The following is a 72,089-nucleotide window of genomic DNA, read 5'->3' as shown; positions in this document are numbered from 1 at the left end:
AGGGACCTGTATGTGCCAAAATGTTTGTGGCAGCCCTTTTTGTAATGGCTAGAAACTGGAAAATGAACGGATGCCCATCAATTGGAGAATGGTTGGGTAAATTATGGTATATGCATGCCAGAATATTATTGTTCTGTAAGAAATGACCAACAGAAGGAATACAGAGAGGCTTGGAGAGACATCAACTGATGCTGAATGAAACAGCAGAACTAGGAGATCATTATACACTTCAACAATGATACTGTATGAGGATGTATCCTGATGGAAGTGGATATCTTCAACATAGGGAAGAGCTAATCCAATTCCAATTGATCAGTGATGGACAGAATCAGCTACATCCAGAAAAAGGAACACTGGGAAATGAATGTAAACTGTGAGCATTATTATTATTTTTTTGTTTTTGTTTTTCTTCCCAGATTATTTTTACCTTCCAAATACAATTCTTCCTTTGCAACAATAACAACAACAAAATTCGGTTCTGCACATATATATTGTACCTAGAATATACTATAAGATATTTAATATGTATGGGAATGCCTGCCATCTAGGGGAGGGGGTGGAGGGAAGGAGGGGAAAAATTCAGAACAGAAGGGAGTACAAGGGATAATGTTGTAAAAAAAAATTACCTATGCATATGTACTGTCAAAAAAAGTTATAATTACAAAAATTAATAAAAAAATTGGAAAAAAATGTAGCACCTGTTATATTTGAACATGTTGCATATCTTATAATAAACTGTATCAAGAAGAAAAAAAAATAAAGTCTTGATATTGAAGATCAAATCGTTCAATTATGGTCTTCTCCTTATGAAAGCTTGAAATCCTTCTTTTTAATTGAATGATTATTTTTTCTCTTGAAGTAATGCTTAATTTCATTGGGTTGGTAATTCTTGGTTATAGTTCTAGCTCCTTTGCCTTCCAGAATATCATGTAACATGACCTCCAGTCCTTTAATGGTTGAGCTGCTAAATCCTGTGTAATCCTGATTGTGGCTCCAAGATATTTGAATTGTATTCTGTCTAGCTACTTATAATATTTTTTTCCTTGACCTGATAATTCAGTCATTTGGCTGTGATGTTCCTTGGAGTTTTTATTTTGTGGTTGCTTTCCTCAAGTGACATTCTTTCAAAGTTTATTTTGCCCTCTGATTCTAGACTACCAGGACAGTTTTCCTTGATAATTTCTTGAAAGAGGCTGTCCAGTTCCTTCTTTTTGCTTATGGCTCTCAGATAGTCCAATGATTCTGAAATTGTCTCTCTTGGATCTATTCCAAGTTAGTTGTTTTCCCTTGAGATGTTTTACATTTTCTTCTAATTTTTTTCATTCTTTTGAATTTGTTTGATTGATTTGTGATGTCTTCTGGAGTCATCAGTTTTCATTTGTTCAACTCTTAACTTTTAAGTATTTGGTTTTGTTTTGTTTTGTTTTGTTTTCAGTTAGTTTTTCTACCTCCTTTTCCATTTGGCCAATTCTTCTTGTTAAGTAATTGTTTTTTTTTTTTTTTTCCCCTAAGCTGTTGCCCCTTTTTTTCATAATTCTCTTCCTTCACTTTCATTTCTTTCCCCAGTTTTTCTTCTACCTTATGTAATTTTTAGGCTCCTTTTTGAGCTCCTTCATGAGTTCTTTCTGAGCATGAGACCACTTCCCATTTTTCTTTGGGATTTTGCCCATAGGTGTTTTGACATTGTTTTCTTCTTCTGAGTTTCTGTCTTATTTTTCTCTGTCACCCCAAGAACTTTCTACAGATTTGCTGTTGTTGTTTTTTGCTTATCTTTTTTTGGCCTTTTCCTTTTCTTTTAAATTTGAGTTCTGCTCCCAAGTTAGAAAAAGAACTGTCTCAAGCTTCTTGTGCCAGGGGCTGTAGACCCTATGCCTCATTGATGTTGCCCTGAAGCTCATGGGAGACCTTCATGTTTGTTGCTATGCTGAGGGGATAGAATGGGAAGTAGATGCTGCTACTGGAGGCCATAGAGGTCTGAAAGTTTACCTGATGATGAGCCAGAGTCTTACTGCAAGTATCTGATATATGCTGAAGCAGGTGGGGTATTTCTGCATTTCCTCAGGGCTACACATGATGGTTTGGCTGCTGGTAGATGCTTATTTGCTGAATTTATGCTGAAGCATGTGTGTATTCTTGGAGATGTAGTCTGCCCATTGTCCTGGCTAGACTAAGATATGTGGTGGGTTCTAATGTTGTCATTTGTCTGATTCCCTATGTATATACTTTGTTTTAAATTGGGCAGTCATCAATAAACATGAATATTACAATATACAAAAAAGGAAAATAAAAGAAGATAGCATATAAAGCCATGAAGCTTCCTTGTACAATTTTTCCCCCTTAAAGTATACATCAAATTTGACAACATAGTATCAGATTTGTCCTTGTGTACATCCCCCTATGAACTTACTTCTACTCTCCTCTGTGTAATGTTTTATTGATGTCCACTTCTTTCTTTCCTTCTTTTTACATCATTATCTTTAATCCCTACTTTCCCCTCCAAATAAAATGAAAATCCTCCTTAGTAACAAATAAAACAACAAAGCAAAAGGGATCTGCACATTAGCCATGTCTGAAAATATGTCTCACTCTTCACTTCCCATCATTATTTCTCTCCCAAGAAGTGTAAACCATACTGGCATGATGGTCTTTCTGAAGTTGTGGTAAGTTATAATTTTGACCTTTTTTTTTTTTTTTTTGGAAAGTCATTTGCTTATTTTGAAAGGTCAAGATAGTGAAACCCTCAAAAATAGCAATAGATATGTTAGAAAGATGCAAACTCCCAGAAATCTGCAAAATAAAGATCTACCAGCTTTAAATTTATGATCTTAGAAACCATGAGGGGAAAAATGATTAAAAGAAATAAACAGAGACCTCATATGGAAATATACTGAAATAGCCTTAATAATAGGTTGGTTGGTTGTTGTTCTTCATTCTTGAAGAGGATCAAAATGACATCACTATATTAAACTCTAGCCTTGCTAATAAGAAAAAAAATTCCTCAAAGTGCAATAAAATGGACAGTCAGCATATTGATGAGGCTAAAGTAAGAAGTGGAGTTAGCAAAAATAAATCATAAGGGAGGATAAATACATGAGTCCATTGAAACATCATGATTATGAAACTCAGCATCCCATATCAAATTTCCTCTTAATTACCAGGATTATTGGAATATTCCTTGTATGATAGAAAAAGAGAAGTTGCTTTTCATAAGTCATTCAATGATGCAAATAAATGATGCAAATAGTCTAGTTCCAAGAATGTCAGTCATGGCTTCCTTAATCTGCTCATTGACTAAGACAGGGATGGTAGCTCTATGAGTATTCTTGGAAAAGAACTGGAACAGAAAGTTTGACTCTCCCTCTGTCTCCTTAGCCAAAGTCCCTGAGCTATTTGTAAAAAAAAAAAGAAAAAAAAAAGTGATGAGCTAAGGCTTGGCCATGTCTATGGAACCTTAAGCGTCATTATTTTAGAATCAGTATCTATTATCCTTGTTACTCAACTGGATGAACCAGTTAATAGGACTGTGCTTTTCACTACTCTGGACCTCTGAAGACACACAACTAAGTCCAAATATAAATGTAAGGCAGCTTTCCAAATCCAGTATAGCTGGTTTAGGTCATCTGTATTGTGAAATGCCCCATTTTTTGGGTAACTCCACGAATTCACCAGGGAAATGATGACCTATTTCTGTGATAGTCTCTCATTTATTCCTAGGTCCAAGCCTAATACCCTGAATTGAACTCAGAGTAACTAACCTCTGGCCTTTCCTCCAGTGCTAGATACTTGTCAATTTAGAGAAAAACCCATTTGAGGAAAAATCAAAGTTTTGGGGGGATATAATACTTTGGTGTTAGAGGGTGGGGGAAACTGGATTCATACAAGGTGGAAATTATACTGAGATGAGAGACTCCTTTTTTTTAAATGAAAGATCTACAGTAGCTCCTTAGATTTGTGGATAGTCTTATGACATTATTTGTGGATTCCCCATGTTAATGGTAGTGCTAGAGCATTTTCTGTGAGCAGCAGAGCTATAGAGCTATATACATTTAAACTAATTCACCTCAGCCTTTATTTTGATCTCCAAGAACAATTCCTTGTAGGAGTTACATTCTCAAGGGCCACACCAATCAATTGATTAACTAACCAATTAGCAAGCACTAAACTCTTACTATGTACCACACATGTTACAGTGCTAAGAATTCAAAAATAAAACAAAAACACTGTCCCTGACCTCTAAGAACTAACATTCTAATGAGGGAAAATCTGTATATACATAATACTTTCCTTCTCCATCTTTCAAAAAGTGATGGAGGAAAAAAATCTGGATCAATGGCAATTCAATATGGAGGGAATTGTTGTTTTCTTTTCTTTTTTTTTTTTTAATTTTTATTTTATTTTATAATTATAACATTTTTTTGACAGTACATATGCATGGGTAATTTTTTACAACATTATCCCTTGCACTTACTTCTATTCAGATTTTTTCCCTTCCTCCCCCAACCCCCTCCCCCAGATGGCAAGCAATCTTATTTATGTTAAATATATTACAGTATATTCTAGATACAATATATGTGTGTAGAACCGAATTTTTTGTTGCACAGGAAGAATTGGATTCAGAAGGTAAAAATAACAGTTTACATTCATTTCCCAGTGTTCCTTTTCTGGATGTAGCTGGTTCTGTCCATCATTAATCAATTGGAATTGGATTAGCTCTTCTCTATGTTAAAGAAATCCACTTCCATCAGCATACATCCTCGTACAGTATCATTGTTGAAGTGTATAGTGATCTCCTAGTTCTGCTCGTTTCACTCAGCATCAGTTGATGTAAGTCTCTCCAAGCCTCTCTGTATTTCTCCTGTTGGTCATTTCTTATAGAACAATAATATTCCATAACCTTCATATACCATAGTTTACCCAACCATTCTCCAATTGATGGACATCCATTCATCTTCCAGCTTCTAGCCACTATGAAAAGGGCTGCCACAAACATTTTGGCACATACAGGTCCCTTTCCCTTCTTTAGTAATTCCTTGGGGTATAAGCCCAGTAGTAGTATGGCTGGGTCAAAGGGTATGCACATTTTGATAACTTTTTGGGCATAATTCCAGATTGCTCTCCAGAATGGTTGGATTCTTTCACAACTCCACCAACAATGCATCAGTGTCCCAGTTTTCCCACAGCCCCTCCAACATTCATCGTTATTTGTTCCTGTCATCTTAGCCAATCTGACAGGTGTGTAATGATACCTCAGAGTTGTCTTAATTTGCATTTCTCTGATCAATAGTGATTTGGAACACTCTTTCATATGAGTGGAAATAGTTTTAATTTCATCATCTGAAAATTGTCTGTTCATATCCTTTGACCATTTATCAATTGGAGAATGGCTTGGTTTCTTATAAATTAAAGTCAATTCTCTGTATATTTTGGAGATGAGGCCTTTATCAGAACCTTTAACTGTAAAAATGTTTTCCCAATTTGTTACTTCCCTTCTAATCTTGTTTGCATTAGTTTTGTTTGTGCAGAAACTTTTTAATTTGGTGTAATCAAAATGTTCTATTTTGTGATCAATAATGGTCTCTAGTTCTCCCTTGGACACAAACTCCTTCCTCCTCCACAAGTCTGAGAGGTAAACCATCCCATGTTCCTCCAATTTATTTATGATTTCATTCTTTATGCCTAAATCTTGGACCCATTTTGATCTAATCTTAGTATGTGGTGTTAAATGTGGGTCCATGCCTAGTTTCTGCCATACTAATTTCCAGTTTTCCCAGCAGTTTTTGTCAAATAATGAATTCTTATCCCAAAATTTGGGATCTTTGGGTTTGTCAAAGATTAGATTGCTATTTTTATTCACTATCTTGCCCTGTGAACCTAACCTATGACACTGATCAACTAGTCTATTTCTTAGCCAATACCAAATGGTTTTGGTGACTGCTGCTATATAATATAGCTTTAAATCAGGTACACTTAGACCACCTTCCTCTGACTTTTTTTTCATTAGTTCCCTTGCAATTCTCGACCTTTTATTCTTCCATATGAATTTTGTTGTTATTTTTTCTAGGTCATTAAAATAGTTTCTTGGGAGTCTGATTGGTATAGCACTAAATAAATAGATTAGTTTGGGGAGTATTGTCATCTTTATTATATTCGCTCGGCCTATCCAAGAACACTGAATGTCTTTCCAATTATTTAAATCTGACTTTATTTTTGTGGCAAGTGTTTTGTAATTTTGCTCATGTAATTCCTGACTCTCCTTTGGTAGATATATTCCCAAATATTTTATACTATCGACTGTTATTTTGAATGGAATTTCTCTTTGTATCTCTTGCTGTTGGATTGTGTTGGTAATGTATAAAAATCCTGAGGATTTATGTGGATTTATTTTGTATCCTGCGACTTTGCTAAAATTCTGAATTATTTCTAATAGCTTTTTAGCAGAGTCTTTGGGGTTCTCTAAGTATACCATCATGTCATCTGCGAAAAGTGACAATTTGATTTCTTCATTTCCTACTCTAATTCCTTGGATCTCTTTCTCGGCTCTTATTGCCACGGCTAGAGTTTCTAGTACTATATTGAATAGTAATGGTGATAGTGGGCAACCTTGTTTCACTAGGTAATTGTTGTTTTCAAAGCCATATTGAAGTCATTGGAACACAAAACAAGAGAGCACATGGCACCTTGTCATTCTCAACAATGTCCATAGATTCCATCTACTTTCAGACTATCTAGCATCTCTATTAGCAACACCACATCTGAGAGTAGTTTTATTTTTATTTTGTTTGTTTTTTAAAGTAAGTTCATCTTCATCAACAACTCCATTCCCAGATATTACAGATTGTAGAGACTGTAGAGAAAACTTGAATTTTTAAAAATAAATTTTTATGTGTATCATCTGTTTCTCATCTTCACGTCATCAATAATACTAAATAATTTTTTAAGGAAAGGGGGAAAAAAAGGCATTTATTCTACTATGTGGCAGACATTGGACTAAGTACTTTATAAATATTCTCTCACGTGATCCTCACAGAACCTTGCAAAGTAGGTATTGTTATTATTCCTGCTTTATAGTTGAGGACCTATTTCATGGTTGAGGAAACTGAGGACATTGTACAATGTATTCCCCCCGATGATTCCCCATCTTAGTGATATTGTGATTAAGTTGTGACATCGATTGGAAAGTTAAGTCATGTGAAGTCTGTGTTCAGGAGGACCATTCCAAAAAGAGCTATTGCGTTGCATACTCATTCTATTGAGGGGCAGTGATTAAGTTGTATCACAGACCGGACCATTATGTGCTCTACAATCTATCCTCTTCCCCACAAACCACAGATTTGAAAAGACCAGATCAATGACCCTCACAGGACCTTCTAGGCAGGGACTAATCCTCAACCTGAGGAACCGGCATTAGTCACCTCACTGCAGAAGCAAGATGCCTTTGAGCAGATCCAGTTGTCTGCATTCCAAGGGGGCATGAGCCTGTCCCTGAGGGAGAATGGGCTTCAGGAAGGTTTTTGCAGGTCCACTTATGCCTCTGAGTCCCTCTGAGCATGGCTTAATAGGCACTTCTCTGTCTCTGCTCCAACAGGCTATGGGCGCCTAGTTAAGATCTTACTTGAAGTCATCATAACTTTGGGCTGCTATGACTAAGGCACCATGTCAACTGGCATGTTGAGTCATGTGAAGTCAGTGCTCAGGTCAGATAGAAAAGATTATTATATCTATTGACTCCACTAGGGAACAGTGATTAGATTGCATCACGCACTTAACCTTGTGCCACGGGTGCAGTTTTAGGGGTATAATATCCCATTGGGACTGTCCAGTCAGAAACAGACACCTGGTCAAGTTGATTCATTATCACTCTCCTACTAGACTTCCCACCATGGCCAAGACATAAGAAAATTTTTTGGCTGCTTGGCTTTCCATATATATATATATAATTTTAAGTTTCCAGCTTACCTCTTATTTCTGATCTTGTACAATGAATACAAAGAGCCTTCTTTGTGTGAACTATTACCATGTGTTACCACATTACCATGTGTTCAGTGAGAACAATGTTCTGAAACCTGGGATAGTGTCTTCCATGCTATGGCCCCTAACTGGGACTGAAGAAGGTACAGTTTCTAGGAAATATAGCAGTAATCCTCAGCAACCCTGACCTTGGAGTGCTATTGTTATAATAATCTGTCTGTCAAGGATCCTAAAGGTTTCTGCCCTTAGGATAGTCCTACAAACATTGCTGATTGTCTGACAGATAATCTTCTGAGCAATGATAACCAAGTTCCTGGGACAATAGTGAATAGACTTCTCTTCAGTTTTACTTCTGGGTCATAAAATTAGCCTATCAGTGACATGAGCAATAGGATCTCTCAGTCTTTTCCTATAAATTTGTCTTCTAGCTCTAAGTTCTTTGCTAAATCCTTTTGTAATTTAGCCTGTTTCAATTGATATTACAATTACAATAAACTTTGCCCCTTGACTTGGCTATGGGTTAAGCCTGCAAATTCTTTTGAGACACCCCAATCTTTTGGGGGTCTCCTTTCTGAACCTCAATAGGACCATTTTGCTATCCCCCACAGTATTATAATAATTCAGCCCATTTGTCCATTCAGTTTTCCACCTCTGTTTTTGTTTTGTTTTGTTTTGTTTTTTTCCCCTCTTTGCTCTTATCTGTGACATCGCAGTTCCCAAAGTTAATGACTACCTGGGGAAAATGAAAGGCAGTCTGGCTGACTCCATGATCAACTAAAGTGAGATAAAATGAAAGGACTTGTTGTCACTGACTAGCTGGAGAGTTTGAGTGTAGAGACTAAATCTGGTTGTGGTCTTTCAGTTTCCATGCAAGCAGACCTTCTCTGTCTGTGGGGTTGATGAGATTAGATTCAGGGAAGCAAAATGATGAGATTAGGGTTCCTGGTGGTCAGGGAGTTAAATGATGAGGTTAATGGCAGGTTCAGGGTTCAGGGAATCAAATGAAGAGGTTTGGCTCCCCTAAATCCCCTTGGGATTCATGCAAGGTAGGGAGTTGTGGGAACCCCCTTCTGGTGGTGCAGAGGTCCTTCATAAAGGAATTTATGAACCCAAAAAGCTAGACTGGTAAAAGAAGTTTATTATTTTGGCATCGGGAAGTCAGCCTTTGCCAGGCATTAATAGAAAGGCTGAATTCCTTAGTGGCAAGGTCCTGGCAGAGAAGTAAAGTTTCTAGTAGAGAAATCTCAACAGAGAGGTATAAAGTCTCATTAGGGAAATAGGTGAGGAAGATAAAGAGAGGGTAACGCTGAAAGAGAATATTCCAGTGGGCAGAGTTTGCTAATATGCCATAGATGGCATATTAGGTCCTCTGCAAGGATTGAGCCCCAAGATGCTATTTTTATAAGGAAATCTGAGACAGAAGTTTTGATCAAATGAGATTCCCTCAATGCTGTCACTGCCCCCAGGCCTAGATGAGACCACTTACTGGGAGTGGTTTTGAGTCAACAAAAGGGGTGTAGAAAATCTTGGAATTGAATACTTCAACTAGTCCCACCAAGATAAACCACTTTATCTTGGTTCCTTGGAATGGATCTCACAGAGGAGGATTCAAGGAGAATTTCTCCTTACAGTTTTCAGAAAGTTTCGATGTCCCTTCATCATTGTGGGTGCTAGACCCCCTCTTATCCAAATTGACAAGCATTTATTCAGTCTTTGCAAGAAGCAATCTAAGCACACCAACTGGACAGTTGGACAGTCCAATATGGTGTGGGGCACATGTCAAAAACAGAGAATGGATTATAGAGCAGAAAAGATATAGGTACACATTCTCCCCAGTTGATGTTTAAATTTATTGGATGGATTGATAAGAAAGTAACCATTGATCAATAGTCAACAATGGTGTCTACTTCTTGGGAGTTATGTGACTTCCTGAAGTCCTTTTCTATCCTACAGCCTTCTGAGGAATCTTCATTGGTCCCATTCATCTGCAAGTGACATAGAAGGTCCCTTTCCCCATTCATCAATCCAGTCTTCTCCTAGTAGGACTACCTTCCTCACTATGTATCCACCTTACACTCTATCGGCCTTTGCTATGACAGACTCGCCTCCACCCCAAATGAGTGTTAACAATGGTTGGGAAAGAATAATTCATAGCTCAGGATACTCTAACTCACACAAGGGATGGGACTGCTTTTGAACTCACTTCCCAGGCTACCTTGGAAAGCCCAATCCTACTGCATTCCCTGTTATCAATGAATCAATTGCTAAGCATTAATTAAGCACTTACTTTGTTCCAACACTGTGCTAACTGCTAAGGGATACAAAGAAAACCAAAATGATACTAGCCCTCAAGGATCTTATAATCTAATGGGAAAGATGGCCATGTATATAAATAAGCATATGGAATGTAATCTTAAGGAGTTACCATTAACTCCTGGAGATTAGACGAAGAAATCTTCTGTCCCAAACCTTGCCACCTTTTAGAAGGCATAAGGAAAAGGATGAAGAGGTAGTGCAAAGGAGCGAAAATGGATCTCTCTTTATTGAAACCATGAAGGGAGGATTGCTTCTCCAAAAAGTCATTTAGAGAGGAGTTTTCATCACCACCTTACTCATGATGGCTGGGTCCCTGCCTGGGTGGTTCCCTGCCTGGGGAGCAAGAGTAGACCTGAAATGGTACGATGGTACAGTGGCATAGTACTGGCTCAGGATTCAAAGGATCTGAGCTCAAATTGGGCAAGTCACTTTAACTTTCCTAGACCTCAGTTTTTCATCTGTGAAATGACAGAAGTGGACTAGGTAATTTTCTGAAATCCCTTTCAGATTTAGAACTATGATCCTAACCTCCACATATCGTGCAGTTGGTTCCTAGTAGATGGACTGGGAGATTGAGGGAAGGTCTACTAAGAGTTTGACCTTGGCCAGAAGCAAAACTAGATGCTTATACACTCTCAGGTAAGTATGGGTGGTGAGTAGGACCATTCACCTTGGCTAACTGGTCTGATTTTAGCCTACCAAAGTCATTATTACTCAGAGTAAAAGTATTTTATTATAAGGAGCTGCCATACTTTATGATGGTTTCTTGATCATAATTGAAGTGAAAAATCTGCTGGTTAGCATCTCAATTTTAAGGGCAGTTATATTCAAATTTCTGAGTCTTTCACATGATATATGAGATAAGAGGGGGCCCATGGGCTGGATACCACTACACCAGACACCTTGCTCTGATTGGGACAGAATCTGTGCTGGTCTGCCCTGCCACTGGACCAGGGAGACTCCTCACCCACTTGATGAAAGTTTGGGTCAAGGGGCAAAATATTTACAGCAGCATTTTTTCTTGTCACAGGAAACTGGATGCAAAATTGGTACCCAATACCTGGGGAATGGCTAGAGTTATAAGTGTGTGACATAATTGGAATGAAGGATGGGGCAGCAAACGTTAGAAGAGAAAGAAAATCTTTTGAGCTTTTGCCATACAAATGTATGAAGCTACAAACATCTGTGCCTCAGAGAAAATGATTAATTCTTCATATGCGAGCAGAAAGGATTACACTCATCCTGTTTACTATAAAGTTGATTCTTTTTTCTACTTATGAAAGCAGTATCTTGAAAAAGATGTAGTTTCAATAGTCAATAAGTGGCAATAATAAAACTGGTTTGATGGGCCAGAGCCTGATTTCTACATGTAGAAATTCATATACCAGGGACATAAAAATCAAAATAAGGTATACATTCATATACGTTCATTCACTGCCCTTCCCAGGAAAACAATGTCCCAGGAAAACCCCTGAGTTTATAAATTGCAGAATATTTGTCAACGGCATTGGTAAAGAGATTTTCCACAACAGGAATGAAATTACAAATCTGGATTAAAAAAGAAACAAATAAAAAAGACACATGTATAATCATATATAATTGTCCCAAAAACAACAACCACAACAAAAGGAAATATGCTGAATTTTTTAAAGTCACCACAAATCCTATAGCCATGTAATTTTGTATACTTTAGATGTACAAATCACTAAGAAAGAAATATTATACAGATGTACAACACATTGGGGAAAAATCTCTTGTTAGTAGAATGCAAAGATTTGCCTAAACCATGTGCTAAAACTATATTACCAAAAAAGAAAACACCATTTAGCCCTGTTATCCAAACAAGGATCCTTGTACAAGGAGTTTTTAGAAAATCAGAGTTACTTAAAACAGTGAACCTAATAACTTTCTTTTTTTTATTTATTTATAATTTTTTCACAGTATATATGCATGAGTAATTTTTTTTTATAATATTATCCCTTGTATTCATTTTTCCAAATTATCACCTCCCTTCTCTACTCCCTCCCCTTGATGACAGGCAATCCCATACATTTTACATATGTTACAATATAACCTAGATACAATATATGTGTGTAAATACCATTTTCTTGTTGCACACCTAATAACTTTCTTTAAAAAAGAGGTCCTTAACCTATTTTTGTGTCATTAATCCTTTCTCATAGTAAAATTTTTAAATATATAAAATAAAATACACAGAATTACAAAGACAACCACTTTTAATGAAAAAATGGTTTGTATATATGTGTATCTGTGTATGTTTTTATATAAATATGTGCTTATAAACATAATAGATATTTATCAGTAACATGCACCTATATCCATGTACATATGAATCAATTTACTACATATATACATATACAAATATATGTGTTTATATATTTAAAATATAATAGACATATGTATAATTCTGTTACAGGTTATATTATAGGTTGTGAAGCTATCTATTTATCTACATATAGATAACTTCACAACCTATAATAGAAAAGAAAAAACAGGAAATCTAGATTCATCATTATTCAAGTCATAATTCAATCATTCCCTAGTGAATTTTTTTAATAAGCTGAATTATAAGCCAGTGAAAGGAAAAGGTTCCCACCACTGAGAAATTTAAAGTCCATTTTCTGTCAAAAATAGTTGTAGATGCTTCCATTCTCTCTATACAATTTTCTTTCCTCATATCCCTTTCCATAGAAACTTTAAAACTACCCTGATAGCAAAAGCTCCCCTTCCAATTCCAAATTCTCTGTATTTTCTTTAAAATCTCAGATTCTTAAGCAATTTAGGTTTCCTCTTAAGGCAGTTAGCTTAAACCTTGCCAGAAAGAAAATATTTGCTGCAAATATTTGATGAAGGAATAGTTAGATAGGTGGATAAATGTGTTGGTTAGATAGATAGATAGATGGTTGAATGGATGGATGGATGGATGGATGGATGAAGGGAGGGATGGATGGAAGGATGAATGATTTTTCACCAACATTGAGAAGAAGGACATTTACTCTCAGTAAAATCGGGATCTGCTGGGTTGTGGAGACGAGGAAAAAATTAGAGGCAGCTGATAAGTTCTTTGCCATATACTTTAATTATCTTAGCAATAAATAAGATACTCTGAAGGACATGTTGGAGGCTGAAATGTTGCAACTATCTCTGGCTAGAAGGAAAAGAAAAAAGGGATATAGATATTGTCACTAAGGCTCTATTGTGCTCAATGGCTACATGCACAGTATATGGCTATCTAGAAACCTACATAGGCAAGCACATACTCATACCCCAACAAAACACTATGTTGATTACCAGATGCACTCTGTTCCCAAAGTAGCATTCATATAATTTATCGCACAAGTATCTGATAGCATAAGCACACAAGTAAAGTTCCCTAGACCTGGGGCCAGCCCGAAAGAATGAAAGGAGACAAAAATTTATTTGAATAAAAAGGAAAATTATAAATAATTCTTATGTCAGGACTGACTTTACTCTTTTTTTTTTTTTTTTTTTTTTTTTTTTAGGTCATGACTATTTTCTTGTATACATTAGAGATGTGCTGGTGGATATTTAATAATCAGCTCTTCAGGGGGAAATTTGTATCCATGAAACACGCTTTTTCCATCATTTTCTTAAGTATGGACAATCAACAAAACAATCAACTCCCCATTTCTGAGGTATAAATGTCCACATTGAAAATTTAACAATGGACTGACTCTAGTCCAAAAGGAAATGAGGAAGAAAAACTTTCTTGGAATTTCTGTCACTGGAAAGAGGGATTAAAGTTTGTGTTATGTGGCCTCTAAAATCCAGGCTGGGAGAATGGAAAGAGAAGGCAGAGAGGTAGATTTCAGCTTACTGTATATAGTGCTTCCTAACAATCAGAACATGTTAACATGGCAGCTAGGTGGTGCAATGGAATTAAGAAGACCTGAATTCAAATTTGACCTCAAACACTTGCCAGCTGTATGACCCTCGATGCCACTTAACTTTGCCTCAATTTCTTCAATTGTAAAATGAGCTGGAGAAGGAAATAATAAATCACTCCAGTGTCTTTGCCAAGAAAGCCTCACATGGAGTTATGAAAAGTTAGACATGACTGAACAAAGACAACAAAAGTGGCAATAGTATTTATTGGCTTGGGCGCAAGTTACCTATCTCTGACATCATTTACTACCTGTGTGACTTTTGGCTAAGAGTCACTACATCTCCCCAGGTCTTAGTTTCCTCATTTGTAAAATGAAGGAGATGGATTCTGTGAGCTCTGAGGTCCCATTCAGATCTGGCTCTCTGGTCCTATGAATGACACAGAACATGTTGCTTTGAAAATCAGTGAATTTTTCTCCTTGAAATCCTGAAGGCTTCCAGAAGGTGAATCTCTAGAGGTTTCAGGAGAAGGGTTTATGCTTCTGGTAGGAGTTAGATTAGTCAGTCTCTCAGAAAATTTCCAATTCTAAGATTCTCTGATACACTGTACAAGGCAAAGTGCTGGTCTTTGTGGACTGCGAGCCAAAGGGGAGAGTTAAAGATGAGCACAGCTCAGTTCCTGCCCCTAAAAATAGGACATGTGTTTAAATCTTATCTCTGGGAGGGGAAATAAGATATGAATACTAATAACTACCAGACTGACAAAATGATAAGGGCTGGGTACAAAATGTGGAGGAAGAACAGAAGAGGAGGGTGAAAGGGAGGCAGAAAGGGAGGGACCACATTTTTTACAAGAGCTCTGAAAAGATTATGAAAGATTTCGGGTACATCTTCAGAAAATAAACAGGATATAGACATGTTTAGAATGGGGAGAAGGAGGGTACCTCAGGCAAGAACTATGAATTAGAGGCAGAAAATCATGGAAAGTGCTCAGAAAGCACTCCCTGTGTATGGAACCAACTTGTACAGGTTCCTAGGGGCTGATTATAAACTTTTCAGTGTGAGTATTTACATCTCGGACATCAGCAAACCTACAAATTAGGGCTTGATTTATTGTTTTGTTGATTGTCTAGACCAAAAAGTGGTGAATATGTTGATATATGTATGTTTAAAAGTTTGTTGTGTGCATAGGGCTAGGTAGTACGGTGGATAATGCTTGGTCTTGTTTTTCTGAGTTTAAATCTGGCCTCAGATCCTCACTAGCTGTGTGACCCTCAGTAAGTCACTTAATCCTGCTTGCCTCAGTTTTCTCATCTGTACAATGAGGTAGACAAGGAAATGGCAAATCAAAACCAGTATCTTTGCCAAGAAAGCTCCAAAGGGGGTCACAAAGGGTCAGACATGACTGCACAAAAACCCATCATATCTCTTAATTTTGACCACATTACAGGTATTGTAGAAATTGTCTGACTCTTTACACAATGTGCAGTGGTTAAGTCTGGGCTCCTTAAGGAGAGTTCTTCTATAATAGCTGGTGATAATGACCTGGTCTTGAATTGCCATCAAAATACCACCAAATATCTTAGCATTCTTATTATACTTGTGTCACTTTTATACATTTTCACTATACTATATTTTCACAATACACCAGTAAACTCTATTATACAGAACTGAGGCAAAAACTTGGTAAAAATCAACAAATTTTACAGCACTTTTAAGAGGCTTATTCAATAATTATGAAATGATAAAAAGTTGATCTTTATATCTGAACCTTCTGGCACAATACACTCCTCATTACTTTTCTTTTTAAGTAAGTGTTTATAGATTTTTAGGATAATACACCTTCTGAATGGTTTGTGCAAAGTTGTTCAATCATGTCTGACTCTGTGACCCCATCCATATGGGATTTTTCCTTTTTTTTTTTTTTTTTTTTTGGCAAAGATATGAAAGCAGTTTGCCACTTCCTTCTCCAGTGGATTAAGGTAAATAGAGATTAAATGCTTAATCTTGGGTCACACAGCTGGGGAGTGTCAGAGGTCACGTTTGAATTTAGGTTTTTTGATGCCAGGCCCAGCATTCTTTCCATTACATCACCTGGATGTCTTGTGTAAAGTACATAAAACTAATTGGTCTGTATTTGGAGGAATCATTGGTATTCTTATTCTTATTCTTATTCTTATTTTTTTTAGTAATAAGTATGTGATTCCTTCTATTAAGAAAAATGGGGTCAACTTCACATCAAAAAAGAAATTGGAGTTATACTTTGTGGTGATTCATGTGTCACCAGGAAGTATTTGAGCTGATAATTATGAATCTTATGAGAATCTGCTACTTTTCAGTTTTATCCATTTCCTTTGATCTAAATGTTCTAATCTGAGGGGCAAGTTTTCTGTTTGATTTAATCTATACTTGCATTCTATCAGACTTCTTTTACTCATATAGACTGGCTATATTTATTTCTTAAAGACCATGCCTTAAATCAAAACCAATCTGATTCTCATTGATTGGCCACCAATACGACTCAGGTCAAGCCCTATTTGGTCATTGTGTAGGTCCTAACTGACTCATATTGAATGTAAATAGCAATCATTTCTGTTTTGATCGGAAACCCTAAAGGTCTACCCCTTCCAGATTTATTTAAATATTAAATTATTAAGCATTAATTAAATATTTAAGATACTTAAAAATAATTATTGACTGACTAACTTAAGAGAAGGAAAAGCAACAACAATTATAACATCTGAACAGAAGACAAAATCAGGAATAATCAAGATATCACATTTGATATGTATAAGGGCTAATAGAAACTCCATAGTAGAAACCCAGATGGGAAGTACATGTATTGGAAAAAATTTATAACTCTGGGCTAAAGTTTGGTCTTGGTTTCCTTGGGTCCTGAAGGAGCAATAGGTACCCCACAAAGTTACTTCTCTGTTAGCAGCTATCCTTCTGTTTCTTACCAATCACTTGTTGGCAAAACTCAAGTCAATAAGCATGTATTTTGTGTCTACTATGTGTAAGGTATTGTGTAGAGTTCTGGGAATATAAAGAAAAGCAAAAGCAAAAAAAAAAAAAAAAAAAAAAAAAAAGTCTTTCTCCCAAGGAACTCACAGTCTATTGGGGGGAAAAATGCTACAAACAACTTTGCACAACCAAGTTAAATACAGGACTAGAGATAATCTCAGAAGACAAGCATTAGTCTTAATGAGTATCAGGAAAGGCTTCTTGCAGAAGGTGTGATTTTACTGAGATTTGAAGAAATCCAGAAAAGCCAGAGGGCAGAGGTGAGAAAGGCATGCATTCTAGGCTTAGGTGATAGTGTGAGAACTGATTGAGGGAATAGTTTCTACAGAGTTATATAAAAAATATTAGAGAAATGAAATTGAAACCTAAGAAATGAAATCTAAAGATTAGGTTGATATGGAACAAAGGGAACAAAACTTATAGAGGGATTGCCAATACAGTCACTCATGGGGAACTATGACCAAATAAAGTGAATGCTAATGGGAGATGTAATCAGGGGTGGGGACTTGTGCTCAGGTAAGGGAATTAGGTACCATGGATAAGCTGTAACCTTTATAGAACTCAGCCAGTGGAGGGGATAGAGAAGGGACTTGCATTTCGGGAACAGAGAATAAAAAGCTATGCTTTTGCAATTCAAGAATGTACTTACTAGTTTAAATACCAGCTCTTGCAAGAATGTAAAATAAATTTTTCCTGGATTCTTCCTGGAATTCATGGTAAGGTGCTTATTTCTTACAATAACCAATGAAAATGTCCAAATTTGGTAGCTGATGTATGAAAATACTATGACATATCATTTTCACTATAATGTGAGAAAATGGAGGAGATAGTTGATTTTACCACAATTTTATAGATGATGAAACTGAGGAACAATGCTTAAAATTCTAGGGAATTAATTGGTGGAGACAGGACTTTAAATGAGGTCTACTAACTTTTAACATCCTACTCTTTCCACTTTTTGGAATTTTCTTCCACCAAGGATCACCTCAACTACCTCAGCTATGGCTTTCCCTTCTCTCTTCAAATATCACTAGACCATTTTGTCTGGATCTCTCCATTATTCTAGCAATCCTTAACATGTATTATACTTGTTTGCAATTGTCATATTTTAAATCTCTGTATCCTCAATATCTAACACAGTGTCTTTCAAAGTGTTTATTAAATGTTAGTTGAATTCAATTGATCATATTCTATAATTCTTTTTCTTCTGACCTTCCCTCCCTCCCTTTCTTCCTTCCCACCCTCCATTTCTTCATCCTCCTTCCCTCCTTTCCTCATTCATCCTCCTTTCCTTCTGTCTCTCTCCCTCCCTAATCAAGTTCAGAGAGGGTCAACCTGCAGAGATAAATAAAACAGATTCTATCGTTGACATTTTTAGATATATGAGAATCAGCATAAATGCTGTTTGTGGAGAGAGAAGCCACATCAATGAAATCATGGATACTTGGAAGTATTGAATAAAAGACAGAAATTGATAGCCTCATCCTGCAGCAATGCAGCCCCAGGAAATGACTTAGTAAATTCTAAGCTTGCTTACTGACTAGGCAGTTTTCAGGACAAGGAGATAATTGCTGCTTCTTTTTTCCCTCTCTAAAAGGCCAAGAAGGCAGGTTATAGAGCCAAACTAAGAACATTAGAGGGGCAAGAACCTGAGAGAAATCAGGTGATTAGCATACCTATCTTATCCTATCCTATCCTAGCAGCTAGGTGGTGTAGTGGCTAGTGCACTGTTCCTGAAATAAAGAAATCATAAATTCAAATTTGGCCCCAGATACTTATAAGCTGTGTGATTTTGGCCAAGTCAATTAACCTGTTTGTCTCAGTTTTTTTCATCTGTAAAATGGGATGATAAAATCACCTATCTTCCAGGATTGTTTCGAGGATCAAATTAGACAATAATTTAAAAACTCTTAGTACAATGGCCTGCCACAAAATAAGCACTATATAAATACTAGTGATGATGATGATGACTGAAATAGGGAGAAGTGAAATTATTTGTTCAAGGACACACAAGAATTAAATAGCAGAATTGAATATCCAACTCATATCTTTTGACTCATTTAGCATTTGTTTCATTATTTTGATTCTCCATGATTAGATTTATCTCTCTTCTCACCTCTGCTCCATATCTTCCTTCAAAAAAAAAAAAAAGTGGGCCAATATGATTGGTTGGAAATTGGGAACAAGGGGCTAATGACAACCCCCTCCTTTCTTCCTGTGACTAAGAAATGCTTATTTTTTGAGTTCACCTGCATGAGCAGATATAGTGTACCAGACATTCCTGAAGGATAACTATTAAGTATATAGATACTGGATTGATTCCTCAGTACCCACCCACATTCCTCAAGAATAGCAGACTTTCTTGAGGCAAGAATAGAACAGTGATTAGCAGAACTGGATTCCTAAACTTAACTCATTACAGGCTAGCTGAATTCTTGAACTGAGTTTAGAGATAAATAACCATAATATAAACAGTAATGTGACAAAATCAGCTAACTGTAAATATGATCAATTAAAAAAAATTATGCAGAATCAATCTTAGTCATTTTATCACCTATAATTACAGAATTTCTACAAGGTAGAATATTGGTCTTTCTGACTTGTTCTTGTATCAGAACACAAAGGAGAGACACTTCTTACTCCAAGCCAATTATAATGGTTCTAAATAGGGGCAGTCTACAATCCTTCACTGTTTCTTAGATTTACAGGACTACTTATATCATTATAGCATATGCTATACCTAGTTAGTGATATTATCTGATCCCATTTGCCTAGAACTTGGAGGTTTCTGTCAGGCTTTCATAGTTACTACAAGAAACACAGAATCCCTACTGTACGTTATGTTGAAGTCATTCCCTTATTTTATCCTTGCCTTTCTCTCCACTGTGCCATGGTTGGGATTTGAGTTTTGTTGTTATTACTATTATTATTACTATTCCATCTTTTCAGTCCCTTCTCACTCGTCTCTGAATCATTCATTGCTCAGATCCATAGAGTCAGGGACAGGACATTGGAGGGAGATGGCCTGGGAAAAAAGGGAGAACAGAAAAGTTCTATACCTGGAGGCAACCAAACTGATATTTTTTACAGTGTTTCCCCAATAAATATTAGCCACCAGAGGGAGCATGTGAGCAAGTCTAGAAAACCCATTTCCAAGAACTGACAGTTTGACCACCCTCATTTGGTTAGTTCTGGGGAAGAAAAAGCTCCTCCAGTCCCAACCAGTGTTGCCTGCCAGCTTTCTCTTCCCTCTGGGACTAGGTCTTGCATTAAGTCTCTCAGTCTGAAGGGGATGTCTGGATTGTGGTCTAGAGCCCCTTTATGGTCTTGGCAACCTCTAGGTTCATGTGTAACTATTTGTCATGTTCTGGTTCCAATCAGTTTACTTTCTAGTTGTATAAATACAGCTCCCAACATTGAAAGGGAATATTGCTTTTATCTTTCTAGTTATGCACATAATACGTAAATAGGATCAATATTAATGTCTATAAGACTTATAGAAGCATTTTTGATAATACCTAAAACTAATCAGAAAAGCCCAAACTATCTCCCATCTATTCGCCATCCACATGTCTGGCAGCCAAGCAGAGAAAAAATGAAAAACACGAAAAACCCAAAACAAAGTTGGGGGTGGGGGTGGGGTGTAACTAACAACAAGAAAATCTTCTCACTGGAGGGAGACAGAGAAGGAGTAGAAAGGAGTGTTAAGTAAGCAAAGATCTCTCACTACTCCAGGGGCTGCAAGTTACTGCCTTGAAGCACTTTGGTTTGTGCTTAGTCAGCAAAATACTGATTCAATGAAGTCTGTTGCTCACAATACAAACGCTTCCAGTGTCCCAGGGTCCTGGACCCGCATTGGCAGATCTGCATGGATTTTTTTCTTGCAGCTGCTCTGATTGGCTTCTCCTGAATAGGTTTCTTTCTTTAGTCATCTGCAATCACTTCTCCTTTTATAATGATATAATGATAAGAGCTAGCATTTCTACAATGCTTTAAGGTTTGTTAAATACTTTGCATGTATCGTCTCATTTGTCACTCCTTTTTCTTAGAAATGCATCCCAAGGGTCAAGAACAAGACCGAAAGGATTTGGAGAATCCTGGGTAAATCACCTAACCAGAGCTTGTTACCTGGGTCCCCAAGGTTTCCTTAGCAGTATCTTTGTGGATGCAGCTAAACCCTTATTATATACTATTTCATATGATCCCTGTATCATCTCTTTAATGTATATGGGGTAAATTTGATCATCCCTATTTTAGAGATGAGGAACATGAGGATCAGATAGATTAGGTGATTTTTAGCCCATTAGAAAATTCTCAAGAGATGATTATCCAGTAGGAACAGGCAGAGAATATCTGTGAATACTGGGATGGGGGTGGATATTGAGGATAAAGATCTCACTTTCCCATCTTTATTTTAAATATTATGAAATGAGGCAAAGGTAGGTGAAAGAACTTACCTGAAGTCATACAGCTGGTAAATGTCAGCACCAGGGCTCAATTTCAGTGATGTTGTGCAAGGCTCATTGTTCTTTTCATTACGGTCAGCTACTTTTCTTTTTTGTTGATGGATTCTATATATTAGTCATTATTAGTGAATGTGCTTTGGGAAAAACTAAATTGAATTTTGGGTAGGTCCTTTCTGGAGAAATAAATGGATGGACTCATCCAACTTGATACTTAAAGTGATTAGTCTTCTACTGGTTTCTGATGTGCTTCGAAGAATTTAATTTGGTCCACTTATTAAACATGTATCATAGTCTTTCCTTTACAAATGATCCAAAGACTTGGGGGGAGGGGAAGGGAGAGAGAGAAGTCTCTACTTCTTAGAGGAAGTAGTAAGCAGAGAAGATCCTCTAACCCAGTCCTTTCATTTTATAGCTGAAGAAACTGAGATCCAGAGAGGAAAAATGATTTACCCAGGATGATACAGCTTGTAAGTAGCAGTACTGGGGTTTGAGCCCAAGTCATGTCTCAGAAGTAGATACTCCTCTAATTTCAAACTTTTAAAGCTAATTTTTGATGATTAATTCAACTGGGCTTCAAACTTTGGTCCTCAGTCTCTAAATTCAAAGCAACTATCATTATTCCATTAATGAAGCATCATATAGATGAGTTATCTTAGCTATCATCTAGTCTAAGTTTCTCATGTTCCAGGTGAGGAAACTGAAATCTGAAGGTGAACTGTGAGAGGTCATATAGTAACAAAAGATACACACACACACACACACACACACACATACACACACACATATATGTATATACATACACACACATATTCAAGTTCTGGAACTTAAATTCAATGTTCTTTCCAGTAGAACTTGTAGTTTCTGACACAGATAAAGGAAGTTAAAAAAAATACCCCAAAACAAAAGCCAGAAAAATTAGAATTGCATTAAACAACTGGCCTTATTATCATGAGTTTGAATTCACAAAAGGAAAAGATCAAGACCTAAAATGAAACTCTTTGGTACAAAGACAAAACAGATGAGGAAAATCAGTCCTTTAGAAAAGAATACAACTTGACCTTGAATGGGTTGATCTTCTAGTCACAAACAGGAAGAGAAAGGGAGATCAGCAAAGAACTTTAAAGGGTCACCCCCTCCAAGCTCTTCATAGATTTCTTCTGGCCATACCTGAGTAGCTCCCTGAGACTGTCTGAGATTATGAGTTTTAAAGGAAAGGAATAGGTTTTCACTCAAGTGAGTCTAGCTTACTTCCTAAATGTGGTATCATGTTGTAACTAACTGGTTTGGAGCAAATGGAGCTCTGTCCAGGGTACCAAAATCTGAAAGGCTGAAAGGTTTTATTCCAGAGGCAGGGACGATTATACCATAGTATTCTTTTGTCAAGTCCATCTTTCCTCTTAACACCATAATGGACCAGAAAAACTCTTTGAGGTTACCTTAGCACAATTGAACCTGCAACCTATCGTCTGTTCCAATAGTCAAGTCTTACTCAATCGAATTACCCTCTATCAATTAATCAATAAATTTATAATCATTTATTAATAGACAAAACACAAGCTAACCCTTGGTGATATAAACACAGGGAATGAAACAATCTATATTCTCAAGGAGTTTATAATCTAATGGGAAAACAAGTACATGGTCAAGTACATATGGGGTAAATATTTAAATATGAGAAACACTAAAAAAAAGCCCTCTCTTGGAGGAAAAGTACTTACTCAAGGCAAAGATGGTCAAAGTGTCAATGTGCCAGCATCTGATTTACACATGACTCATTATTTATGACTAATTTGATGTGGATAACTGGAAGAGTCTAATACCCAGAACTGTTTGGGAATGATTGCATAATTGTGTACTGTTTACTTTCCACTTAGCTAACAGATTTTTGATTTCTTACTGTAGGCTAGACTAGTGACTCATTTCACATGAGGCCATTGTATGAACAGAATAATATCTCTAAAGAGCAAGACCAGACTTCTGAATTGGTTTGAGAAGAAACCTCAGAGTCTGCATTACCATTTGCAGCTTGGAAGAGATGATTGTGAGAAAAAGTTTTGCTTTTTTTTTTTTTTTTTAAATGCCTTTTATTTCCAAAATATATGCAAAGATATTTTTAACATTCACCATTGCAAAACCCTGTGTTCCAAAATTCCCCCCCTCCTTTTCCCTACCCCCTAGGGACATCAAGCAATTCAATATATTTTAAACATATGTAATTCCTTTACACATGTGTATTTCCACATTTATCGTGCTGCACAAGAAACATCAGATCAAATTCTGATGGTCATGGCTCTTATCAATGAGATGATTCAGACCAATTCCAATGGTCTTATGATGAAGAAAGTTATCTGGACCCAAAGAGAGGACAGTGGGAACTGAATGTGGACCATAACATAGTATTTTCACTCTTTGTGTTGTTGTTTGCTTGCATTTTGTTTTTGTTTTTTTTCATTTTTTACTTTTTGATCTGATTTTTCTTGTGTAGCATAATATTTGTGAAAATATTTATAGAAGAATTGCACATGTTTAACATATATTGGATCACTTGCCATCTGTGGTAGGGAGTGGGGAAAGGGAGGGAAAAATTAGAACACAAGATTTTGTAAGGGTGAATGTTAAAAATTATCCATGTATAAATTTTGAAAATAAAAAGCTTTAATTAAAAAATAAAAATGTATATTAAATTAAGTAAAGTTGTAAAAAACTGGAAAAAAAAAGAAAAAATCAGATCAAAAATGGGGAAAATGAGAAATAGAAAAAAGCAAGCAAACAACAACAAAAAAGTGAAAATACTATCCTGTGATCCACAATCTTCCCCCCCACCCCTGAGGCTGGGGTTAAGTGACTTGCCCAGGGTCACACAGCTAGGAAGTATTAAATATCTGAGATCACATTTGAACTCGCGTCCTCCTGAATTCAGGGCTGGTGCTCTATCCACTTCGCCACCTAGCTGCCCCTGTGATCCACAATCAATCCCCACAGCCCTCCATCTGGGTACAAATGACTCTCTCCATCACAAATCCATTGGAATTGGCCTGAATCATCACCTCATTGTTGAAAAGAGCCATATCCATCAGAGTTGATCATTACATAATCTTCTTGTTGTTAGGTACAATGTTCTCTTGGTTCTACTCACTTCATTTAAGTTCATGTAACTCTTTCTAGGCCTTTCTGAAATCATCCTGCTGATCATTTCTTATAGAACAATAATATTTTTAACTTATTAAGCCATTCTCTCATCCATCATTCTCCAACTGATGGGCATCCACTCAGTTTCCAGTTAAAAAACTTTGCTTTTTGAACAAGCTGATTAGAGGACAGTTTTACTGCATAATGGAGGTGTTCAGAAGAAAAGCTTTGCTATTTAGAAGAGCTACCTGAAGGGGAAATGATTGATTTTATCTTTCCTTATACTTTCATTTACTGCCTGAAAGGTAGAAACCACTCAGAATCCAGACAACCCAGGAGATCTGGGAAAGTTTTACAGTTGCCAGGCAGAGAGTTTCTGTTTTATCTCTCAGAGCTTAATATTGCTTCAGCAGGTCAATAGAGTGACATATAGCAAATAAATGGCCCCATCAATCTATAGAGTGAAGATGTGCAGAAAAAGACCAGTCCAACCCATCAATAAAATTTTATTTAAATTATTCCAAAAAAGGGAATAGATAACATCTCGTCTCATAGTCCAAACTTGTGACTTGTCACAGGCACATGTGTTCCTTATTCATATGTTTCTATGCTATAGGTTTTAGAAATTTGTTCCTATTCTCACCCATAGGCCCTATGTGACTTAGTGGAAGAGTGGTTCCAGGTTTATGGGTAAAATGTTATGTATTAATTATTCTTGCTTTATCTTCTGTATAGTGAATATTTCTAATTAAGAATGGATGATATCTCCATGATAGAATGACAGACTAAATATACAGAAGGAAATACACATTTTTGGACATGGCCAACATGAGAATTTGTTTTGCTTGATTATACAGGTTTGGTACAAGAATTTTGTTTTTCCTTTTTATTAGTGAGAGCAGAGAAGCAGGATTAAAGAAGGAAATAAATACTTGATAATTTTAAAAGTAACTAAAAAAAACTGATAGTGTTATATTGGTTATTTGCTAAATGGGAAATGCAACAACAAGGAATTAGGAGTTACAATTATTACTAACAGGAATAAAATATTCCTATTCCTAGAATCCCCAGAGTTAGTTGTGGTAGTGAAAACACCTCCTCTGAAAACCCCCTACTTGCTATCATGAGTATGGGTTGGGTAACTGATTCAACCTGAAGAGAAAAGAAAGAGTATGTGGAGCCATAATACAATAAATATAATATGATACAATAAACATAGTTAGGGAGATTGCTAGCTGATGAGGAGAGCAGAAAAGTTTTCATGTATTAAAAAGGCTTGAACTGTATCATTAAGAAATAGAGGAATTTGATGAAGTAGAGGCTTAGAAGAAGTATAGCTCAAACATGCATTTTGGAGAATCTGTGCAAATACATGGAGATGGAAGACGGAGTGTTATGTGTGACAAACAGGGGAGAATCTCAGGTCCTGGGATTCCTGGTTATGGTTCCAGAAGGATGGTACATTAGTACCAACAGGATCTGAAGAATTAGGAACCACAGGATCATGATATTTTAGAGTTTGAAAATGCATAGGAGATCATCTAATCCAATCTGGTCATTTTAAAGATTAGGAAAATGAATCCAAGAGAAAAGAAATTACTTGTGTGAGGGTGAACAAGTAATAAGTGGCAGAATTAGAATCCTAATTCAGGCCATTTGATTCTAAATCTGGTACCCTTTACAGAATGCCACATGTCCACTAATCTGTTGTGGTCAGGTAAGGGCTGGTGGTAATGAGAGACAGAAGCTGGTGTGGCCAATTAAAGAAGTTAACAAAACCTGAAGAAGGTCTTTGAATGAGATTTATTTAGTATTCAACCATGATTACATGCAGGGCCAAAGTGAATGATGGTAGTATCCTGTTCTCCTCATTCTGGACATTGCACATGAGTCCTTGAGCTCCATTGCCAGCTGTAGCCAATAAAATTGGTGATGAATGAATGAAGGATTAAAGTTGCTTCAATATGACTGATTTCCTTTCACTAGGCTTCTTCTCCTGGCAACAGCTTTGCTGCTGCTGCTATTTCACCTCCAAACCTAATCTCTGGAAAACACAACTGTGAAAAACTAAGCCATTAATCTCAACTCTCCAGACCACAACATTTCTTTCATTCTGTCCTTTCCTACTCTTTCAGTATGTGTATATTTTTACTCTTCCATTTCTTGCTCTGAAAACTGATTTCAAATCTTGCTTCTTGGAAAGGCATGCCAATAGTGGAGGGCTCTATTATTTCACTTACTGTTCTTGTGATTTCAAGACAGCCTTCCCTAGTCAACACTAGTTCTCTGTATGTGTTATCTGCTCTTATTCGATTGCATACTTCTTGTAGTCTCTGACTGCCTCTTTGAATATTTATATTTCCTGTGCTTACTACATAGGGAGTATTTAATATCTATTTTATAAATCATTTGTTTATTCTTTCTAACACAAGAACTAGGAAGAGAGACCAGAAATTGATTTCTCATTGAAAAAATGGATGACTTTGTTCCATACAGACATAATTTTTTCATTTCCTCTAATCAAGACACATATCTGTGGTTACTGCTCTTCTACAGATATTAGTTCTCCCTATTAAAATGTAAGCTCCATGGAGCTATGGATTTTTTCCTTGGTGTGTTTGTGTATCTGTATATATACGTATACACACTATCTATTTGTGTCTATATATACACACATATGAATATATATATATATGCAAATATATATATATATTCTTGGTCTTATATAATACCTGGAATATAACATGCCTTTTCATTTATTCATTCTCAATAGCAGGACAAGGAAGAAAATCATATATCTCTCTACTAATACATAAGATTGCCCTGATTTGCTTTATTTATTCCAGGAAGTTTCCTGGGAGAACCTAGCAAGAAGTAAATTCTAGATAAGGGAAAATACTACCTTGAGAGCTGAGTGACAGGGAAAGAAAATGAAAAGAGAAGTGTTTAAAGTGAAAGGCAGTTTAAAGTTTTTTGCATTCAATATTTCTCCTTCGGACTACAAATTGGAGTCACAAATATTGAGCAAAAATTCCAGAATTAAATGTATGGTGACTTAACTAAGGTTTTCACTTTACAATTGAAAAATAATCCTACAAGAGATTGGATCCCTATACTACTAATAAAATAAAGACTATGAAGGAAACTGATAGTCTGGTATAGCACCTAGGGCATATCTAAAGAGCAGTTTATGTCCCCTAGATAAGATGACTTTGGATTCAAGTACCCTGCAGGTTCATATCCAGTAGAACCAAGCTCATAAGCTCAAATTGATGTGTTTATCCTTAATAGTGAGATAGAAGACACAGTTCAAAGAAAAAACATAATGCCAGAACATTTTAATAAAAGTAAAAATAAAATATTTCTCCCATAAACTTGAGGCACATTTTATCACAAATGCACATTCTGATAATAAGAATATAAGAATGTAAGAAGTGATCTTAGTGAGGTACAGAAGGGCAATTCACATCTCGGACTTAACTCCACTGAAATCTCCTCATCATGTCATTATGCTGCTCCCATCAAGGTAGCTTCAAGCTGACCTCTAGGAAGCAAGTAGTCAATGAATCAATCAATAAATATTTATTAAGTACTCACTATGTTCCAGATATTATTCTAAGTACTGGGGATAAAAATAAAGGCAAAAGTTCTCAAGAAGCTCACAGTTTAAAGAGAGTCAACATGCAAGCAGCTTTGTAAAAACAATCTACAAACAAGATAAATTGGAAATAACAGAGAAAAAGCAGTAATTAAGGGGAATCAGGAAAGGCTTCCTCTAGACGGTGAGACTTAAAGGAAGTCAAGGAAGCCAGAAGGCAGAAATGAAGAGGGACAATCAGTGAAAGTTCCTGGAGTTGGGAAATAAAGTGTCTTGTAGGAGAAACAGCAAAGAAGCCAGAATCACTAGAAGGAAAAGTATATGGCAGGAGTGAGAAGGGATGAAGGTGCAAGAAGAATGGGAAGGTTGAGGAAGGGAGGTTAAAAAGGACTTTGAATGCCAAACAGAAGATTTTATATTTGATCCTGGTGGTAAAAAGGAGGCATTGGAATTTATTGAGAAGAGTGTGACATGGTCAGCTTTGCACTTTGGAAAGATCACTTTTGATAGTTGAATGGAGAACTGAATGGAATGGAAAACCTTGTAGCAGACCAACTAGTAATTGAGGCATAAAGTAATGAGGACCTATAGTAGAGGGGTAGCAGTATCAGAGGGTAGAAGGAGGCATAAGCAAGAGATATTTTGAAGGTAAAATCTATAGAGTTGACAATGTATTGAATAGGATAGAAGGAAAGGGGAGAGAGAGTTAGGAATCGATTATGATGCTTAGGTCATGAGCCTCAGTAACTAGGAAGGTAGTGATGCACTCAATAGTAACAGAGAAGTTAAAAAGAGGAATAGATTTGGGAACAAAGATTAATGTAGGATTAACTTAGATTCAGAGGATTTCGAATTCAACAGGCATAGTCTTAAAAGGGGGAAATACAGCAGTTTATTACTGCTCAAAATCTTGATTTGAACAAGATAGAAGAAAAGAGAAAACATAGTATAAAAGTAATGCACAATTAATATAGTGATCACCAAAACAACATAAGGCACAAACAACATACAACATACATCATCACCACTATAAGGAAGCACCAACATTTGAATTCCTTGGCTGGGAGAATCCAGGGTTACATTTATTCAGAGTCTTGAGTTAGGAGCTGAAAGACAAGTTGTACAAAACTTCCTAATTGAATTCTCAAAGTCCCTTTCCACTAAGGGGTTTTTATGGGCTGAGAATAAAGAAGGCACTACATTAAATATTCTCATTTGATATGTGACCCTTGAGATGTAGCAGCCCCCCCCCCCTTACAGGTACAGGAGGATACTCCATGACAAGAAGCCCACCAAGGAGAATATTTGTTAGTTCCTTTAGGAGAATTATGTTTGCTCCAAGTTTCCAGGGTAAACATAGCCCTGCCATAAAAAATGCTACAGATGGGGCAGTTAGGTGGCACAGTGGATAGAGCACTAGCCCTAAAGTCAGGAGGACCTGAGTTCAAATCTGGTCTCAGACATTTAACACTTCCTAGCTGTGTGACCCTGGGCAAATCACTTGACCCCTTTTACCTCAGCAAAAAAAAAAAAAAAAAAAAAGATATTCATTAGAATCCTTATAAGGCATGGACTTGAAGCCCTTTATTTTTCTAGTTGCCTTCTTCTGGGGGCTCTTCATTTTATCAATATATCTCCTAAAATGTGGTATACAGAAAAGAAAACAATACTCTAAACACAATCTGGAAGATATATTTCTCTCAAAACTGTGTTGGCTTTTAAAATTTTTTCTTTAAAATTTGGCTAACATATCTCATTATAAATTCATGTCAATGTAATTTTCCATTAAACTTCTCAGATCTTTTTCAGAGGAATTATTGTTTATTTATATTCCCATATTGTATTTGTAAAGTTGATTTCTTTAATCCAAATGTAATATTTTATATTTTTAAAAAATATAATCTTACTAGATTCAGTTTAACTCTTTAACCTATCAAGATCTTTTAGGGTCCTGGCCCTATCATCTAGTGGATTAGCTATCTTCATAACTTTTTGTCATCTGTACAGTTGACAAGGAATCCATTTAGTCCTTTATTCCAATCATTGATAAAAAATATTGAATAATACAGGACTTAGCATAGATCCCTAGAATACTCCAATGAAAACTTTTCAAGTTGACATGGTAACATTACTGAGTACTTTTTAAGACCAGCTCATTATTCAGTTCCAAATCCTTCTAACTGTAATATTATCTAGCCAAAATCTCTTCATATTTTCCACAAGTATTGTACAAGATACTTTGTCAGATGCTTTGCTAAAAACTAAGAGAGTCTATCATATTCTCTTGCTCAACCAGTTTAGTAATCTTGTCAGAAAAGGACATAAGATTAGTCTGACAAGACTTACTATTAATGAAGCCATTCTGGTTCTTTGGGTTCACTGCTTCCTTTTCTAGATGTTCATAAACCATCTCTTTAATTATTCATTCTAGAATTTTCTGAAAGTGGAAGTTAAACTCACAAACCTATAATTTGTAATTCTATTGTCTTTCTTTTATGAAGTCAGGCTGACATCATCTCTTCTGTAGTCATTTTTCAATATGGTTCCTTTCCTGAGTTCCACTTTCATTTAGAGATCACTAACAGTCATTCAGTATTCACATCCAACAATCTTTTCAGTGTTCCATCTGGGCCTCCTTACTTATTCTTAGCATAAACTCCTTATTTTTTAAATTTTTGTTTAGTCATTTCTAATCTAAAAGCATGAGTTCTCCAGGAAAGAGAAAATAGAAGTAAAATAAAAAGTTAGGAACTCTGGCTTCTTTTCTGTTTTCAGTAATCACCATCTGTTCCACCATAAACACTTATCCTACCCCTTCTCTGACTCTTTTTTTCTCCCCATATGGTTAAAAAGCAAAGCAAAACATAACCAGACTTTTTATTATTCTCATCTTTCCCTGCCAATTTAAACTTATTCTGAGCTTTAGAACTCAGGACACTGATCTTACAGGATCATGTTATCCTTTTGTATTTGTTCTCTGAAAGATTGTTTCCCAATGTCTGTATATATAATTTAATATTTTTATTTTTCCCTAGGTACATTTAAATTTTTTTATATTTGTTTATAAAACTTTGAATTCTAGATTCTCCCTTCTCCCCATTCCCAACCCCCATTAAGAAAGCACATGGGAAATTAAGTAAAACATTTCCATAAAAGTCATGTTGTGAAAGAAAACATAGATCTTTCCCTCCCCCCCCCAAAAAAAAAACCCTTGAGAAAAATAAAGTTTAAAAACAGAGAGAGTATGCTTCAATCAGTATTCAGATACAAGCAGTTCTTTCTCTAGGTATGAATAGGATTTTTCCATCATAAGTTCTTCAGAGTAGTCATGGATCATTGTATTGCTCAGAATAGCAAAGTCATTCACAGCTAATCATCACAGAACATTGCTATTACTTTGTACACAATGCATTTCATTTTGCTTGAATTCATGGAGGACTTTCCAACCTTTTCTGAGAGGATCCTGCTCATAATTTCCCATAGCACAATAATATTCTAAAATAATCACATACCACAATTTATTCAACCATTTCCTATTGATGGACATCTCCTCAATTTCCATTTTTTGCCTTGGGAAGAGAGCTGCTATCAATATTTTTGCACTTATAGGTCATTTTCCTCTTTTTAAAAATTTCTTTTGGGAAAGCCCAGTAGTGATATTATTAGATCAAAGGATATGCATGATTTTATAGCCCTTTAGGCATAGCACATATATTTGATCATTTATCAATTGGGGCATGGCTCTTATTTTTTTTATAAATTTGACTCAGTTCCCTTTGTGTTTAAGAAATAAGGCTTTATTAGAGAAACTTGCTTCAAAAAACTTTTTACAATTACTATTGCTAACTGTATTTCCTCCCATTTTTTATTCTCTCTCCTTTTATTCTATCCCTCCTCAAAAGTGTTTTGCTACTGACAACTCCCTCCCTCAATGTGCCCTCTCTTCTATCACCCTCCCCCCTTCTCATACCCCATTCCCCTCCTACTATCCTACAAAGTAAGATAGATTTCTATACCCATATTGAATGTGTAAGTTATTTCCTTTTTGAGCCAATTCTAATGAGAGTAAGATTTACTCATTCCTCTCTCTTCCCCCTTTACCCCTGCACTGTAAAAGATTTTTCTTGTCTCTTTTTATGGCAGATAATTAACCCCATCCCACTTCTCCCTGTTCCTTTTTCCCAGAACACTCTATTCTCACCTCTTAATTTCATTTTTTAAAGATATTATTCCCTTCATAGTCAACTTACACCTGTGCCCTCTGTCTATATGTATTCCTTCTAACTGCCATAATTATGAGACAGTTCTAATGAACTATAAGTATCATCTTCCCATGCAAGAATGTACACAGATAAACCTTATTAAATCCCTTGTGATATCACTTTTCTGATTATCTTCTTATGATTCCCCTGAGTCCTATATTTGAAAACCAAAATTTTTTGTTCAGCTCTGTTATCTCATCATGAATGCTTGAAAATCCTCTATTTCATTGAATTTCTACCTTTTTTTCTGAAGGATTATATTCAGTTTTACTGGGTAGGTGATTCTTTCCAGAATATCATATTCCAAACCCTCCAGTCTTTTAATATAGAAGCTGCTAAATCTTGTGTTATGCTGACTGTGACTCCACTATACTTGAAATCTTTCTGGATGCTTACAATAAAAAATTTGGCTATTAGTTTTCATTTATGGATCTCTTTCAGAAGTTGATTGGTGAATTCTTTCAATAACATATTTTACCCTCTGGTTCTAGAATATCAGGTCAATTTGCCTTAATATTTTCTTGAAAGAAGATGTGCAGACTCTTTTTTTTGATCATGACTTTCAAGTAGATTAATAGTTTTAAAATGATCTCTCCTGTATCTATTTTCTAGGTCAATTGTTTTTCCTTTGAGATATTTCACCTTTTTCTATTTTTTCATTCTTTTGGATTTTGCTTTATTGTATCTTGATTTCTCATAAAGTTATTAGCTTCCATTTGCTCAATTCTATTTTTTAAGGAGTTATTTTCCTCAATGAGCTTTTGTGTGTCTTCTCCCATTTGGCAAATTTTGCTTTTTAAGGTATTCCTCTCCTCATTAGGTGTTTGGTTTTTTTTTTTGTTTTTTTTTTTTTTTTTGTATTTACTTTTTCACCACACTCAATAAAATTTAGCTTTTATTATAAATTCTCTGAGTATTCACATCTATCACTTTACACAATTCTTGTTTTTCTTCATTACTAGAAATATTTTCCTTTGTGCTTTTTGGAATTTCATTCTTCAAAGTTTATCCTTCCTCAAATGATTAGAATCCTTGTTGTGAGCAATTAATCAAGAGAAATTTATTAAGCACCTGCTAGGTGACATCGATGTACTGTGCTAGGTACTAAATATAGAGGCAAGAGTGAGACAGTCTCTGCCCATTAAGTAGTTTGCATTCTACTAGGGGCTAGGGAGCTAGTTCATAATATATCTAAATTTGCAAATAATCTATTTATTTATTCATTCATTTGTTTGTTTGCTTATTTATTTATTAGCACACATTGTTTTATAAATCATATTGGCAGACACAAATCAGAGCAAAAGGAAAAAAATCATGATAGAAATAAAAAAAAAAAACAGGAAAAAAGAAGTGAACATAGCATGTGTTAATTTACATTCTCTCTCTTTAGTTCATTATCTGGATGCTGATGGCATTTTCTGTCCAAAGTCTATTGGGTAGTTTTGAATCACTAAACCACCGAGAAGAACCAAGTCTTTCATAGCTGATCATTGCACATTCTTGCTTTTATTGTGTACAATGTATTCTTGGTTTTGCTATAACATATCTATATGAAGGCATAATGACTCAGGTTCTGGGGCACTAATAATATGGAAGAATCAGGAAAGACCTTTTGAATGAAGTAGGTGGGGCTCAGAGAGACAAATGTGTGAGTGTAAGAATGTAAATCCTTTCTTTTAAGCTCCTGAGTATATAATGTAACACTGGTAACAAGGTAAATGACAGAGACCACTAGAGGTAGGCTATATGAACTGCTATAACATTTCCTAGATTTTATTTTAATGTTAGAGGAGTCATCTCTTTTGTTGCTGATAACTTATTTTTAAAGCAGGAATCACTAGCAGCTGGGGAGCTGTCCAGAGCTGAAGTTAGAGAAGATTAGGAGGGTGGGTAAACTCAAATACCAGAAGAGCTTAAAAGAATAATGGCACAATCACAAAACTGAGTGAGTAATGTTGGAAAGTCTATCTTTTAGATGAACTGCAGCCCATTTTTGGATATCTTGTTCCTTAAAAACTTGCCTGACTTGCAACCACACCCCTAATTCTGCTTCATTGGATTCAGAAATCTTGAATTGCTGAGTTTTATTCCCAAATCCATTGATACTTTTTTGCCTCTGGCCCTTATCTGCTTCTTACCTGGTACTAATCAATCTTTAGTATTATCATCTCTCAGACTCTCCATGTATTCTTGGCACTTTATCTTCATATCTGCCATGTATACCCCCACTTCTTATATGGGGAATTTATAATTACAGCTTTTGTTGACTGAGCCACAGAGAACAGAAAGGCCTTCTCTCTATATGTGGAAAAAAAAAGGAGAGGAGAGGAGTGAAAAGGAGAAGAGAAGAGAAAACATGGAAGGGAAGGGAAAGAAAGGGAAGGAATGAAAAGGAAAGAAGGGAAAAAAAGGAGGTAGAAAGGAAGGGAGGGAGGGAAGAGGAAAGAGAGGATGGAAGAAAAAAAGGGCAGAAGGAAAACAAACATTTATTAAATACTTACTATGTGCTGGCACTGGAATTTACAAATATTATTTCATTTGATCCAAACAACAACCCTGGAAGGATTCAGAGGCAGACAGAAGTAAAATGATTAGTCCAGGGTTATACAGATAGTAAGTATCTAAGTCTGGATCTGACTCAAATTTTCCTCAATCTAGATCCAGGGCTCTGTTCCCTGATCTACCTAATACCAGATTCTTCTCTAATAATATGCACTTTGCAACCCTTAAACTATAAATAGGATATTGGTATAACTCTCTTCTGCCTGAACAGAGGTTGGAATATCTGAATGGTTGTATATATTTTGGAACCTACATTTATTTTTCTCTTGTTGACTCTGTAATTAAGATATAGTCTGTCTTTATATTATGAACAACATTGACGTTAAAAGCTACTATGCTGGGCATGTAGTGCTTGCCTATAATCCTAATTACCTGGGAAGTTGGCAGATCTTTCAAAATCAGGCGTTTTGAGTTGCAATGAACTTTGTCAGTTTAGTGTCTGGATGAAGTTTGGCAAGTCAATAAGTATGAGGGAAAGTTGGAAATACTTTGAAGAGAGCCCGTGGATAGTGTGAGACCAGTAGTATTTTGTTTGTTATTAGTGATACATAGAATTTTTCATATAGTTATTAATAGCTCACCTTTCTTTTTTTTTCCTTTGGCAAATTTAAAAATTAATTTTAAACTTAAATAGAAAACAAGAAAAGGGGAAAAATGAACATTGCCATATACACAGCAGAACAAAAAAAAGTGTTCAACATAAAACAATAAGTTTCCATGTCAAGAAAATCTATATAATAAATACTATACATTGTTTTTATAGCTACCCAGAATTTCTTTGCTTCCTTGTAGGTTTTGTTTTTTTTTGTTCTCTAATGTGCACTTTTTACTTTTATTTTTTCCTCTCTCTCAATTCTGCCTCTTCCCCCACCCTAAAGAAGACTACAATTAAACTTAGATATAAGTACATATACATAGATATCAATAAGCATATACATATATGTATATATACACACATATATAAGAATGCATATTTCCACTTGTCATCTTCTTCTCTGAAGGTGAATAGTATCTTTCTTCACAGGTCCAAATCTTTCCTTGCTTTTCAGCTCATTTCTTATACCATAGCAATATTCCAACACATCCACTTCCTGAGAGATTGTCTATGAAAATTTCCCCCCAATTTTCTGGATTCCTTCTATTCTTAGTTACATTGGTTTTATTTATGCAAGAAAATTTTTAATTTAAAATAATTAAAATTATCCATTTTATATTGTTCATTTACTTCAATGATGCTCCTCATAATATGTTTTAAGGTCTATTGCTGAATCTCCTTCCTTTACATTTTTTTCCCCTTGGTTTCTTCAAGGTTACTGACCTTTTGTTCTTCCAAATGAGCTTTGTTATTATTACTTTTTTTCTAACTCAGTAAAATTCTTTTTAGTAATTTAGTTCAGTAAAATTGTCAAGATAGACTTTACCAATGAACAAAAATATTACTTCAGTTAATTACTTCTGACTTTATTTGTATAAAAAGTTTTATGTTTTTGTTCATATGTCTGTTTTGGCAAGTATACTCTCAGATATTTTATATTGACTAGTCATTTTAAATGGTCCAAAATAATACTGAATAATATTTCTGACACAAAGGATAGTTTCATTTTTTTTCTTTTTTGATTGAATGTATTTTAGCTTTAACTTTGTCTGAGAACATGATTATTAACTCCGTTTTTTATACATAATTCTATTCTCACCCTTTTAAAATCTTTGTATATACTTTTCATTTTTACTGTTTCTTGAAAGCAAAATATGGTTGAATTCACATTTTAATCTGCTATTCATTTCTATTTTATGAGTAAATCCATTATATTCACATTTTAGATTACAATTACTTGTTTATTTTTCTGCTTCTTATTTTTCTTCACTATCTTTCCTAGCCTATTTACCTTATTCCTCTTCACTTTTCTACTTTATTTCTACCAGCTACTTTGCCCTCCTGTTCAAACCAAGCATTCTCTCTCTGTAGCCCCACCAACAGATGCCTGTACCATGTCTTCTGGGACACTTCCAGAGATTGCACTAGTTCAAGGGGCAGCCTGTGCCATTGCTCATAGGATCAAAGATTCAGAGTCAGAAGGAACCTTGGAGGCCATCTAGCTCCATTCAATCCCCCTCATTTTAACTATAAGGAAAGAGAACATAAGTATCTTTGCCTAAGGTTACACAGGCAGTGTGTAACAGAGCAGGATTCAAGCTCAATTTGGGTGCCAGAGTCATTGCTTTATACCCCTGTACATAGATCTTTTCTCCAATTATTAGAAAGTTGCTTTTGGAATATTGCTGTAGACCTGTGGCCCACATTCAAACCACAACACTCCTGAGTGAGGCATACACCAATTTAAAATGTAGATATTTAACAAAATAAATAAAAGTACAAAAGTACTTAGATAATGTTAATATAATTTTCTAAGTCAATATGCTACCTTTGGGAATCCTTATACATGGCTTAATGGTCACCTTTCTATTTGAGTTTGATATCACTGGTCTTAGACCAAAACCCCTCATTTTTTCAGATGAAACTGAAGCTTAGAGGTGACTATGCCTTTTCCAAATACACATAGATAGCAAGAAGCTTAATCTATATTTAAACTTATAGGACTCATTTTGACCTTGAGCATATTTTCATTCTCTCTCAGTAGGGGATGAGGGGGTTGAACTAGATGATCTCTGAGATAATTTCAGGCTCCAGAACTATGATTTTCTGATTCCATTATCTTTTGCCTCCAGACCAGCTACTCTTTCTACTAAACCAAAGTTGGGGAAATTGGACTAAAATCTTTTTCCCTGTTACACTCACTCATTGTTGAATCTGGCAGACCATTAAAACAAGTCTCCCCAAGATCTTAATGTACCTTATTATTGTTTGACTTGTTCTTTAGATAAACTAGCTTTCTAGAACTAAGTCTTAAATTCTCTGGGACTCAGTAACCTCATTTATAAATGGGGAGGGATGCACTTGATGATCTCCAAGGTCTCTTCCAGCTTCAAATTGATGTTCTTATTTTCTGTGGTTCTAATTTTACCCTCTGTTTATTTATCTATAAGGAATATGTTTCATTTGTCTAGTACAGGTAGTAGTGGTTGTTTAGTTGTGTCCAATTCTCTATGATCCCATTTTGGTGTTTTCTTGGCAAAGATAATGGCTTGCCATTTCCTTTTCCAACTAATTTTAGAGATGAGGAAACCAGATGCACAGCTGGTAAGTGTTTGAGTCTGAATTTGAACTCATGAATATTTGTTTTTCCTGATTCCAAGCTCAGTGCTCTATCTACTGTACTATCTATGCTGCCCTGTTATACAGAACAACTTTTCAAATTTTAAAGGAAACTACATAGTAAAATAGAGCTCTGGATTTGGAGTCAGAAAAACCAAAGTTTGAATTTTGTCTTCAGATACTTATTAGCTATGTAATTCTAAGCAGATCATTTAAAATTTGTTGGAATTTATTCATCTGAAAAAAATAAGGATAATAATTCTAAATTCCGGGGTTATTATGAGATCAAATGACAATATTTGCAAAACTCTTTGTAGACTTTACAGTAAGGGCTATATAAATGCTAACTAGACATTTCTGTGATTCCCATCAACTGGGGAGAAGCTGAACAAGTTGTGGTATGTGATAATGATGAATTACTACTTGCTATAAGAAATGAAACACTTGTTGATTTTAGAAAAATATGGATAGGTTTGGACAAAATAATGAAGAGTAAAATCAGCAGAATCAAGAGAATGTTGTGTATAGTAAGAACAATACTAATTTTTTTTTGAAGAAATTTAGCAAGTAGTTTATTAGTTTGTCCAGCAGAGGAGACAGGCAAATTAGGTGACTGCTTGCCCTGTTGCATCCCTCCCTCATTGCCCCCACCATCTCTAGCAGTTACACATCATACAAGTTTCAAACAAAAGAACAAAGAAACAGTCATTATGAGTGTCCAAATAAGGCATACAAACTAATTTTCACATAGATACATAGCTAAAATGTATTTCTCAGGAAAATAGAAAATAGAAAATTCCACAATCTTTGGGTCTCTTGAAGTTGTCTGGGGTTGGCCAAACCTAGGATCCTAAATTAGGCATTAAATCTATCTGTTTTCTAAGCAATTACAAGTCTAGTTTTTTCCCATGGAAGTAGATTTAAACAATGTAAGAACAATTAATAAATTTCTAGACAATCCATAATTAATAATTTCCTCCATATTACCAAAGAGTATTTTGAACTATTTTTTCCAGAAATGGTAGATTTCTACTTTTCTATCCATGTTTTTCTCTTAGTTCATAGAGACCAAGGGTTTTTGGGGAAAAAACCCTGATATTTGCTTGTTCTCAAGTTTACCCAGTCCTTGATTTTTACATTTTTAAAAAAATAGACATCAATGATTCTATCAACTTTTTAGCATTTAGAACCATTGAAATGTATATATATTTCATCAAGTATTAGGAGAAAATTTGCAATGGAAATTAAATATATTAAAAATCTCCTTTTCATGATTAGCAGCCTGATTTCAGAAAGTCCTGGACGTACATTAATTGATTAAGTGCAACAACAAGACCACACAATGATCAGCTATGATGGATACAGTTCCCCTAACAATGAGGCAATCAAGCCAACTCCAACAGACTTATGATGGAGAGAGCCATCTGCAATCAGAGGGAGAACTACGGGGACTGAGTGTAGACCACAACATAGTATTTTCACTCTTTTTGTTGTTGTTATTTGCTTGCTTTTCTTCCCTCTCATTTCTTATCCCCTTAATCTGATTTTTTCTATGCAGCATAAATGTACAAACATATCTAGAAGAACTGCACATGCCTAACCCATATAAGACTTATTTTAAGAACAATTTAAAATGAATAATTCAATTTGACTATTATAAATACTCAAACTAACCACAAGAGACATGTGAAGGAAGATACTATCTGTATCTAGAGAAAGAACTAGTAAATAAAATGTGTTTAGAAGTTTTATACACATACATTTGTATATAATGGTTACCTCTCTATGGTAGGAAAGACAAAACCAGAAGTTACATGGTAGCTATTATATTTTTAATGGGAATAGCAAGTTGTATATAATAGATTTACAGTTTCATGTGCAATCATATTTTTTATTTTATTCTATTATGTAAAGAAATTCTTATTTTATTTCATAAATTAAAAATAAAATAAATAAAAGTTTAAAAACTGATAAACAGCTCTGTCTTCTTCCTCCAAGCCTTATAAAAATAACAGAGTTGCCAGATGTCTCATCATCATGGCCCCCTCACTCTGAACCTGCTCTACCGTGTCATGGTTTCTTTCTAAAATCTTGTACCCATAACTATTATACACAATACTCCAAAAGGTACTGGAGTAAGATGGCCACATATTTTCCTTTTACTATAATAAAATAATATTGCATGAGTTTTATTCAGATTCACAAGTTTGCAATCAATTGAGTGTCACAAGTTTTTCCTGAGTCTTTTTCATGTGAATTATTGTCAAACTGGATCTTTCCCATTCCATTCTTGTAGAGGTTATTTTAGGAACCTAAATTTGGGGCTTTCCATTTTATTAATTCCAAAATTTAGAGCTAGTAAGACTTCAAAGGTCAACCTCCTCATATTATGAATGAGGAAATCCCCCAATGGAAATTAAGGGACTTGACCAAACTTGCATAGGTAATAAGTGTGTTCTCAGAATACAGATTCAGTGTTTATTCAACTATACTTGAAGTAGATAAATAGATAGATAGATAGATAGATAGATAGATAGATAGATAGATAGATAGATATAGATATGCTTAAAGGGTTGTAAAACATCTCAGAGGAATTTCATTTAATCATTACAACAAGCCTTCCTGATTAACACAACTATTTCAGCATATTAAAATTACTTTTGAACTGTCATTTTGCCATGGAGCATGTTAGCTGCTACAAGAAAAGATCTTGGATCTGTCCGAGGATTTGGGTTCAAATCTTATGCCTTTTCCATCACTTATTTGTATGTGACCTTAGCCTTTTTGGGCTTCAGTTTTCTTGACTAAAAAAAAGGAGAGATTTGGACTAATGTTTTCTTAGATCAGTTTGAAGTCTATGATCTAAACATTCTCAGTTTAGTACCTTCTGCAAATTTGTTCATTTCTTTTACACCTCTTTGTTAGTTGTTTTTTATCATGTCTGACTCTTCATGATCCCTTTTGGGGTTTTCTTGGCAGAGATACTGAAACAGTTTGTCATTTCTTTCTCTAGCTCATTTTGCAGGTGAGAAACTGAGGCAAAAAAGGTTTAAGTGACTTGCCCAGTGTCACAGTGTTTGAGAACAAATTTGAATAGGAAAGATAACTCTTCCTGACTCTAAATCCAGGTGCTCTATCCACTGTGCCACCTAATTGCCCATCTCCTACATCTTATAATATCATTCATTACATTATTGGACATGGGGAGGTGGGATCAGCTAAATGGCTCAGTGGAAGTCATGGAGACCAGAATGCAAATCTGCCTTCAGACACTTAAACGTACTAATTATGTGATCCTGAGTATGTCACTTAATTCTAATTGCCTTGCCAAAGAAACCCAAAAAACAAACAAAAAATTGTACAGAGTAGCATCAAGTTTTATTAAAACTTGAAATGAATGCTTTAAAAAAGGAATATAAACCATATGTAGTTGAGTGAAGAGGAAAATTTATTGAGGATAAAGAATGAATTAGTGGACTAATTAACATAAAGAATAAGGGAACAAATATGGCCTCTAAGATAACAAAGCAGCTGAAAGAAGAAACTCAACTTGTTCTAGGGGATGGGGAAGTTTAGAAGAGCAAGAAAGGCTAGTGACTACAGAGGACAGGTCTAGATGAGAGGCTTGGTGACTTGTAGAGAAGTAATAATCAGTGTTAATAAATAAATAATAAACAGTGTTTGAAGATTTGTGAAGCATCTCTGAGGAATCCACTTAATCCTCACAATAATCCTGGGAGGGAGATCCTACAATTATTTCCATTTTACAGATAAGGAATCAAAGGTCATTCAGATTAAGAATGCTAATGTTTTCCACAAATTTGACAGATGTGGATTGTGAAGAAATAATGGATGGGCTTAGAGACTGAAAGATCTAGAATCAAAATCTATCTCCAGTACTTACAAAGGACAAGTCCCTTGATAAGGGAAAAGTCACAAATAAGTCCCTGAGTCTTGGGTTACTAATCTGAAAAATGGGAATGACACTACTTGGACCTTACATTGTTGAACAAATGAGATGATTGTCAATCTTCAATGAACACACACACACACACACACACATTTATATTTATAGGCAGAGAGAATGTCAGAAAAGCAAAGATTCAGAGGCAGCTAACTACAAAAGTGACTGGTATAGTTTGGAAGGAATAGGAGAAAAGGCTGGAAAGGTAAATTATGGAGGGGATGCTACAGAAACTATGGAATGTCTGGAACAACAGATAAGACTTTTGATTGGTCATTTGCTATGTGATAGGTAGTCTTTGAAAGCATTTGAGCAGAAAATTTATATAAGCAATTGGCAGCAATGTATAGTACATTTTCCTCAATTTCTTCATGTGTTATTGTCTATTCCCTCCCTCCTTCCCTCCTAGGAAGCATACATTGACTTTGTGTATATACCCTATGCTTATTTCTCTGTGAATGAGTTGAATCTTCCCTATACAATGTAAACTTGTTCATCACAGGAATTATCTCACTTTTGTATTTGTATTAACATCACTTAGCACAGTGTTTGGCACATAGTAGGTGCTTAATGAATGGTTGCAGAGGGGAGAGATTAAAGGCAAGAAGACCAATTAGAAAGCTATATTTAAGATAAGAAAGGATAAGGTATTTATTAGATGGTTCAGTTGAGTCAGGGAGATGGAAATTCAAATTTGGCCTTCAGACACTTACTAGATATATGATCCTGTGCAAGTCATTTCACCTTTGCCTTCATTTGTAAAATAGGGACAAATAACAGCACTGAACTTTGCACAGTTGTTGGGAAGCTCAAATGAGATAATATTTGTAAAGCACTTAACACAGTGACTAGTACTAAGTAGATGCTATTAGCTACAATGATGGTGGTGGAGAAGAGGAAGAGGGGGAAGAGGAAGAGGAGGAAGAGGAGGAGGAAGAGAGGAGGAAGAGGATGACTAAATTAAGAAGATGGAGAAAGGAGTGAAGAGAAGCAGATAAATTTGTGCAGCACAGAGAGAATTTAATAGATAGGTCTTGGCAAGTTATTTAACATGAAGATAAAAGGAAGGAAGAGGAATCTAAGAATTATGTGTCGGAGGATATCTAGCTATTTAGCTAACAACCCATTCCCTCTTGTTACATAGGTGGTAAAGGCAAACAGGTTGCTACAGGATCCCAACAGTAAATCCCTGGCCTTGATTTGACTCCTTCGGATAGCTTATTCTAGTTTCTCCTTCTTTTATAGCTCCCAGATGCAAATGGTGTGAGATCTGAAATTTGGTATTTCAGGAAAATCAAATATAAGTGGAAGACTAGAGCAGGATGGAGACTGCAGGAGACAGGCTCCAAGGGGTTTGTGTTCTCCATTCCTCAGCCCATCCTAATGGGGTAGGGCCCAGGTGCTCTTGCCCTTCCTGTGACCCCTTCCTTCCTGAGGCCTTAATGATCATTAAGACAGAGTGACTAATGCAAAGAAACATCCAGAAAGGGAAGAGCTGCATTGAGATCAAACTTTGTACCCAATACCCAGCCCAGAGGGTGTGGCTGGCAGCCTAAATGGTCATATCTGGCCCCGTAGAGCTTATACTTCTGGCTCATGGACATCAGATACATCACCCACAGCACATGGGATAGATAAGAGTCAAATAGGAAAAGTCTTCTTCTTTCCTGACCAGTTATAAAAAAAGGAAAAGAATGAAGACTGATAAAAGGAAGAGCTGAAATCAAACTCAACCTAGCCTAGATGGGGGGGGGGGGGGGCTTTTGCTAAAGACCAGTGGCTAGTGGCCCTCGGGCAAAGACTTTTGAGGAGTCCAGACATTGCTGAAATGTGCAGTGGATCAGGACAGGTGTGAAAGGCTCTGAGACAAGGTCATAAAAGAACCCAGATGAAACAGGTATGAGCACACAAAGGGCTAAGTTTTCTTCTGTCCTTACACGCTCACTCTCCCTTTCTGCAAAGAGCTCTTTCCCATCAAGAGAATTCATGATCCTCGACATTATATTTTACAAGACATTTTCCTTCCAAAAAGCTTAATACTTGTGAACTTTTGTTAGTCCTCATAGATTTCTCAAATTTCCAGGGAGTATTAAGTGTCTCTGTTAGGTGGGAAAAGTAAGTTAAGCTCCTAGTTTCAGAGTGAGAAACTGGAGCTGTCTCTTTCTAGACAATAAAAATAGATGCCTGATATTCATTGACAGTTTAGCCAGCCACTGACATTGGCAGAAAGACAGAGACACAGAGACAGAGAGAAACTGAGAGTAACAGAGAAAGAGATAAACCGGGACAAAGAGAAAGACTAAGAGGGAGAGAGACAGAGACAGAGAGAGACACACAGAGAGAGGCACACACACGCAGAGATAGAGAGACAGGCAGAGAAAGAGAGAGACAGAAACAGAGACAGAGACAGGGATTGGTCTCTCCTCTTACTGTAAATTCCAATACTGATTTTTAAGAAATGTGTCACCATCCCCTCTGTTCCTTTCCCTCATCAAAACTGAATGCTGTATAAATATAATGATCAAACTTGATCCTTAAGAAGAAATATGAAAATACATGTTGTCCTTGGCAGAGGGAGGGGGTCTATGATATGGAACACAACATAAACTGTTGACCTCAGTTAATTTGTTGCTTATTTTTTCTAATTACTTTTTATTTTCCTTACTCTTTTCTTTTATTCTGGTTTATAAGGAATAGAATAAGGAGGGCTATATTAGGAAATGAAAATAATGAAAAAAACCCAAAAGATATCATTAAAACTTTTTTAAAATGAGTTCCAGAAATATTTTTGGATGTTTGTTAGTTCAAAATTCCTTGATAAAGATCAGTATAAAAAATTTCATTTTAATGACAAATTATATGATTGGGAAGTGGGTGGTTTAGATCAGATAGAGAAAATTTTTGTTAGATACTTTTGTTATAGAATTCTAGAATGGGAACAAGAAGTCTTGGGTGTAAATCTCTGTTTTATTAATCAATTGACTAATGGTGTCTAAGTCAGGCATATTTGATTTTCAATCAAAGTTACTCCAATAAGACTGCTGTGAGGTTAAAAATAAGAAGCATTTTATTCACTTTTTCCAAAACCCTTAGAAGATTATTTTAATGAACACTTACTCAGTGTCTACTATATATGCAAAGCCCTATTAAACATGTATTTAGTGATCTATGAAACCATAAATTATGTTTAAACACTTCATTTTCCATCCAGAACTCAAGTTCCACCATCCCTGTGACCCTGTTTTCTAATTGATGAACAATGCATTTTATCTTGCCTTGTCTCAAAATATCACCAAACTTCCTATGCATCTCTATATTATGATAGTTCTTTCCTGGGATTGAAGATTCCATCTCTACAACTCTAATTAATGGACATTTCATCTTATTTTGCCCAAGTTCAGGCCTACCATGTCACTTCCAGGCCATCTCCAGGCCATGAAAAATATACTTTGTTTATCTCTTTCAAGTAATCAATCTACACTACCATTTCTTTCTTTTTTTTTTTTAATAATTTTTATTATATATTTTTTTATAATATTATCCCTTGTATTCATTTTTCCAAATTATCCCCCCCCTCCCTCTACTCCCTCCCCCCAATGACAGGCAATCCCATACATTTTACTTGTGTTACAATATAACCTAGATACAATACATGTGTGTAAATCCCATTTTCTTGTTGCACAATAAGCATTAGATTCCGAAGGTACATGTAACCTGGGCAGACAGATATTAGTGCTAACAATTTACATTCATTTCCCAGTGTTTCTTCTCTGGGTGTAGCTACCTCTGTCCATCATTGATCAACTGGAAGTGAGTTGGCTCTTCTTTATGTTGAAGATTTCCACTTCCATCAGAATACATCCTCATACAGCATTGTTGTTGAAGTGTACAGTGATCTTCTGGTTCTGCTCATTTCACTCAGCATCAGTTGATTTAAGTCTCTCCAAGCCTCTCTGTATTCCTCCTGCTGGTCATTTCTTACAGAGCAATAATATTCCATAACCTTCATATACCACAATTTACCCAACCATTCTCTAATTGATGGACATCCATTCATCTTCCAGTTTCTAGCTACAACAAAAAGAGCTGCCACAAACATTTTGGCACATACAGGTCCCTTTCCGCTCTTTTAATATTTCTTTGGGATATAAGCCCAGTAGTAGCACTGCTGGGTCAAAGGGTATGCACAGTTTGATAACTTTTTGGGCATAGTTCCAAATTGCTCTCCAGAATGGCTGGATTCTTTCACAACTCCACCAGCAATGTATTAGTGTCCCAGTTTTCCCACATCCTCTCCAACATTCATCATTATTTGTTCCTGTCATCTTAGCCAATCTGACAGGTTACACTACCATTTCTTGTAGAAAACCTCAAACTGTATTAGTTACAATTCTCTCTGACGATATTCTCCAAAACATTCTTCCCTGGCCAATATTCCTTTATGTGTGTGGTTTTCCCCTGTTAGAATGTATTTCTATCAGCAGAAGTTAAGATTTTTAGGAGTCAAGTTAATGATTGACTACTAGAGGGTTTGATGTGTTTATTATTGAATGGTCTATAAAGTTTGGTTGAAGGCATTAATGAGTGTCTTAGTAATGTACAGTCTGCCGGCATGAATATACACAACTTTTTAACTGTGAACTGTGAGTTTTGCCTATCCCCAAGATGGTAACTCACAACAGAAGTGTCTGAGATGTGGTGAAACATACAAAAATGCTATTTGAAAAGAGGAAAGGGAATGAGAAGACAATATAAAGTGAATATCAGAGTGGAGAGCATTTAGCCTTTTTACCCCCAGATCAGGATTAGAAGTAGAAAATGGGTGAGTTCTCCATAGAAAGCTGCAGGAAGGGATAAGGAGTTGGAAAAAGAAAAAGAGTAAAGAGAAGCGCAAAGAGTAGTGGGTCTGGAGAAACAGAGACTACAAAAACCAGGATAGTCCAGAGATAGTATAGACCGAGAAGCAGAAAGCATAGAGTTCAAGTTCTGGTTTATATTAATTAGATATGTGTCTCTGTATTGTGTCTTGAGAATCATGGTTCATGGTCAGAAAGAATTCAAAGAGATTCTTTTATAATCATAAAAGACTTTATTAATGAAAGAGTAAAACAGATTAAACTCTGCAAATAGAGTCTAGAGATTCGAGTAATTAGTAAAAGTTTGGTAGAATTTTATATACTGAAATTTGGGGCTTCAGTCAGCAGGCTAACAGATATCCTAGATAAAGAAACTGAGTCCTATGTGAGAGAACAAAGTTGTAAAATACAAAAGATAGATAAGGGAGGAGCCAGGATGTGCCTTCTAGCAAAGGATTGTCCATCAGATAATGAAACATAGTGGATATAGAGATATAGAGATGTAGTGTCAGAATGTGATTTTTCCAAAAGACAAATTAGGATCTGGGATATCATCAAGTAAAGAGCCAGAATGGGGTATTGGCAAGGTCCTGTCAATAAGGTAAGAGTTTGCTATTCCGCCTTTATAATTATAAAATGCATTTTTGAGTAAATTCTAGACTCTGACCCATCATCTCATTGGACAAATGTCATTTCTTTGAGTCTCGGTTTCTTTATCCGGAAAACAAAATGATAATACATTAACTATGCAGCAACATTTTGAGGAAACTTTGTAAACCTTATTTTAAAATTGTATTTATTTAAATTTAAATTTATTTTTTAAAATTTAATTAAAAAATAGAATAAGAAAAAAAAAAAGAAAAGGAATACAAAATAAAATGAAACAAAATAACATTGCCATGTGCCCAGCAGAACATCAGGGAAAACTCAAAATATATAACGACAGATGACCAGTTCAAGAAAGTGTGTGTGTGTGTGTGTGTGTGTGTGTGTGTGTGTGTGTGTGTGTGTAATAGTAGAAATTATATTCACACCTACTGCTTCTTCACTCATTGCCACAGAGGAATGGTAAAATGGTATGGTGATGGCTTTTGATTTGTATATAAATTGGATTTAAGTATATAAAGCAGATTTAAGCCTAATGGATTTGTTCAGAGTTGCACAAAGTTGCTAGCCTCACTCTTCTAAAAGCCACCATTGTCCAGTGTCAGGAAAGAGTCAATACCACTAGTGATGACTCAAAATGCAGTGGATGATGCTCCTGTCTTCAATGTCTAACCAAGTTCTAACCGCTCCACAACACCTGCTTCATCCACCTTCATGGCTATTGTAACAAACTGTTCATTCATATATTCCACCAGAGGGAGTATTTACATGCTTGGGATAGACATACCCCTAACTCACCATAGTGCTTGAGACCCTTTGATTACCCTCAACCTGGACAATTTACTGGGGTATGGGCAATGTGCATGCTACAGCTTCTTAGAGCCACAGGTCAGAGTTAGATGAATCAGGTAGACTCCAAGGGTGGAAAGCAGCCTTCACTCCAGAAGTACTCCTCTTCCCTGAACACACCCTACACACAGAAAAGGCAGCATAGTTTCATCAAAAAACTTGAAAATAGGAACAAATATTGGCTTCAATATTTACTATCCATGGGCATTCCCTCACCCTCCCTGAGACTTTCCTCATCCATAAAATAGGGAGCAAACTTGATCAGGATCAAAGTGGAGAAAACTCTTTATAACCCTTAAAAGTAGTTTATAAACTTGAACTATTATCAGCATCTCAGAAGCCAAGGGAGAAGAGTCAAGAAAGAGTACGTTGATACTTCAAATTTTTATATATTATAATTTAAATTCTTTCCCCACCTCTGTGAAAACTAAAAACTTCTGTAAACATTGAATCATATGTCATTTCCTCATGGATAAATTAACTCCCAATAAGTTCTCATTCTTAACCGATCTTTCTTTCTCCCTTCCTTTGTCCATAATGGATTTTTTCTAGCTAGTTCTTTTCTTAATTCTTTTACATAATTATCTTCACATTTCTGTTTTCTTGTAGTGCTTGTTCCAAAAATCACACTTTTTGCCTTCTTTCCAATTTTAACCACAAGTAAGAGGGGGAATCTTACTGACTGAATCAATCAATCATTCAATCAGTCAAGCATCTCAGTTTCATTTGGTGTATCTACAAAGATGCTGATATTTTTATCAAGTGAAAACATATCTACTGAATCAATGAATCAAAACAAAAATCTGTCAAAATCAGGCTTTCTAATGTCTGTAGAATGAAATATAATTCCATAATTTTCTATTTGAGCTTCCTCCATTAGCTTCCAATGTTACATTATTTTATTTTGAATGCTTATTTTTAGATTGCTGACACTTTTTCATAATTTCTTGCCATAGAAACCTTCCTTTAAACAAAGGAAAACACTAACCAAGACAAATCAACTCTATCTGACAAGATATGCAACATTCTGTACCCATAATCATGATATCAGTTACTTGAGGAAGAACATCTGATATTTGATTAAAACTGCACAAATTGAGAAACACTTTGGCAGAAAATAAGTGTAGACCAACACTTTATGCTGAATACCACAATAATGTCAAAATAGACCTGCATGCTAAATATATTTTCATTTAAAAATTAAAAGAGAACCAGATCAGGTACTTTCCACAAATATAGCTAGTCTTTAATCAAACAAAAGAGTAAAAAGTTGAATCAGAAAGCATTTCTGAAGTGCTTACTATGAGCCAGATCTTGTGTTCAGTCCTGGAAATACAAATAATATAAGAGCAAATCAAATTGTCATACCTACCCTCAAGGAATTTACAGGATGTCTACACATAAAAAGGAGTTGGAAACAAAGTAGGGGGGAAAGTACCTGCTGGGGAACAGCAAAGGAAATCACAAAAGGTAAAAAAAAGAAATCATTTTGTTTAGGGTAAAGTTGAAGAGCTTTTGCCTTTACCAAGCTTGCTTTTTTGCTGAAAGAATTCTTAAAATAGTTGTAAGGTACTAAATACCTTCTCCTCCACATCCCAATTATTTCAAATGGCCATCTCTAATCATGTTGATATATATCTTGTCACTGGACCTGGATGGCTCTAGAGGGGAAAGTGAGGCAGGTAACCTTGCACAGCCCTCCCTCACTTAAATCCAATTCACTTTCATATCATGACATCACCTACCTGATACCATGATCCTCTTCGAGAACAAAGGACAAACAATAACAACAATATTTAGTTTAGTTGCTTAGTAAATTTTGGGTTTTTCAAATCATATTCCATCTCATTATTTCTTGTTTGGGGTGAAAATTCCTGCACAATTTGAATGGAAGTCCTCAATACATGATGATTTCTTCTAAGTTCTTTGTTAAGTAATCCTTTTACTGTAGCTCTAAAGTTTGTCTATTATATGCATGGATAAATCAAATCCGTCACTGATTCCTGACTGACTGATGGTATTAGGAGAGCAATGTCTTCCATGAGTTCATGTGATAGGTAGCTGCTGCCAAAATATATTTACTGTAGCACAGAAATTACATAGTTAAAAGCTAGTATTCATTATTATGCCCAAACATATTTTCAAACATATATTCAGTCTCCGAGAGAACAATATGTTTTATTAGATAAATACTTCTATTACATATTGCAATTCTCTATTTTTCTCTTAGGGCATAAAAGTTCAAGAAAAGACAGATTCATAATAGCTTATTTTTTTCAATGTCATAAAAATCATACAAATATAACTAAACAGTCATATGTAAACAAATCTAGTTAAAGAGATTTTATAGGTAAATTAAGTCAGTTTACAGATTAAACTAAATTTAGAGCATTCACAAATAGGCTAACTGAGAGGGAAGATTTTCACATCACCAAGTTAACCAAGAAAACTTAGGGAAATCCTTCCTTCCACAGGGAAGTTTAAAAAAATAACTAAATCACTTTGTCTCTCTTTTGGTTTCTATCTGAGGAAAATTAGTCTTCCCTTAATTCACAAGTCAAATTTTGGTCATATAAGGTTATTATTAACAACAGACAGGGTTTCAGTTAATCAACAGTTGTAGGAGCCCATAGCCCTGAATAATAAAATGAAATAAAAAATTAAATGAATTCCCATTACAAAGGATTGATCAAAATGCCCACTGTTATATTACTCAGTAGAGAAATGGAAGATACTCAGTGGCACAGTGAAGAAAGTGCTGGGTCTGGTATCAAGAAGACCCATATTCTGGAGTTCAATTTTGATCTCAGCCACTAAGAAGCTATGTGAATGACTTTTAAATAGTGAACACTCTTTGCCTCAGTTTCCTCACCTGTAAAATGAGTTAAAGAGGAAATGGCAAATCACTCTAGCATCTTTGCCAAGAAAATCCCAAATGAGTTTATGAAGAGTAGACTGTGACTGAAAAATGACTGAGCAACAACAACAAAAGAGAATAGCAAAGAAACTTATTTATCCAAATCATTACAAAACAAATCAGAGAACACATAGATAGGAGAATAAATGCCAGACAATGCTTCCCACTGAGTGAAAAAACTCAGATCAACCAAATAAGTTTCCCAGATCTTATCCTGAAATTTCTAAATTAGCAAACTGGGTATAGGGACATGACGCCAATTCCTCTCATGTTTTCCCAGAGTCTTTTTCTTCAGCAACTTGAGGTGGGATTGACCTTTTCCATTTTTCCTCTTGGATTTAGAAGTCAAAAATTCCCAAAAGAATCCTGAAGAAAACTAGTGCTTCAAGAATCCCAAAGGAGACTATTCCTGAAGATTCTCAAAGGAGTACTGGCAAAGACTGGCAAAGCCCTCTTGACCCTCACTAATGTTGCCTATCCCTCACATAGGGTAGAACTTTCATCTCCACCAATAAAGAGAATCCTATACTAATGAGATTTGGGTAAAAGTTATCATCATCAATTGGGGGAACTGGGTTCTCCTATAACAGCACATTCTCTTATCTTGCCTGAAGTCTTGAAACTTGGATAAATAGGCTTTGGCAAACTTTGTACAACTCACTTAAGCTCTCCACACAACAATTTCTTCAATTGTTAAATGGTCTCTAGGTTTCCTTCTAATTCAGATTCGTTTCCATCATTCTATTATATTTTTTAAGGATTGTAGCAACAGAATCACATGTCCTATTACATTCATCTGTTAGGTTCAGTCAACTGTAATTGAACTCTTATTATTCCAATTCTGTCATCCAGTATACTAGCTTCCCCTCTTAGATTCATGTTAATTATAATTTGGACAAATGAAAGTCATTGCTGAAAGTGTCCAACAAAATAGGATCTGAGACAGAAGTTGAGGGTATCCTGCTAGACAATTCTGATTGGGTTGATATTGACAAATAATATTTGGGGAAGGTCTATTCCCTTATTTGGAGATGAGGAAACAAGTTTAGAGAATTTAAACGAAGTGCCCAAGGCCATTTAGCTAGTAGAGATTTGAAGCTGTTACCTCATTTTAAAACTAATGCTTTTTCCAATCCATCATTTTTTATACCACATTTTCTAAAAATTTCATTGTTAGTAATATACAATAATCCACCATAAATCTCTCCAATATCCTTTATGTAGTGTTCCTGTTGGCTTTCTGGTGATCTCTGGACCAGCCTTCTTTTCAGCAGAGTAATCACCATGAGAATAGCCAGGGATAAAGTCCAAATTCTTTATTATCTCCTTCAGTTTAGTCTCCTTGCCTGGGGCTCAGCTAGCTTTCAGGACCCTTCAGGCTGGCTTTGGTCTCAGTGGAGAAATGAAGGAGGACAGGCCAGCCACCACAAAGGTGGGAGATGGAATGAATGTCTCTGGCTGACTTTGTCCCAACTTATGTACTCTATTATAATTGCATCATCGCAGGTGTGAATCTTGTAGAATAGGAGTTAATCTTGTAGAACTATATTAAGTACTAAATACATGTACTGAACCAGAGAACTATTAATCACCATGCTAAAGTAGATAACCATTGTCTTATCAATTCCACTGAGTTAGCACCTTGTTGTAAGAATCCTTGCCTAAGTATATTTCTCCAGAGTTCTGGCTCTTTACACTTTAGATAATCTATAAGTTTTCATTTCAAAATATTATCTAGCTTCCTGATAAGGCTCATAATCAATGCTAGTAATTCCTACAGAAATAATGCATACAAAGAATGTCTCTTTTCAAGAATATGAAATGTAACCAGATGGATATCTTACAGACTCGATCCATATCTTGGACAGACATATGGAATGGACAAAAACTGGGTCCATAATTGGGTAGGAGAAATAAAGTAGTTTTTAGTGCATTTGGGAAATTGTTCAGTGCTTTTAATGATACTAATATTTTCTTTGAAATGGGCCATATTTTCTAACCCATTTTTTCCCCATTATATGACTTTGAAGTATAGAATATCACAAACTCTGAAGAAATGATAGAGTTGTAACCTTGTCAAAAAAGAAGTGAAGGTCATCTGGCATGATTTGTTCTTCATGAATTAGAATTTTCACCTCCTCCCTTTAATTCAACTTATGCCTTTAATGATATGTTCTAGATTTTTTTCCAGGAAAAGAAGCTCACCTAACTATAAACCAAAATATCAACTTTTTCTTGATTTGAAACTTAGACACCCATCTCCAGTTCTGTGGCACCTCTTCCATTCTTCATAACTTTCAATGGTGGTTCAATAAATCAAGTTACATTTGCAAGATTGATCAGTACTTTGGGAGATAGCTTAATGAGTCAGTTAACTTGAACTCATTGAGGGCAATTTAGTTCACATTCTTATTTTCCTTAAATGTAAATTGCTTTGCCCTTTTTGTAGTGACTAGAAACTGTAAATTGAGTGGATGCTCATCAGTTGGAGAATGGCTGAATAAATTGTGGTATATGAATGTTAGGGAATATTATTGTTTTATAAGAAATGACCAGTAAGATGAATACAGAAAAGCCTGATGAGACTTACATGAACTGATGCTGAGAGAAATGAGCAGAACCAGGAGATCATTATACACTTCAACAACAATATTATATGAGTATCAATTCTAATGGAAGTGGCCCTCTTCAACAAGGAGAGGTTCCAAATCAGTTCCAATTGATCAGTAATGAACAGAACCAGCTACACCCAAAAAAAGAACATTGGGAAATAAGTGTGAACCACAATAGCATTTCCACTCTTTCTGTTATTGTTTGCTTGCATTTTTGCTTTTCTTCTCAGGTTATTTTTACTTTCTTTCTAATTCTGATTTTTTTAATGCAGCAAGATAACTGTATAAATATGTATACATGTATTGTATTTAACATATACTTTAACATATTTAACACATATGGACTACCTGCCATCTAAAGTAGGTGGAGGGAAGGAGGGGAAAAATTTGGAACAGAAGTTTTTGCATTGTTGAAAAGTTACCCTTGCATATGTTTTGTCAATAAAAAACTATAATAAAAATTTAAATTGGTTTTTAACCCCATTTTTACTCTTTCATTTCTGGGAAGCAGCTCATTCTCCTTCATATAAAGGACCAGAAACAATATGGAGAAAATTCAAATTAATAAATATTTATTAAGTGACTATTCTGTGTAACATAGCATTAGATGACAAAGGTATGAAGTAAAAAATGAAACAATCCCTGTCTTCAATGAGCTTACATTCGGGGTGGGGATGGATATAACATGTGTGTACAGCTGAAAAAATAAAAGTTAATTTGAGGAGATATGGAATATTATCAACTGAATATTCCCTCTTGGGAGGGATCAATGAAATCTTCAAGGAGAAAATGGCACTTGAACTGAGTCTTGAAGGAAAATAAATATTCAGAAAACTGGAGATTAGGAGGGAATTGTGGGTGGTTTATGCAAATTCATTAAGGCAAGAGAAGCAATTTTCCATTTTGATTTCTTCCGATCAATTTTGTTGGAAAGTAGAGAAGGAAAATGAAATTAGACAATATAAGTAGATTAAAGCTAAATTATAGGGAGTCTTAAATGCTACACTGAAGAATTTTTATTTTATTCTAGAGACTATAGGTAGCCATCGAAGGTTGCTAGCAGGAGAGTGATATGGTTAACAGATTTGGAAAAGACCATTAGATGTAGCAATAAAGACAATGTTGATAAACTTGAGGAGAGTACTTGTAGTTGAGTGGTGAAATCAGAAATCAGATTATAAAGAACTAAAATATATTTGTTATGGAATTAGATGCAATGAGAATAATAAAATCCATCAGTGCCTTGGAAGTAAAAGAGAAGAGACAGAGCAATAACTTGAGTGACAGCAAGGGTTTTTTTCATCATCATGCAAGAGAACTGAGCATGTTTGTAGGTAGCAGGTAATGGGTCAACAGATAGAGAAGTCTAAGAAGAGAAAAGAAAGGAATAGTCATTGGGGGAAATTCCTGTAGTAGTTGGTATAAAGGACATGAGCAGAAGGAGCTGCCTTTTACATGAAAGTCCATTTGGGGGCAGCTAGGTGGTACAGTGGACACCAGCCCTGAATTCAGGAGGACCCGAGTTCAAATCTGGTCTCAGACACTTAACACTTCCTAGCTGTGTGACCCTGGGCAAGTCACTTAACCCCAGCCTCAGGAAAAAAAAAAAAAAAAAGTCCATTTTATTCCTAGAGATTAGAATAAAGGAGGAGAGGAGAGGAGAGAAGAAGAGAGGAGAGGAGAGATGAGGATAGGTGGATGGCCATTTAGAAACCTTTTTTTTTTTTTTTTTTTTTTTTTTAAAGCATGATTCCAACAATCAGACTTTTTCAGTCACATTGAGTGAGTTGCTTTCAGAAAGGATTATCCAGGGGAGCTCAGTTGCTTCCCCTCACCAATCAATCCTTTGCCCGGCCAAGTCCGCGTGGGAATCGGGAACCATGAACATCCGCAACGCTCGGCCAGAAGATCTGATGAATATGCAGCACTGCAACCTGCTGTGCCTTCCAGAGAACTATCAGATGAAATACTATTTCTACCACGGTCTGTCCTGGCCTCAGCTGTCTTACATCGCTGAAGATGAGAATGGAAAGATCGTGGGCTATGTCCTGGCCAAAATGGAGGAAGATCCAGACGACGTCCCCCATGGACATATTACATCCTTGGCCGTAAAACGTTCCCACCGTCGGCTAGGTCTAGCACAGAAACTCATGGACCAGGCCTCAAGGGCCATGATTGAAAACTTCAATGCAAAATATGTCTCCCTGCATGTTAGAAAAAGTAACTGGGCAGCTCTGCATCTGTATTCCAACACACTTAACTTTCAGTAAGTCATCCCAGGCCCTCCTGAGGGAAGTGGGAAGCCTGGGCCGGCACTAGGCAAGGTGGGGCATGTGTGAGGAAGAGGCCAGGAAGAGACTCCTGATCCTCTGCTCTTCCATGTGGATGCCAGGCTGCAGCAGAGTGTTGCAGGCTCAGGCAGACATGCCACCATTCCCACCGAGAGCCTGCAGATGTGATCCTATAGAAAAAAACATGGGCCACTCTTAGTTCGGTGACCTCTGGACAAAAAAAAAAAAAAAAAAAAAAAAAAAAAAAAGAAAGGATTATCCATCCTTGTACAAATGTTCCTCTTTCTAGATGACATATTGATTGTCTCAAACCTTGTAATACTGCAGTGTATTCTCAATAAACTCATGATCTTTTTTCCCCCTGAGGCAATTGGGTTAAAACAGCTGGGAAAATTGGAAACTAGTATAGTAGAAACTAGGCATTGACCCATACCTAACACCATATACCAAGATAAGCTTGAAATGGGTTCATGATTTAGACATAAAGAATGATATTATAAACAAATTAGAAGAATATAGGATAGTTTACCTCTCAGATTTGTAGAGAAGGAAGGAATTTGTGATCAAAGAAAATCTGGAATTCCTTATTGATCACAAAATAGAAAATTTTGATTATATTAATACAAACAAAACTAATACAGACAAGATTAGAAGGGAAGCAATAAACTGGGAAAACATTATTACATTTAAGGGTTCTGATAAATGCCTCATTTCTAAAATATATAGAAAATTGACTCAAATTTATAAGAATCCAAGACATTCTCCAATTGATAAATGGTCAAAGGATATGAATAATATTCAGATGAAGAAATTAAAACCATTTCTAGTCATATGAAAAGGTACTCTAAATCTTTATTGATCAGAGAAACACAAATTAAGAAAACTCTGAGATACCACTACAGACCTCTCATATTGGCTAAGATGACAGGAAAGATAATGACAAATGTTGGAGGGATGTAGGAAAACTGGGACACTGATACATTGTTGGTGGAATTGTGGATGGATCCAGCCATTCTGGAGAAAAATTTGGAACTATGCTCAAAAGTTTGTCAAACTGTGCATACCCTTTGATCCAGCAGTATTACTACTGGGCTTGTATCCCGAAGAGATTTTAAAGGAGGGAAAGGGACCCACATGTGCAACAATGTTTGTGGCAAGGAACTGGAAACTGAGGGGATGTCCATGAATTGGAGAATGGCTGAATAAATTATGGCATATGAATGTTATGGAATATTATTGTTCTATAAGAAATAATCAGCAGGGTGATTTCAGAGAGGCCTGGAGAGATTTACATGGACTGATGCTGAGTGAAATGAGCAGAACCAGGAAATCATTATGCATGGCAACAGCAAGATTATACAATGATCAATTCTGATGGACGGGGGTCTTTTCAACAATGAGAAGATTAATGCCAGTTCCAATGATCTTGTGATGAAGAGAGCCATCCACACCCAGAGAGAGGACTATGGGAACTGAGTATGGACCACAGCATAGCATTTTCACTCTTTTTATTGTTTGCTCGCATTTTGTTTTTTTCTCTTTTTTCTTTTTGATTTGATTTTTCTTGTGCAGCAAGATTATTATATAAATATGTATACATGTATTGGATTTAATATATATTTTAACATGCTTAACATATATTGGATTACTTGACATCTAGGATCGGGGATGGGGGGAAAAGGGGAAATTTGGAATACAAGGTTTTGTAATGGCCAATGTTGAAAAATTATTCATGCATATGTTTTGAAAATAAAAAGCTTAATAAAAATAATAAAATAAAATAAAATGTAGGGGCTTAGATTTACAACAACTGATGTAAAGTGAGCAGAATAAAGAGAACATTGTACACAGCAACAAGAAGATGATATGATGATCAACTCTGATAGATGCAACTCTTTTCAACAATAAGGTGAGATCAAAGCAATTCCAGTAGACTTATGATAACATCAGCATCCAAAGAGACAATTATTTCGTCTGAATATGGATCAAAGCATAATGTTTTCACCTTTTGTTAATGTTATTGTTTGATTGGATTTGTTTTTTGCAAAGTGACAAATTTGGAAATATTTAGAATTGCACATGTTTAATCTAAATTGAATTGTTTGCTGTTATGGAGGGGGGAGATAGAAAAATTTGGAACACAAAATTTTGCAAAGGTGAATGTTGAAAACTATCTTTGCATGCATTTGGAAAAATAAAATACTATTAGGGGAAACAAAAAATATGCTGGGACTTGGTAAATGTTAATTTATGATGGGTGGCAGAAGACAGAACAATGAATGAAAGACAAGTTGGAGTTCAGGAAATAAATAAGTATGAATGAGAAAATCTAAGGACAGGAGTCAGAGAGATGAGAGAGATATTAGGACTAGAAAACAGAATCAGTGCCTGATAGCTAAGAACCAACATGAAGTAAAGGAAGAGAATTCTGGGTGTGGGAACCAGGGTGGATAAAATCATGAATTTCCTGAAGTTTCCTGGCCAAGGCAGCTCTTCCAGAGGATTCTTTGTCATTCTAGATCTTGGAGTAGGGTAGAGTTGGGAGTTGTCCTTCGTTCTTGAAGAGGACCAAAATGATATCATTATGTTAGAATTATAGATCTCAGACAGAAGAAGCCCCCTCATTTTACCTTAAAGGAAAGCAAGACAAGAAGTAGTGATTTGCCCAATATCACACAGGTTGTAAATGGCAGGGCTAGAGCTGGACCCTACTTTCTGACTTTAATTCTAGTTTTTTTGGGGGACTACACTTCGCTTCCTCAATATCTCAGGAATCTGGCTCTACCTTGAATAGGTGTAAAAGCAAGTATAGAAATGGATACTTTTTTTTTGTACAGCAAGATAATTGTATAAATATGTATGCATATATTGGATTTAACATGTATTTCTCTCAAGTTTAACATAGATTGGATTACTTGCCATATAGGGGAGAGGGTGAGGCAAGGGGAAGGAAAATCTTTTGCAAGGGTTAATGTTGAAAAATTATCCATGCATATGTTTTGAAAATAAAAAGCTTTAATAAAAAAATCGAATGGAAAGAAAATAAAAATCACTAGGGTATCTTTAAGGGAAGTGTAGATCCTAGGAAGGCTGAAGATATAGTCTTAGTAATTTGTTGCATTCTAAATTAATGGCTGAAACAAGACAATGACTACATAGGAAAAGGACTAAGGGCCAAGGCTACCTTCCCAGGTATCTCTCCTTCTGTCCCCCAAGTTCCTGGGTGGTGATAAAAATGATAGCAGACAGACTTTTGTTTCACTTAGACCTTAATTTTCCAGTTTGGAAACCATTTTCTCTTACCAAAGATTTATTGTTGCAAAGATCATTAAATTCAAACTTTTCATTTTACAAATGAGGAAACTGAGTCACAAAAATGAATTCATTTAACTAAGGTCACACTGTTAGGAAACCTCTCAGGCAGAATTTAGCCAAGGCTCCCTTAGACCAAATTCAGCTAACATCTAACTGCCTACCAGTCCTTATTTCTCATCCCCATTTCTGAGAAGAAGGAAACTGAGTCCAAGAGGACAAGGTATTTCCTTTTCAAATAGCATTGGGGGGAAAAAGGTGGCACACCCTACTATGGCATAATGTGTCTCTAACCTGCCTTAGGCTCCCTGACCTATCTATGATTGACACTAAAATCTGGTAGCCAGAGTACTTAGTACCTCATTGCCAACTTCCTTTCTTCCTTTGTTTTTGTCATCTTTCCCTCCCTTCCCAGGTGATAGAAGCCAACTTGACTTTTTCAGACTTTATAAAGTGGAGTGAAGCCTTTCCCCACCCAATATGCAGAGCAGCCCAGGATTGAAACTGTATTTAAAAAATTCATATTTCCTTGTTCCTGTTAGCTACCTAAATTGCTGCTGTCATGAGCAGAGACAGGAAGTCATTAGAAACAGAGACATTCTTAGACATCCAACCACTAAATGTTAGAGATGGGAGGGATTGTAGAAATGTTCTTATTCTAGGGTTCGTAACCTGCATTCTATGAATAAATTTCAGAGAGTATAGGTTTTAAAAATAATCTGATAACTCTATTCCAATAGAATTGGTTTTCTTTATAATCTTAATTTTTTTTTTATTTAAAAACATTCCAGAAGACATTCACAGGCTTCAAAAGACTTCTGAAAGAGTACGTTACACCAAGAAATGAGCAGCAGGATGACTTCAGGGAGGCTTGGGGAGATTTAAATGAATTGATGCTAAGTGAAGTGAGTAAAACCAGGAGATAATTATACACAGCAACAGCAAGATTATACGATGATCAATTCTGATGGACATGACTCTCTTCAACAATGAGATGATTCAAACCAGTTCCAATTGTTCAGTATGAAGAGAATCAGCTACACCCAGAGAGAGAATTATGGGAAATGAGTGTGGACCACAACAAAGCATTTTCATTCTTTCTGTTATTGTTTGCTTGCATTTTTGTTTTCCTTCTCAGTTTTTTTTTCTTTCTTCCTAGATCTGATTTTTCTTGTGCAGAAAGACAATTGTATAAATATGTATACATATATTGGATTTAACATATACTTTAACATATTTGACATGTATGGGTCTACCTCCAAGCTAGGAAAGGGGGTGGGGAGAAAGAGGGGAAAAGCTGGAACAGAAGGTTTTGTAAGGGTCAGTGCTGAAAAATTACCCATGCATATGTCTTGTAAATTAAAAAAACTATAATAAAAAGAGTACATTACACCAAAAAAGAAGATCAAAATCCCCAATCTCATTTTACAAATAAAAAGACTGAGGATCACAGATAGAAAGTGGTTTGCTTAAGTCACACAGTGAATTTGCCAAAAGAGTTAGAACTGGGACTCAGAACTCTTGGCTTCTAATCTGGTGTTTTGCACTATATCGTGCTGCCTCTCAGTTATCTGTCCTGATGCCAGAAGGACCTTCCAGGAGTTATTTTGTCCAATCCTATTCAAAAACTTCCAGGTAAAATCAAGCTCCAGTTCCTGGGAATTATCTGTCTTGTTTTTGATTGCCATCTTCTCATCTTTTCTGACAATGTTTGATCTTATTAAAAATAAGTTTAATGGTTCTCAGTTTCTTCATCTTTAAAATGAGTTGAAAAGTCACCATCCTTGCTGTCCTTCACAATAATGTTGTGAGGACAATATGAAATAAAAGATAAGAAATTCCTTTAAAAGGAAAAATACAATTAGGTCAGATAGTTATGGTTATCCCCATCTATAAGATGAAGAAAATGGGATAGGGGAGTTGACTTGTCCATGGTCATAAGACTGGCAGAATTAGAATTCAAGATTTGAATTTGTCCAGGAATATTATAGATAAATTCAAGAGCTTTCCAGATTAAAGATGGAGTATTGCCCACAGTCAGAAAAAATTCAAATATTGTGGAGTCATGTTAAGGACCATGCCTAGGAGAAGGGGCAGGTCAATTCTCTGAGAGCCTCCATAGCTGTAAATCATAATATCTGAAGGAGATGCAAAGCAGCCTTTACTGACACAAGTGTTGAGGACTAGGAATGAAATAAACTGGAGGCAGAGGGAAGAGGAGAGAGGTCAGACAACACAACTGCCTCTCAGTGAAGAGGTCAGAGAACGCAACTGCCTCTCAGTCTCCTTATATCATCATCCTCTCACATGAAGAGATCCATTCTACAGGTCTGAGTTAGACCTCCAGCAGCCACTGGCAGGTGGCTCCTGTATCACAACAAAGCCATAGTAAAGATCACACAAGATTCTATCAGCTTCTACTAAAGAATTAGAGGGCTTTGGAATGTGATATTCCTGATATTACAAAGTACAAAGAAGCTAGGATTATAACCAAGAATAACTTATCCAGAAAAGTTGAGTATAATCATTCCAGGTAGAAAAAAATGGACATTCAAAAAAATAGAAGCACTGCTGGTAAAAGACCAGAGCTGAATAGAAAATTTCATTTTCAAATACAGGACTGAAGAGAAGCACAAAAAGGTGAACAGGAAAGAGAAATCAAAAGGAATTCAATAAGGTTAAATTGTTCATATTCCTATGGTAAGATATTTGTAATTCCTAAGAACTCTATCATATTAGAGCAGTTAGGGGTATACATGAACAGAGGGCATGGATATGATTTGACTATGATGGGATGGTTTTTTAAATTAAGAAATGCATTTTGTCCTCACAATTCTGGGAGGCAGATGCTATTATTATTTCCATTTTCCAGGAGAAAAGACTAAGGAAAGTAGAGGTTAAGGGACTTTCCCAATTTCACACAGATAGTAAAAGTTTGAACTTGAACTCAGAATACTATATACTTTTTAAAAACAAGAAAAACATTGAATTTATTTGAGAACTAGAAAGAGATGATAGCAAGAGGACCACTAATTTACATTGAAAGAGAATGGCCAAAAATTTTTAAATGTATTTTTTAAAACAGTGAAAAAGAATAAATGAAACTGAAAATATCTGGACAAAGTTTAACATTGGATCTGAATTATCTCTATTAACCCAAGAGTATTCATGGTGATAAGACAAGAATTAAGACTATACTTTTAAATGATCTTGTTGTTGTTTAAATATGAATGAAATTAATTTCTTATACTAAATGCATGATTTAGTGCAATTGCCACAATATTGCATTCCAAAGGTATAATAAAGACTAGAGACATGAAAGATCTTTTAAAAATTAAAATTAAGAGATGAGAAAGAGGGATACACTGGGAGAAGGGAGAATGAGGGAGAGATGGAATGAGTAAATTATATCACACAAAAGAGGTGTAAAAGAAAGAACTTTTACATCGGAGGGGAAGATGGGGTGGTGATGGGCAATGACTGAATCTTACTTTCATCATAATTGGCCCAAAGAGGGAATTACATACATACTCAGTTGGGTATGGAAATCTACTTTGCCTTATAGGAAAGTAGGAAGGGATGAAAATAATAGAAGGGGGAGTTGATAAAAGAGAGGCCAGATTTTGGAAGACAATGGAATGAAGCAAAACACTTTTGAAGAGGGAGAAAGGGTAAAAGGAGAGAGAGGAGGATAAATGGGAAATATAGAATGGAAATGAACTTACCCCTAAAAGAAGCAGATAGCAAGATAGATTAAAAACCAGAATCTGATGAAATGCTGTTTACAAGAAACATTATTGAATCAGAGAGATATACAAGAGTAAAGGTAAGAGGCTAGAGAAAAACCTATTTTACTTCAGTTGCAGAAAAAAAAGCAATCATAACAATCATGATTTCAGATGAGGCAAAAGCAAAAATAGATCTAATTAAAAGAGACAAGCAAGGAAACTATTTTGCTAAAAGGTATCATAGACAAAGAAGTAATACTAAACACATATGCATCAAATGATATAAAACCCAAATGTTAAAGGAAAAGTAACAGGAGTTACAGGAGAAAACAGATCGTAAAAATATTCTTTCTTTTCTTAGACTAAATAAATCTAGCCAAAAAATAAACAAGAAAGAAGTTGAAGAGATTAATATAATTTTAGAAAAAATAGATATGATATATATTTCTACCATGTTTAACATATATTGGACTACTTGCCATTGAGGTGGGGGAGGGGTGTTCATGGAAGGGAGGAAAAATTAGAACACAAGGTTTTGCAAGGGCTAATGTTGAAGAATTGTCCATGCACATGTTTTGAAATATAAAAAGCTTTAATAAAGAAAAAAAATTAGATATGATACACATCTGGAGAAATGGGAATAGAAAGGAATATACTTTTTTCTTTTGTACCACCTACACAAAAGTGATCATATATTAGCACATAAAAACCAGACAATCAAATGTAGAAAAGCAGAAATATTAAAATGCATAATTTTCAAATCATAATGTATAAAAATATATTTTTAGTAAATAGAAACAGATCAAAATCCATTGGAAACTAAATAACCCAATCTTAAAGAATAAGTGGGTCAAAGAACAAATCATATAAATAATTTCAGTAAAAAGGATGATAATGAAACAACATTACAAAATTTATGAGATGCAGCCAAAGCAGTAGCTGGGAAAAATTTATATTTCCAAATGCTTACATCAGCAAAATAGAAAAAGAGTAGATTAATGAATTGGACCTGCAACCAAACAAAAACAAAAAACTAGAAAAAGAATAAATTTTTTAAATCCCCAATTAAATGCTAAATTGAAAGACCTGAAAACCAAGGAAAGATTAATAAAATTTAAAGTAAAGTAAAATAAGAAAATTATTGAACTAATAAATAAGATTAGAAACATGTTTAAACACAAAAACAAGAAAATAGGCAAATACTCGATTTATTTGATTTTTTAAAAATTAAAAATTAAAATAAAATTTTAATTAAAAAAATAAAGAAGAAAATCAAATTACCAGTATAAAAAATAAAAGAGTGAATTCAGCAACAGTAAAGATGAAATTAAAGTAATCATTGGGAATTATTTTATCCAAGTGTATGCCAATAACTCTAACAATCTAAGTGAAATGGACAAATTTTACCAAAAAAACATAACTTGCTTAGGTTAACAGAAGAGGAAATAGAATATTAAATATCTTAGAAAAATAAATTGAACAGGCCATCAATGAAAAATCAGAAAAAAAATCACCAGGACAAGATGGATTCAGAAGTGAATTCTGCCAAAAATTTAAGGAATAATTAATTCTAATATTATTTAAACTATTTAGTAAAAAAAAATAGACAAAGGTGTCCCACCAAATTCCTTTTATGACATAGATATAGTGATGATATCTAAACCAGGAAGAGCAAAAAGTGAGAAAAAAGCACTGTAGGCCAATTTCCCTAATTAATATTGATTTTAAAGTTTAAATAAAATACTAGCAAGAAGTTACAGCAATGTATCTTAAAGATCATACACTATAACCATTTGAAAGAAGCTCATTAGCATAACTATTATTCTATATTGTACTAGATATGCTAACTATAGCAATAAGAGAAGAAAAATAAATCAAAAGAATTAGAATAGGCAGTAAGGAAATAAAACTATTACTTTTTGCAAATATGCTGTTATACTTAAAAAACTTAAAGAATTAGCTAAAAAATTAGTTGGAATAATTAAAACATCAATAAATTTTCAGGATGTAATATAAATCCATATATGTATTTCTACATATTTACAAGAAAGTCCAGCAACAAAAGTTAGAAAGAGAAATTTTATTTAAAATAAACATAGACAATAAAATACCTACCAAGATAAACCAGAACTATATGAACATAATTGCAAAATGCTTTTTCATATAAATAAAATAAAGTCTAAACAACTGGGAAAATATTAATTGCTTTTGGATAGGCTGAGCTAACATAATCAAAATGACAATTTAACCTGAATTAATTTATTTTATTTTTTAATTAAAAATTATTTTAGAGTTAGGAAAAATAGTAACAAAATTTGTCTGGAAGATCAAAAGTTCAAGAACATCAAAAAAATCAGTGAAGGAAGGTGGCCTAAGTTATATCAGATATCAAACTATTATAAAATGGTAATCATCAGAACAATATGTTATTGGCTAAAAAATAGAATGATGGAGCAGTAGAATAAATTAAATGTAGAATGTATAATAGTAGATGACCATGGTAAACTAGTGTTTGATAAATGCAAAGATCTAAGCTTTCAGGAAAAGAACTCACTATTTGACAAAAAAAAAATGTTAACAAATCTTGAAAGCAGTTTTAACAGAAACTAGATATAGATCAACATCTCATATCATATACTAAGATAAGGTCAAAATAAGTACATGATTTAGATATATAATATATATATATATATATATATTTAGACATATAATAAATAAATTAGGGGAACATACAGCATTTTACTTGTCAATCTATAAATAAGCAATGAATTTAATTAAGAGTTAGAGAATACCAAAGAATGTAAAATGGATAATTTTGATTACATTAATTTTTTTTTTTCTTTCCCTGAGGCTGGGGTTAAGTGACTTGCCCAGGATCACACAGCTAGGAAGTGTTAAGTGTCTGAGACCAGATTTGACTTCCGGTCCTCTGAATTCAAGGCTGGTGCTCTATCCACTGCGCCACCTAGCTGCCTCCTTTGATTACATTAAATTAAAAAAAAAAATTCACAGACAAAACCAATGCAGCTAAGATTAGAAGGAAAGCAGAAAATTGGGGAAATTTTTTAAGAGGAAGTTCCTCTAATAAAGGTCTCATTTCTCAAATATATAGGAGTACAAGCCATTCCCCAATTGGTGAATGATCAAAGGCTATGGACAATCAGTTTTCAGAAGAAGAAATCAAAGCTATCTATAGTCATATGAAAAAGTACTTTAAACTATTGTTGATTAGAAAAACAATTCTGAAATGCCACCTCACACTTATCAGATTAGCTAATAAAACAGAAAAGGATAATGACAAATGCTGTAAGGGATGTGGAAAAACACCCACATAAATGCATAAATGGTCAAAGGGACATTAATGCATTGTTAGTGGAGTTGTGAATTAATTCATTCATTCTGGAAAGCAATTTGGAATGATGCACAAAGGACTATAAAACTGAGCCAATAATACCATTACTAGGTCTATATTCCAAGGAGATTAAAAGAAAGGGAAAAGTGCCAATTTGTACAAAAATATTTCTAGCAACTCTTTTGTCTGGCAAATTGAGGGGACATGCATCAATTGGAACTAGTTGTGGCTTGTGATTGTGATGGAATACTATTGCGCTATAAGAAATGACAAATGCTTTCGGAAAAAACTGAAAAGACTTCCATGAACTGATGCAAAGTGAAGTGAGCAGAACCAGATCATTGTACACAGTAACAGCAATAGTGTAATGACGATTAACTATGAATGGCAGCTATTTTAAGCAAAATAGTCATTCAAGATAATTTCAAAGGATTTATGACGAAAAATGCTATCCATCTTCAGAGAAAGAACTGATGGAGTTGGAATGCAAATTAAAACATACTTTTTAAGAAACTTATTTTTCACAAGGTTTTTTGGTATATATTTTCTTTCATAACATAGTTAATATGGAAATATATTTTACATGACCACACATGTATAATCTGTATCCAATTACTTGCTGTCTCAGGGAAGAGGGAGAGGAGAAAGGGAGAGAGAGAATTTGGAATTCAAAAATTTTTAAAACAAAAGCTGAAAATTGTTTTTACAATATATTTTTAAATATAAAAGAATTTTTACATAAAGCCTAAAATGAGTAATATTTGTAAAATGTTTTGCAAACCTTGCAGCAAATATAGACCCACATGCATGCATATACACAGAGACACCACATACACACATATTTAAATCTGTCTCCTTATTCCAAGTGCAATGGTCCTTCCCTGTCCCAAGGTTACCATATATCATCAAATCCATGTAAAGTATACCACTGAAATGTGCTGTAGGTACAGATGTATTTATATTAACTTTTTTTAAAAATGGTCACACAGAGGCTGATTCACAGATAGATCAGTGATTGTTCATCCTCCCTGCTGGGAAACAAAGGGCAACAAACGTGGTTTCAGTGGAAAAATAGTGAGCTTTAGAGGCATTAGCTCTAGAGTTTGACCTCAGACTGTGTTTTACTACATAGGCAGCACTTCATGAGTCACTGCTCTCTGAGAACACTTCATCTGTTGAAGTGCATTGCATTAAATGGTTAATAAGCTCTCTGCTAGCTTGAAATGCAGAGAATTAAAAGTGAATGGCTTAATATATCAATGGGAAGTAATTAATTAAAAGAAAAAGAAGACTCCATATATGCATATATATCCATATATATAAATTTGAAATAATATATATACATATATATTTTTATATATATATATATATATATATATATATATATATATATATATATATATATATATATATATCCAAGAAAAAGAAGGCTCCATATAATGCATATATATCCATATATATAAATTTGAGATAATGAGCTGACATCTATTTTCAGAGAAAAAACTGATGGAGACTGAGTACAGATCAAAGTATACTTTTTTTTTCATTTTTCTGGGGGGAAGTTTTATGTTTTATTTCATAACAGGACTAATATGGAATTATGTTTTCCATGACTATACAGGTAAATCTCTATCAAATTATTCCCTTCTTTATGAGGGAAAAAGGGAAGGAGAGAACTTGGGATACAATTTTTTTAAATTAATGTTAAAAAATGCTTTTACATGTAACTGCAAAAATAAAATATTTTAAAAACATTTTAAAAATAAGTAATCAGCAGAAATTAGGCAAATTAAGGAGGATAAGGGAAGTCTTTCTGTAAAAGGAGTGATTTTACCTTTCACCTAAGAAAGCCAGGAAAGATGGTAGGCAGAGAAGAGAAGAGATGAATAGGGGATTACCAGTAAAAATGCCCAATTGGGGGATGGAACATAACATAAAATGTTAATTAAAAAAAAAAAAGTATTGAACACCTGAACTGATGCTGAGCAAAACAAGCAGAATCAGGAATATATTGTACACAATGATAACAAGAATGTGCGATGATCAACTATGAAAGACTTGGTTTTTTTCAATAATTCAGTGATCCAGAGTAATCCCAATAGACTTAAGTAAGAAAATGTCATTGGCATCCAGAAAAAGAACTGTGGAGATTGAATGTATATCAATACATGCTATGTTCACTTCTTTTTTCTGTGTTTTTTTTTCTCTCTCCCATGGTTTTTCCCTTTTGCTCTGATTTTTCTCTTCCAATATGATTCATAAAACAATGTATATTAAAAATAAATAAGTCATTCCCCAACTGATAAATGGTCAAAGGATATGAATAGACAATTTTCAGATGAAGAAATTAAAGACATTTTTAGTCATATAAAATGCTCTAAATCACTTCATTAGAGAAATACAAATTAAGACAATTCTGAGGTACCACCTCACACTTATGAGATTGGTTAAGATGACAAGAAAAGATAATATTAAAGGTGGGAGGGTGCTGGAACTCTATCTTCCCAGAAATCAGCAGGAGTCAGGATCACTAAATGTCTTTATTCTAGATCTTTACCGTCGCCTCCAACGCTAGGTCAGGAGTGCAAGTGAGCCTGAGTTCCACCACCCAAGTTTCTCTTACTCCTCCCACACAAGTCACTTCCCCCTCTTTGTCCCACCAATCAAGTCAGCACAGAACAGCTGGGGAGGGTCAACCTTCAAACAAGTTAATAGGGAACCGTCCAATTGGCAATTAGTATCCCATGTTTCATTATCCAAGTGCATTGCTCAGTTCTAGCCCTTTACATCTCCCGCTTTCTTTTGTTTTAGACCACAGGAGGTCGCACCATCCCTGACTTTTCAGGGAGATGAGAACCCCAAAAAGGAGGTGATCACGCCCCCCCTGACTTCTCAGGAGGGGAGATGAATTTTTGTGTAGGTCTCACCCTTGTAGTTTTTACTGGGAAGAGAAGCCCATGCTTTGATAGCAGCAGCAGCAATTTGCTCAAATGCTGTTATGGGAGTAATTAATCTGTACCGAAGCGTCTGCATAAGAACCTACACCTATTAGTAGGTCATAGGTGATGGAAGTATTAACTGCACTTTGACTATTTGTTGGGCTTGAATCCTACAGAGCTCAGTAAATTCAGAAAACCACAACAAATTTTGTCCAGGTTCTAAGCACACTTTTGCAATGACTTTCCAGTCACTAGGGGTTAAGGTTTCATAAGCCAAATTGTGTATTAACATCTTAACATAATTTGATGTAACCCCAAAGACAGTGCAAGATTTTTTCAGGTTTTTAAGGACATCCATATTAAAAGGAGCATATTTTGCAGAATTATACTGTTGAATCACGGGAAAATTTTGAAGTTTGAAATCATTATCTACTTCTTTTCCATTTTCAATTGCTTCAATAAGCCCTCTTTCTAATCTAGTTACTGGAGTGGGCAGTTGTTGGAGGGGGGGGCGCTGATAATGTCACCGCCCCTCCCACTACTCCTTCTCCCTCTGTCCCTGAAGGTGGAGTTGATGTGGGCTGATCAATAATCTGCTCTCTAGGTGGGGTTGAAATTTCTTCTGGACAATCAGAGTCTACACACTCAGATTCCTCATTCAAATCCCCTTGCCCTCTGGCAATGTCCTGAGTTTGCCTATCTTCTATCTTTTGTTCCCCAGCTTCCTTCTCTGTGCCTTTTTAGAACTCTTCCTTCTTCTAAACTCTTCTCCATAGCTTAAGTCTAATAGAATCAAGTTGTATAGATAAAATACCTCTGGGAAAATTTGACAAAGCCCATTTTTTGAGTAAAATTCTTTCATTTCAAGTCCCACTAGCTTCCATTTATCTATACGTAGTTTTTCTTCATTTAAGAACCAAGGGGACGTGCGTGCGACTCAATGAGTGTAAGAGATTATTCATTTGTGGGATGGTAACAAGTAAATTTTTCTCATCAATTATCTTAATTATATCCTCTATAGCATTGCTAGATGAGGCAGGGGCTGGGGTTGGAGCAGGGTCAGCTGAGGCCCAGGATTTACCCAACATCTGCCCCATCTCAGTTACTAGAGATTGCTGATTTAGTCCTTAACAAGGTAAGTTCCTTATTTCTATTAGAATACTCACCTAATCTCCTGGTCACCGGAGGACTTTGGTGGAAGTAGGGTGCCAGCCCCACGTTGGGCGCCAAATGCTGGAACTCTATCTTCCCAGAAATCAGCAGGAGTCAGGATCACTAAATGTCTTTATTCTAGATCTTTACCGTAGCCTCCAGCGCCAGGTCACCAGTGCAAGTAAGCGTGAGTTCCACCACCCAAGTTTCTCTTATTCCTCCCACACAAGTCACTTCCCCCTCTTTGTCCCACCAATCAAGTCAGCACAGAACAGTTGGGGAGGGTCAACCTTCAAACAAGTTAATAGGGAACCGTCCAATTGGCAATTAGTATCCCATGCTTCATTATCCAAGTGCATTGCTCAGTTCTAGCCCTTTACAGGAGGGGTATGGGAAAACTGGAAGACTAATGAATTGTTGGTAGAGTTGTGAACTGATCTAACCATTCTGGAGAGCAATTTGGAACAATGCCCAAAGGGTTATAAAATTGTGCATGCCCTTTGATCCAGAAGTGTCACTACTAGGTCTGTATCCCAAAAAGATCCTAAAAAAGGGGAAAGAATCCACATATACAAAATTGCTTATAGAAGGTCTTTTTATAGTGGCAAGGAACTGGAAACTGAGTGGATGCCCATTAGTTGGGAACAAATAAGTTATGGTATATAATGTTATGGGATAATATTGTTTTATAAGAAACTATCAGCAGGATGATTTCAGGAAAGTCTGGAAAGATTTACATGAACTGAGGGTGAAAGAAATGAGTAGAAACAAGAGATCGTTGTATATAGTAACAGTCTCTGTCTCTCTTTGTCTCTGTCTCTGTCTCTCTGTGTTTCTGTCTCTGTCTCTGTCTCTGTCTCTGTCTCTGTCTCTGTCTCCTTTCTTTCTCCCCCAGAGTCACATAACTAGTGATTATTAAGTGTCTGAGGTTTAATTTAAACTCAGGTCTTCCTGACTCCAGGGCTGGTACTCTATTCATTGTGCCATCTGAATGCTCCAGGTGTGATTTTTTTTTTCTTGCACAATATGACAAATATGAAAATTATTTTTAAAGGATTGTATATGGATAATCTGTATGAAATTGCTTGCTATCTTAGGGAGGGGG

The 72,089-nt window shown here is 35.4% G+C and overlaps 1 protein-coding gene and 1 long non-coding RNA gene across 2 annotated transcripts; both read left to right on the top strand.

Moving 5' to 3' along the window:
- The first annotated feature begins 17,779 nt into the window (after nt 1–17,779).
- Nucleotides 17,780–61,147, top strand: LOC141561626 (uncharacterized). The gene is made up of 3 exons (XR_012488097.1): nt 17,780–17,891; nt 22,054–22,108; nt 60,605–61,147. It is a non-coding gene; the product is annotated as an uncharacterized LOC141561626 (long non-coding RNA).
- On the top strand, nt 56,005–56,711 carry LOC141561625 (N-alpha-acetyltransferase 10). The gene has a single exon (XM_074301512.1). It carries the CDS (start codon nt 56,091–56,093, stop codon nt 56,478–56,480), a length of 390 nt encoding a protein of 129 aa, XP_074157613.1. The 5' UTR covers nt 56,005–56,090; the 3' UTR covers nt 56,481–56,711.
- Nucleotides 61,148–72,089: the final 10,942 nt, after the last annotated feature.

The sequence above is a fragment of the Sminthopsis crassicaudata genome, chromosome 3, assembly GCF_048593235.1.
Source record: "Sminthopsis crassicaudata isolate SCR6 chromosome 3, ASM4859323v1, whole genome shotgun sequence".
Taxonomy (NCBI): domain Eukaryota; kingdom Metazoa; phylum Chordata; class Mammalia; order Dasyuromorphia; family Dasyuridae; genus Sminthopsis; species Sminthopsis crassicaudata.
Note: the sequence above shows the minus strand (reverse complement) of the source record. Positions and strands in the feature narration are given on the sequence as shown.

Coding starts and splice junctions, on each gene's coding strand:
- LOC141561625 (XM_074301512.1), top strand. CDS start 56,091: ATGAACATCCGCAACGCTCGGCCAGAAGATCTGATGAATATGCAGCAC.